This window comes from Calonectris borealis, chromosome 3 (genome assembly GCF_964195595.1).
Source record: "Calonectris borealis chromosome 3, bCalBor7.hap1.2, whole genome shotgun sequence".
NCBI lineage: Eukaryota > Metazoa > Chordata > Aves > Procellariiformes > Procellariidae > Calonectris > Calonectris borealis.
In genome coordinates this window covers 110,889,723-110,956,732 of record NC_134314.1, presented here as the reverse complement: position 1 = coordinate 110,956,732, position 67,010 = coordinate 110,889,723, and the positions used below count along the sequence as shown (strand labels likewise).

The following is a 67,010-nucleotide window of genomic DNA, read 5'->3' as shown; positions in this document are numbered from 1 at the left end:
ATAGCACCAGTTGGTGGAAGACCCAAGGGAACAGTCGCTGCCTACATTTCAACATCCAACACAGTAACACATGCACGTCAGCTACCACCTTGTTCAAAGGCAGAAGATACACTGGTGACCTGTGACATTCAATGCAGTCCAGTAACTTCCCTGTTGTATTTAGCAGACGCGCACAAGCTCTCTAATGGGGTATGTTTCACATTTAGTTTTATGAACACAGTATGTAGAATATCCTCTCGTAGTTAATCCTACTTTTCCTGTTTAAGGGGGGGGGGTCAAAACAAACACATTAGTAATAAGATTTGTCATTCAGTTCCTTATCTTGTATCTCATTATTTCTCTGGCAACAGGAGTTACAGCATTTCCTTTATAAATCAGATATGCTGGATGGACTATACATGTTTACTTGCTAACCAATATACATTACAGAGATTACTGGCTGCCAAAGCAAGCTCTTTTATCGAAAGCTGTGGGAGGTAGATTGCCTGTGTAAGTTTGGTCAGCCTCCATGACAATAAACGGTAATACCAGCAGAAACAGATTCTAGCTGTGCAATAACTTTGCAATGGACAGCTATGCAAATCATGACAATGGTGTAATAGCTCTTCCCCAGCTCCAGTCAGATGCCAAGGCTACCCACCCCCAACTCTACACCAGATATGTTCTAGATTAGAGGCTTCTTTTATTATAAATACTTACCTAGCATTTGAAAGAGCAGTCTATGCATTCCTGAAATTGCTACATTCACAGCATGTTTATTTTTATACAAACAATCCGTATTTTATCATTTTACTCCTGTTGCACATTAAGAGTGGAAAACAGGATAAAGCATACTTTTCACAGCTTTAAGAAAAAAAAAATCATGCTATTGAGATAATAGATGGCTAATACAAACTTTGTTAATTGGAGTTCTAGAATATTTTCACCTATGCTGAGGTAGCTTGCTTTAAGGAAATATTACACTGCTGAATTTGTAAGCACGATAACTTAGCAGATCATGATCATTTCAACATGGAAGAACTAGAAGCCTGTTTCAAAGTTTTATTAATTCAAGACATAAAAAAGTTACACCAACTTCAAATATGTACAAACAGCCGTAAAAACGTCACGTTCACTTATACAGGAGACAGTCTTGTTACAACATGGCTACAAAAATCATTATTTTCAATAAACCTCCCACAAGGGTAAAATAACCATTTAAGCATGGTTGCTCCAAAACACTAGTAACAGCAGTTGTCAACTCATTTCATTATCATAAAAAAAATAAAACCAGGGAGCAATAGCTAAGTTTGACTTGAGTAAGATGGGGCGTTTAAGATTTAACTCTCAACAAATAGTAAAAGTAGTAGCATGGTTACCAGTCTTGGCTGTTAGAGTTTTAACAATCATTAAGTAAGCACAATTGCCTCCCTTTCAGGAGGAATCTTTTAAGAGTTAAGATCCATGCCTCCAATGTTTCTGTTGTCGTCTTCTTTGAATCTTACTGTCTTCAGCTGATGTAATTACGCGTTCAGCCCTCTATGCATTTCATTCATTTCCTTTACCTGGAGGGGAGGAGGTAGAGGGAGGTCAACATTTGTGCTACTTCTCAACATGAGACCCAAGAAGTCAATAGGACTGAACAACCCAGATTTTCATTAGCAAAGGGATCTGATGTTACACTAAGAATCAAACATGCCAAGACCACTGTAACACTTCAGCTTTATTTTTTTTTTTTTAAAAACCCACAGCACTCTTCGGGGTGTGTGCAGGGAGCAGACTTTACTATTTAGCTACAACACCCTCTGGATTCCTGTACAAAAGGCCCTACACTTGGGGTGAAGCACCATGCACTAGTACCATTTGTTACTATTCCATTGGAAAGCAGCTCTTCAATAGAAGCTGCAAACTCCATGCAAATACCTCAACTAACGGTCTTCATGACAGAACAAGACTATCAGTGTTTCCTGTGGATTGTATGGCCCTCGCTATAGATATGTAAAATTAGTACTTGCTGTCAGCACTGCCCCCCACCCGTGGGAAATACAGCAGATCACCGGTTGCCTTTGAAACTAGTGCAGAACGAACACGGTGAACTATATAGAGATGAAAACTAGTTACAGAATTTGAATACTTTCAGTCTCCTTGAACACATCTGAAGCACCCACAGCAAGCTTTTAACCTACAGCAAACTTAGGAGCTTCTGGATTCTGGCCAGCCTCCTCCCCGCACATACACCATAAAGAGAAATTAATTACCTCTGCTTTCACATACTTCCCTTTCCTCCTCCTTGTGAAGACCTGTAAGAGAAGGACAGAATAATTGTGAAGTTTTTCTTTAAGTCTTGACTTACATGTAACTTTATCTGGTTGTGACTTTAAAAGTCCGAACTTGAAGCTTTCCCTTCCCCATCCTTCCAAAGTGAGGTACACGAGAGGCTGTCTGTCAGTCTCGACTACTTTAAACCAGGAGGCAAGACAGGTATTTTCTTCACCTCAGTAAGTTTTTCCTAACACTTTCATTTTCCACGCAACACCCTTCAGTCGTAACCTGAAACAGTGACAGTATGTCTATCCCCTCTTTCCCACCTACGAAGCCTGAAAACAGAAGCCCGTTTGCAGAGGAAGACTGTTTTCAGAGTCCAATTACCCTGGTATGTTGTTATTTCCCAGATTACACTGTTACCCGTTCTGCTTGGCAGCTTTGTTAGAACTTACCAGAACAACAATTCCAGCAACTATTGCTAATATTACTACTACAATGACAGCAATGAGGCCAGGAGTCAGAGACTTCATGGAAAACTCCGGTGCTATTTCATCAACGTAGTAGACCACTGTCTTCTCAAAACTCAGCATTTCATTATCAATGCTGACGTTTAGCCTGTTATTATGAAAGATGGAGTCACCTTTTACCTAAGAACAGATAGGAAAAAAGAGACTTACTGGTTCACATTGTAATAGGCATTCATCTAGGCACTGCAATAATTCATCTCGCTTCAGCCAGTACACAGCAAGACTACTGAATGCAATATACACATCTAGTCTTTGGCAGACTTTACCCATGACACACTTACATCTTTTTCAAAGTAGTAGGCCACATCAGCTATATCCACATCTCCAGGAGATTTCTCTGAGGAATTTTGCTTCAAATCAATAGTAATGTAAGGTTTTTCATACTGCAAAAAATATAGTGTAGTATTAAGAAGTGGCTAGTTCAAATCCAACTATCAAATACACAGCAAAATATTATGATCCAACTTGTGAACTCAAGTTGGAATCCTGAATCAAGTTTATGGTACTTGTTCTCAAGCCAACTGTTACAGCATGATTCAAATTCCACTTTTTTAGTGAAGCAAAGTAAGAATTAATCTACAGACTGAGGAGAGCAATATGTAATTTCTCAGTGTTGCAGTTCAGATACAGGTATTTGCTAGCTGCTCAGTAAGTGTTGCTATTTTGAGAGCTTCTAATAAGAGTCATGCTGTACTGCGTTAGTCAAACAAGAGTTTTCAAAGTTATTCACAACAAAAACTTCCGATACCTTACTAAAAATTATGTGCCTCTTACCAGAACACCGGTTATATAGCGTCCATCCAGCATATAACGATTGGTAATTGTTTCCTTGAAGAACCTGTGAGGGTATTAAAGCCATAGCTGTTAAAACCAGGACTATTTTACACATCTATTTTCAGAAGCAGGGAAGACTAGTATAATTGTTTTTTTTTTTTTCCCTGCAACCTCTCTGTGGTGGGTTGACCCCAGCTGGCAGCTAAACCCTCACCTAGTCTCTCACTCACTTCCCCCTAGCAGGACTGGGAAGAGAGTCAGAAGGGCAAAAGCAAGGAAAAAAAAAATCCATACGTCAAGATAAAGACAGTCTAATAAGTGAAAAGGTTGGGTGGAGGAAATAAAAAAAACCCACGTGATGCAAAAGCAATCTCTCACCACTAGCAGATCGATGCCCAGCCAATCTCTGAGCAATGGCTACTTGGGAAAAAACTTGCCCCCAGATTTTTTGCTGAGCATGACATTACACAATATGGGACACCTCTCTGGTCAATTTGGGTCAGCCATCTCTACTGTGTCCCTTCCCAACCTCTTGCCCACCCCCAATCTACTCACTGGGGCAGCAGGGCAAGAGTCTGAGGAGGTCTCGACACTATGTAAGCGCTGTTCAGCAACAGCTAAGACATTGGTGACTTATTAACACTGTTTCGGTCACCAGTCTAGAACACAGCACCATACCGACTGCTACCAAGAAAATTAACTCCATCCCAACCAAACCCAGTACACTCATTATTAAATTATACTAGAGCTGTGTTAGTTCCTAACAGTGAAGACGCACTTACTGAAAAATAAACACATACATTACTGCAGCGTTAGAGAGAAGGGTTTGAACAGTTTTCAGAGTTCAGAAGAGGAGCTAGAGAGTAGCAGCTTTTGTTCGGGGGGGGGGGGGGGGGGGGAATCTAATAGTTACAAGCACATTTTTTTTGCTGTGTGACCTCTGACAGAGAGACGTAAGATTTTATTTTAGACAAAAAATAGCTAAACTTGTTTTTTTTTCCTGCTGCTTCTATGCAGTCCCTCCACCATCTTTGTCAGCTTACTTTTTGGGCAGTTTCACCTTATTACCTTCCATTTCCTTCAGTATATGGACTTGATAAAAAAAGTAGCGATCAATTTTAAATGGAAGTGAATCTCATTAGCAGCTAATTAATTTCCAATAACAATTAAAGCAAGTCTATGAGGGATCTGTAGGTCACTTCTAAGATGTCTTACAAATGAGATCACAGGTTTGACAATGCTTTTAAACAATTGTTTAGAAATACACTAGATATCTATCATGCAGACATTGCCATGACATCTTACTATCATCACTTACTTCTTTAAAGACTCAGTGTTCAGAGGAGTGTTTCTCTCAGCATGCTTCATTTCAATCATGATCCACCTGAAGTAATAGGCAAGTACAATGAATATTCTTAAAGCACGTGCATATAACAACACATACTAAAAATCTAACCCCAAGGAAAAAAAGCAGTGAGAGAAAAACAAAGAAAGCCCCCTCCAAAACCCTTTAATGTCTCCTTGTTTTTGAAGAAGAAAACAAAAGCAGTAATCAAGTGTTTATTGCTCCATCTTCATTCATCCCCAGCACATCATTCATACAGATAAATACTCTACAGCACAGAACCTAACACAGGAATGTTTTCATGTCACAGCACACCCTGTTGAAAGACTTACGTTGTTCTGACTAATTGATTGCACCTCAAGTCTGCATCATGTTTGTCGGTTCTTCTTACACCAGCTGTATTCACACACCAACAGGTGGTTCCGTTGCACTGCTTTGCCTTGAAAACACCAGTATTTTCACACTCAGGATCATAAAGGCCATCAGTATCTTCAAATGCATCTTTCGGTTTCTCACGACGACCCGATTTTGAGCCTGTCATTTCTGCTTTCATCAACAGGCATTTTGAAGTCACTAAAAATAACCAGAAAGTCACATTACATGGCACATTCAAAACAGAGCTTGTAGCCTGTAAAAACACAAGGTTACATCAGAAGCAACTAGATTTAAAGCCATTACAAGGAAAAGCGGGTGCCTAATACGTAGGTGGTGCAGAAAGTCAACACAACTGCGGTACGTCAGCTTCTGAAGCCAAACGCACAAGAAGTCCAGCCACCTTCAATTTCGTCCAGCCAGAGGATCATTTATAGCTTAGCTGGGCTCGGATCAAGAGTAAGGTCCTGAGACACGGCTCTTTCACCTCTAGATTTGTAGAAGTCATGATATGCGCTTAGAAGGAAGCTAAAAATTAATCTTTGAGAAACCCTTGCCATTAAGAGACCGAATATTAAGGAGGATGGGGGAGCCTGCATCAGTGTAAGCGTATGCACATCCACATAAGTTACACAGGAGGAATCCTAAACGCCTATCTGCCGTTGCCAGCTGATCCGGAAGACCAGGAAGAAACTTTCCTTCCTTGCTGCCATTTTTTGCCAGAAACTCAAAGGTCATTTTCCCATATTCTCTTGAGTTTAGTCGGCACTTTCCTTGCCGCCCCCTACCAGAGAGCACACCCAGGCCAAGCCGCAGCCGACACGCGTGCTTTACTCACAAGTGTCGCAGTTCACAGACACGCCGGAGCCGACCGAGTCGCACCAGCAGACGCCGTCGACCAACCTGCAGTTGGTCACACGCTTGTTCTTCTCGCAGATGCAGGCTGAAAAAGAAGCGCGGCTGTGAGCGCGGACGCCCCCGGGCAGGCAGCCGGGCACCCCGCGGCACCGCCACCCGCTGCTCCGCCGGCGAGGAGGAGAGACAAAGCCGCCCCTCACCGGACGGAGCCGGCCGGGAGTGGGGTACCCGCACCCCACCCCTTCCCACCTCGCCACCCGCGCCTCCCCAGAGAAGGGCGAGAACTTCCTCCGCGACCCTCGGGCTCCCCGCGGGCGGCCGGGGACAAAGGGTCGCGGAGGCCAGGCGCCCCTGCCCCCTCCTCACCTTCCCGCCCGCGGGGCGGCCCCTCCCCGCCCGCCAGCGGCCCCGCGCCCCCGGCGGAGAGGGGGCGCCATTTTGTGGCGCGGAGCGCGGTGCCCACCGGGGAGGCTCCGCGGGCGGCAGAAGACGAACGGGGCCGCAGGAGGGGGTCACAGAGCGGGGGAGCCCGGTTGGGAGGGGGTAGCAGGGCGGACAGAGGGGTGCGGGCACTCACAGCTCTGCTGAGCGCAGGCGGCGGCGCAGAGCAGCAGCAGGAGCGCAGCCCCACGGAGCGGCTTCATAGCTCGGGCCGGCGGCGGGGCGCGGAGAGGCCGAGGAAAAGTCCTCTGAGACGCGGGCGGAGGAGACGGAGCGGTGCGTGCGCGGCGGCGAAGCGATGTGAGCCGCCCAACAGGTTCCGCAGGTGGTGGTGGCTGCGCTGCGCCGCGCCCTCCCGGCTCCGGTTACACCTGGGACGCGCAGGGGCGGCGGCGGCGGCTCCTCCTCCCCGGCCAGCCGGGCGCTGTTAAACCGCCGCCCCCTCCCCCCGCACGTGGGCGAAACTGGATGGGGCAGGGCGGGACCCCGCTCTCGTCCCGGCCCCGACACAGCCTCTTCCGCAGGGCTGGGGAGGGGGAGCGGCGGCCCGGGTCGGGTGGCGGGGAGGAAGGGAGGTGAGGGGCGCCCCGAGGTGCGGTCGGTCCCGGTGAAGGGGCTGTGAAACTGCCCCCCCCGCGCTAGAGGAGCGGCGAGACGGGGCCGTCGCGGGGAGGAGGGGGCGTCGTCGGGGAGCCGGGGGGCGGCCGCCCCCGCCGTCGAGGAGAAACTGTTAGTCATCGGGGGAAGCTCCCGGGCGTGTTTGCTTTGCGGGGCGGGGAGGCCGCCCCGCACGGTGACACACGGCCTGGGGGAGCAAAGCCGGCTTCTCTCCCGGCTCGGGGCTTCCCGCTCCCGCCGGTGGCTTTCAGAGGGCCGGGACCGCGGGAATGCCCCCCCCGCCGGCGGCCCTGGGGTGGCCGGCCCCGAGGTCTCTGCCCTGGCCCTGTGGCCGCCGGGCCCCGCGTCTCCTTTCCCTCAGGAGAGAGGCGGGGGGGTGTTTTCTGTCCCCTCTGCGGGCCAGCGGCCACAGATCACTCCCGCAGTCCACTCTCGGCAAGCTGAGCACCAGTAATAAATATTCACACTTTATAGGTAGTTTTGCTCACATTCAGTAGCCCTTTGAACGAGGAGGACTTAGCGTTTAAAATAAATCCTGATAATCCCTCAGTTAACTAAGAAAGAACACCTATCTGTATAGAATAAACTATTTCTTAAGGATCCTTTGGCTGGTTGGTTTTTTCTTTTCTAAAATACACACGAGGTCACTCTACCTTAGGACTGCTCTGAAGAGAGTCACTTCTGGTGTTGCAATATCCACGCTTCCTTGTTCGGAAAAATGTCTGGTGCTTTGTCTCTGAGCAGCAGAGCTCTGTGGGAACCTACAACATGGTAGGTAGTGCCAGAGCCCTGCAAGGTTGCCGAGGAGGAAACATAGGAAAGCCTGCTGCAGGCTTTAAAATGGCTTTCCAAAGTGTAAAAGCAATGCCAAAATGGAAGATGAAAGATAGGTATAGTACACTGAAAATATTTTCTGAAGCTTTTTTTGAGTTTATTAATTCAGTTTAAAAAAATGCATAGATCTTTCTGAAAGATATATTAGTGTCCTAGAAGAACAAGTTCTTTTAGTAGAGGAGAAAACCAGAATGACATCCCTCTAAGTCCATTCCTGCATTTATGAGAAAACAACAGCGTTTCCAAAGACTTGAAACTTCCTTTTACCAGTGTTCACCTTTGCTGTACTTGTTGCCGCTTTTGTGTATGCAGACCTCAGTTAATGAAACTGTGTGAAACCTTTGCATGTTCTGAAATGTAAGTGCAGGTTAGCTATCTTTGTGGCTTTGTCTCTGTGTGCAGCTGTGTTTATGTTGTATCTTTGGTTTTGTATTTACTATTGTCTGCAGTGCTCTGCTGATACCAGGTCAGTGCTGTCTCAGGTGGGTCCAAGTTAAATGACTCTTTTTTCAGTCTGCTCCTGGTACAGCCCGAATTAGGGTTTTGCAGTATTTATCTTAATTCTTCCTATGGTTTTGTGTGGCTTCTTAATACTCTTCTGATACACTTGTCAAGGACTCAAAATAAGAGCATGATCTTAGCAATGTGAAAACTTGGGAAGACTTTAAGAAAGATGAGAAGACTTCAGAAAGATGAGCAGGATCAATAGGCTCAGAAATGCCTGCCTTATTGTAAAGCTCATTTTCTGTGTAAATGTAGCGGTTTGTTCAAGATGAGAAGAGTTACCGTGTCATTACCAAATCGCCAAGTTGAACTATGTGATCCTTGTTAATAAGAAACAGTACATTTTAGGATGGGATTTTGCCTTTTTTTTTTTAATACGTAAATGTTGAAGAACAGAACAGGCTGGGTACATGCTAATCCTCCTTGTTCTCCTGGCCCTTGTTCTGTGTAGGTAAACCTCTGTGCCTAGTTTTAAAAATCCAAGCCTTAGTCTGCAGTCTTGAAGCCTCACAGCAGCTACTATGGAAAGTAGCACTGTCTCTTCAACAACCTCCAAATACCAGATGGGTCTTTGCTGTCAGTATACAAAAAAGTCTAAGGGTTGAATGGTCTTAGGGTATTTTGTGGACTAAAGAAGCCTATTACAGTGTGGTTTTGGTTTTTACTATGACACTTCATGTTTTCCCTGAACTGTTATCACCTATAGAAAGCCACACCATAACTGCAGTGCAAAGATAGGTGCATCATGTTGCTTTTTGGACTACAGCATTTAATTTGGCTCCGATTTGCAGGAGCTAATAAAGAGCTCATTATCTATAATTTCCCCGGGCTTTCAAATCTGAAGAAATTCTTGTTTAAACACTGCTCTGTATCTTAGTAGAGAGTTGCTCTACACAATGTCATTCACCAGCAAAGCAGCGGAAATGAGAGACCATTCACAATAGCTTTAATCTTACCCTCTTTCCAGGTTATTTTGAGGGAAGCTTCTCTGTAGAATCAAAGCCGGTGGAGCAGGCATCCGGTTAAAAAGATAAAAGGGCCCAAATATCAAAGTAGCGTCATTACACAGCTACCTTGGTGTCTAGGGGCTTGGAAGGCAGTGTCTTTTTTGTACCTTTTGTGGCAATACGTAACACTCTGTGCTGGAATACGTGATCTTATTCAATGGCTATTCTATACTCACTTTCCTCACGGTACAGCTCTAAAGGTAAGGCCTTGCTTATTGCTTATAAACAGAATAATTTTATCAACTGTTGGAGATACCTCCTCTTACAAATAGCTGAATGCTGATTAGGCAGCGCAGTGTAGGCTAGTTGTGGTTTACACCTATTAAAGCATAATTACAACTCAGACAAATTATAATTTAAATGCTACGAGCACATTACTGGCTCTGTCATATAGCAAAAAGAAAAAAAAATGTTTTGATCACCAGGCCCTAGAGAATATGTAAACTTACATTTGGAAAACTCATGTATTTTTCAACTTTTGCTCTGTAATTTGCATCTGCACCAGTTCTGTTTGGAGAATAAAGTTCCGTTCACTAAAGTATTCAAAAGCTGCTGACGCCAGTGGAAGATTTTCTGTTGACTTCAGTGAACTGTGGATCAGATCGGAGGAGATAAATCCAGCTCTTTCTGAAGTCAGTAAGAATTGGTACAATACTGGGATCTGGCCTAGGTCTTTACGAGGTCATTTCCAGGTCTTCCCGAGAAATGGGGTAAGTGGGCTTGTGATACTCGCCAGGCACAGAAAAAGGACAAAATCTGCTTTCAGGGAAAGTTGCAAGGATGTATGAGTCACTCCCGAAGTATCAGGAAACCATGCAAGGTGGGGCTGTGACATGCACTGTGGTCAGCAGATCGGAGAGATGAGTGGAGAGAGCATGATCCGTGCCACTGGAGTATTTGGCAATCTAGCTCTAACTGAGGTTCTTCAGAGGCTGCAAACCTTATCGGTTTTGGGTGTACCCTGCCGAAGATAATCAGTCTCATCCCTAGAAAATAGGCCATGTATTATACCAAATTGCAAAACATAGTCTTACTGGTGTTTTCCCAACAGAATTAATGACACTTAAAAATTCATGATGACTTTTAACTGGTTAAGGCTGACAAAGTTAGAAACAACCAGAAACAGTCTTATGCTCAAAAGTGCCAACAGTTTTTTTGGACGGTAGACATTGCTATATATGTTATCTATATTTTAGACTTGCTCAGGAACTTTTTATTAGTACAGTTTTAGAATGTTTGTGTTCAAATTATCATATAGAGTATCTTGTCCGTGATGTGTTTCTGAAGATTCCATGCTTTCACAAACCAATGTACGCTGCTGCTCAAAGAAGCGTAATAAAACTGGTGCTTCTGCGTATTTTATTTTTCCTGCAGGTTTGAAAAACACTTCATAACAGGTAAGTATTATTATCTTGATTTGAATAATGAGAACATTTGGAGTCATGGAGAGCTTAAATGTTTTGGCCATACGGAGCTGGTCAAATATAGAGCCAATAAGAAAATAAATGAGCAATTGTGTCTTTCTGCTAGACTGAGTGTCTAACTACCTCTGAACACTGTAAAAAAGCTAGTTTACACCTTTTGTTTATTTTTGGCCTATTTCTAGATCATGACTTTTTTTTCCTTGAAGAATAACACAGTTTATAAACATAACTATGTTTGTGTATTTTGCCAAAATTCGTCATGCACACTGGAGATGGAAATTAGTTCAGGGGCAGTGGCAACACTCACAAAGCTGTCCTTACCTTCAGAAACCCACCGCTTGGTTCTCTATCAGGCTGGAGGCCTTTGACTGAAAGTAAGAGTATCTGCTAAGAGGTAAAGGGCTGTTGGTTCAGAGGTTCATAAAACTAGACAGGGTGTAGCCACAGGAGAGAAATGCTCGTGCAATTAATGTAAGTTCTATTTGCATCTTTGAGGGTTATAGAAACCAACCCGTCTGATACGTTGTGGCATCCTCACCTCTCTGCCAGGGCTTAGTCTTAACTTCAGTGGGTGCGGTCAGTAACAGGCTTGTCATCCTCGTCTTTACTTACCTGAAAATACATCTCCATGGCTCTCGTACCTACAGCATTTTTAGAACATCTATTGTCGGCATTCAAAGGTGCTTAAAATGTGCAGCATTAGATGTAAAAAACTTAATAACTTTTCATCCAGACTGCTTCGTAGCGGAGAGGCAAGCATATTAATTTCATACTGTGCCCAATCCCTCAGAACACTCGCTGGTTTAGTATGGTTTGGAAAGGGCTCAGAGGAAAACAGGAGATCGCGAGTTGTAGTAAGGGAAGCTCCATTTACACTAAAATTATTTCTGTTCTGGCATCTAAGATGCTTTTTTTTGCCCTTTTAGCCATTCTCTGTGAAAGAAGATACAGATGGAACTTTGTCAAAACACTTGTTAAAAACTGTTTGAGAGAGTCCTAAACAGTTTTTAACATGTTTTATCGCATGACAGCATCTCTGCGCTGTAGGCAGAACCAAAGCAGATGGTTATACAGACAGATAGTTGTCCCGTCTCTCAGTATGGTGTTATCAGACGGCACATTAAGTACTTTTCTCACAACTTGGAGGTGTCTGCCATTAAATTTGCTTGTGTCGGACTTGTCTATATATACAGGTCACTACACGGCATGCTAGGGTGTGGATTTACAGTACGTCACGTAACCTACAGTAACAACCTATGGAGACAGCTGTACCCAGCAGCGAGCAGAAGACATTTATTCCTCTAGGTAAACAGGGTCACAGCCTGCACACAGGCAGTTTCCATGGAGCAGCTAACATGCTGGAAATCCCCACCCACTCTTGCCTCACTCTAACTTGTGTGCGCAGTCATACTCCAAGCAAAGGTGAATAAATACACACATGAGCTGTGCAGAAAAATCGCGTCTCGCAAACACCATTTAGCGTTAACACAACAGAGAGCAGAGAGAGGGGTTGAGAGACCTAGGTGTTCCAGAGCTCACAGAACGCTTCCCCCCCCCGAAATAAATTGCTTTTGTATTGTGACTACTTTCCTTGTTCACGAGTTTCCCTTATTTTTTCAGTTAGTGATAGCAGTTACCAAAGTTCATCTGTTTCTCTTTGCACTTTAATTTACAGCCCTTGTCCTAGTCATTTTATTGCTTCAGCCTCTGAGTGAGAGAACCTTTACAACTTGTGATTACTGAACTCAGAGAAACAAGAAAGGGTTTTGACCTGCTGTGGAGTAATTATAGCGCCCATTGCTTCTTGGGAGGGGCATTCAATGTTTAACAAACTGTGGCAACTCTAATTTAACTGTGTGGAGCCTGGACCATTGGATGGGAGTGAAAAAAAAAATCTAGACTCTTCCCAGCTCACATTTTAACCTGTTTGTTTTTAGTCTCCAAAGGGCTGTCCTTGAAGTTCTGCCTTCCCACTGTTGAACTTGGTGCTGTTCCTTTGTTAGCAGGATGAGGGGATCAGAGCCAAACTATTTGCATATGAAAATAATTTTCCCTTACTTCAGAAATTATAGCTACCTTACTCTTGATTAATCCTTTCATGGGGTGCGTCTTCTTAATGCCATGCCATCAAAATAAGGCTCTTGACAATAGAGAAATTGTCCTGTCTTAATTACTACTATTGTTTTATGTTATAAGGGCTGCGGTCATGGACAAAGATTCAATTGTGTTTAACAGTGTAAAAACAGAGAATAAATAGATACCCTGTGTTTGAAAAAGTGTGTAATCTGAATTATGTGACCAGTAAACTGAGAGGTAAATCTAAATATCGGAGTTGGAAAACGAGATGAGAAAGATTTGATGCAATTTACACATTTTGCCCAGTTACAGAATCATAAGCCAGCTAGCTAAGAGTTTGAAGGCTCCCACCTATTCTTCATCCACTCAGACAGGTATTATTTAAGAAATGCTGAACCTGCCTTCAGGAAAAGAATTAGGACATTATTTTGAAAGCACCAAAGTTTTTCTACTTTTCATCTCCCTAGATAAAGAGAGAGATATATTTCCTGCATAGTAAGTAGCTTAGATCTTTTGTGGCTTTGTGTACTAATGTGTACATTACGTCAGTGAGACTATGCATGTGTGTTATTCACTAGATGTGAATGGAATATTTTCAGCTAATGTGATTTTATAAAAGTGGTTTTTAAAGTAAAATTCTTGAAGTTTTATTGGTTCAGCTACAGTTTCATCGCAAAGATTTTTGAAGTCCAGGGTTTGCTAGTTGTTTCCGAGAGGAGAAAAACACCAGCTGAAGAGCTCGCGTTTTTCAATGGGAACGTAGGCAATCCAGCCGCTCTGCGCACGAGCAGTACACCGGCAGCGCCCTGGGCACAGCCGACGCGCACCTGCTCCCTGCTCCTGCACCTGTGTCTCGGGAAGCCTGGTGCTCTTGGCAGCTGAAACAAATGGCTCCAGGGCCAGGGTGGTATAGAGGAGTCCTGCCTGTTAGTGCTCTTTGCACAATGCAGTATGAAGAAACAGCATGGGCATAACTGGGTAACAAATATCCATGGTTATTAAATACTCGCCAATGCAAAATGCAATCTCCAGTGGCTTTAGAAAGTTAGAATATGGTGGGTGACATCAGAAGGTTCAAAAAACACTTAAAGGACTACTGCACAGTTCATCTTCTTTCTCTTTAATGTAAAATACGCACTCGGAGTTTTGAGTTACTGATGTTGAGAGATACATCTTTCTTCACTTGCCATTTTGTGACATGATGGTGAAGACCTAACGTAGTCCATCTCATCTATTTATTTTGACAGAGTAATTGGAACTCTTCAGATAAGACCATTTCATTTACAACTAGCACAGAAGCGCAAATCCTTAAAAATAAATCTTAAAGGCTTCCACTGCCTGCTTTGAGTTAGTTAAATTCATACAGGGTATAACAGTCTATTTACAGTAGAAATGAATAGCAAGTTCAAACTTATGTCCCCAGTACTTTAGATTTTCTGCTGCAGAGTACTTGGCTGTTCTGAAGTATGCAGAAGCAGCATGTTTAAACATGCACTGTGTTTGCTGGCAGCCTTCACATTCTTTTACCATTTGCTGTATTAATCTAGTCAGTACACTTCTTGGTAATTCCCAAATAATTTTTTTCTTCTAGTTTCTGAATTTCTCAGTACCTGAGAATAACTACAGCTGTTCTTGGGCTTAAGTATTAGAAACCCCTGCTGTATGCTTAGAAGTTCTTTTCAAGTAAACAAAGCTGAAAACAATTTTCCTGTCCATCCATCCATCAATGACATATACTTAAGCGGCACTGGACCATTTTTAGTTCTGATCATACTGTAACATTTGTCAAAAGCAAGGATTTAGCTGTAAGGCGCCTTTCCAGTATCCTTACTTGCAGGTAAGCCATATTCAGTCTGTAATGCTTAGTCCTAGCCCAGGCACCATGATGCCATAATGATTTGTTTCACACAACTCATCTAAATCCTTACTCTCTCTTCCCACGTAAAAAACAGGTTTCTGGTGATAGATGTGGGTTCAGGTGGTTTATCTGTTCCTTTTTAATTTACTGAAACTTGTGTGACTTGCTACACCCTTTATTCTGAAAGAGTTAACCGCATGTTCAGTTTGCTTTTTAGATGAATGCTTCAGTTTCGTTATGGTCTTTAGGAATCGAGCTCTCAGCCTGCGTGCATTTCATCTAGAACATATTTGTCTGAGAGTCTGGGTTCCCCCCGACAAAGTCAGGAGTTGTTTCTACAGGGAAGACAGACTTTTTTTTTTCACATTCTGCAATAAGTAGGAAAAGTCTATAATTGAAAAATACGTATTTTATTATGAACAATGATCTGTATTTAAAAGAACTAATGGTTCTTCTTCATGACTTTGGAAAAAAATACCAAGTGTTCTTCCTATGGTACTTTATTTTTCTTAAACAAGAACAAAAAGTTCACTGGAAAGGATATCAGAGACCAAAGGCATTTGTTTTCGTACCTCACAAATATTAAAAGATTAAAAAAAAAAAGTATGTATATCCTAAATATAATTTATTAAAATACTAGCCCTGTGTTTTTCTTCAGTGATGCTTATTAATCTATCTGTAAACAATCACTGAAAAATTTTAAGTCCTTTTTTTTGTTTAAAGGAAGCAAACTGCTCTGCAGCTGCCTTTCTGGACCAGCTACTGGGTATCTATGTAACTATATATCTCATATAATTGAGTTCCAGTACATTTATGGAAGTCTCCCCCTCCCCACAAAATTAAGATTTTGTAAGAATCCCAGGTCTTTCCAACCCAGGTCTTATCCATTTTATATATATATACACACACACATATATAAAAATAAAAAAATAAATTCAAACTGTGGTAACATATAAAGATGAAGAGTAGCTGAATTGAGTCAATGTCCACCTATAGGAAGGATTAGGAATTAAGCACAACATGAAATCCAGTGTACTAGACTACACAAATGCCAGTGTCCCAGTTTAAATTCCTCGTGGTGAAACAGTGCCCCCTGATGTCCAGCGAGCTACCTGGGAATCGGAAAACTACATTCTTCCAGATACTCTTGAATGAGTTGTTCAACCTTCTAAAAACTGCAGTTAATAATACGCAAAGTTGAGAACCCATTAAGTCCACTATATCATTCAGAGGATTTAGACTCAGGTGAAGTTCTGTTTCCTTATTGTCACTGTGTTCAGGCATCAGCCTTTCCACGTTGATGTTTTTTCATGATGTTTCCAAGTTGAATCCTTGAGTCATCCCCTTCACAACAATCCTACCTCAGTCTGTAGAGTCCTGCAAGGAAAGAAAGGTAAAGTTGCAGACTTCCTCACAGCTTTTTCTAACAACTTCGGTCTGAGCCAAGGTTATGCAGCTGGTCTGTATCAGAGCATAGCCTTGGAAGGTAGGGGACAGTACAACAGGGGTTAGAGAGTCACAGTACCTGTTGAATAACTTGATTGTAACAGATCTCGGAGAGTGAAAAGAAAGAAAAAAAAAGAACCTTTTAATATTTCATTGCAGAACCACCAGCTCAAAAAAATATTTCAGAAAGGGGAGAGCTACAGGAAAAAAACCATACAAACCCTGGAAAGCTCTGTGTGGATAAAAATCTACATTGTAAGCCGCTTTTTATTGATAAGCCAAGGAATATAAATGTGAAGATGTAAAGAATAAGAATGCATGCACTTCACAACTATCATTGCAGTTTTATGTTTTGCAGTAGGGCAAAAAAAAAGACAGAAGCTTGTTTCCTAGTCTGAATGGTTTAGATGGTTATATGGAAGTTCCTGTAACTTACCCTTTCTTTGTTTTCCACAGTTATCAAATGAATGGTAATTAATTGAAGAGTGCTTTGAGTTCCTTAGATGAAAACTATTATGCAAAAATAAAGAAAAATTTAATGCAGGGTAACTCAACCTGAACACATGTATATGAAGAGAGAACCTCAAACAGACTTTTGCCCAACTGATGTGTTTGGTATTATCTCCGCTCCAACGCCAAGTTTCCTGATTTCAGCCTGTTCCATACAGAGATGTTGTTAGTTCGTAGATTTACCACTTGGTACGTTTTTTCTCTCTTGAGTACATGATCAGAAACTTGGTATGACCTTTCCCTGAATACGCTCACTAACTCAGAGCACCTAAATAAAGAAATCTAGCAAATTATTAATAGAAGATGAGGAAGGAGTAAAAAGGCCTCTCTTCACATTACCATAACAAATGAGACTAGTTATACTTTAATTGGCCTGTACAGGGGGAAACAACGAAATTGGATGTATTTCTTCCCATCTTCCTAGAATAAATCTTTAGCTCTTGTAACAAAAGACAACAATAAGATTTCCCACTGAATCTTACTAGCGAAGGGAGTTTTTAATTCTTATTACTTCAATTAGACTACTGCCTTAGTCTAATTGCGTAATACTACATGCATTAATTGCTTGTGGAAATTAATTAATTGTGGAAAAGTAACAGCAGGGTATATTGCACCTGTATTTTTAGCGATCTTTAAAGTTAGGTATGCCTCCTCCCTCATGTCCTGTGCCTCCCGGGGAGATGTTTATCATCCTGCGGAGAGGTTTTAAGGAGGCTTTTACAATGTCGTTGGGCAGCTGGGAGATGGAAGTCAAGTTTCAGAACAGCTTATGGTAGAGGAAAGCGCAACGGCAGCAACGGCGGCGCCGCAGACGAGGGGCGTTCGGCCGCGGGCAGCCGCTCTGCCCGGCGCGGCCCCGTTTCTCCCCTCACGCCCCGCCGGCAGCGCCAGGGCCGCGGCCGCGCACGGCTCACACCCAACGCTCCCTCGGAAGGCGAGGGTGAGGCGGCACCGTGGAAAGGAGACGCGTCCCGGGGTCCACACACCCACACCGACCGGACGCGCCACTGTGGGGGCTCGCCTCGTCTTGCGCGGGAAAGCGATGCCCTCAGACGCCCCCGCGCGGCCCGGCCGCGTGCCTGACGAGAATCGCGTCATCGCACGGAGCTACGACATTAGCTTAGAGCTTTCTGGACCCAAGAGGTCAGTGTGCCACGCACTGCGCGGCTCAGGACGCGCGATGAAGGACGCGGAAGGCAGCAGGGCTACACCCGGCCCCTCCCGCCTGCCCGGCACCTGGTGACCGCCCGGCCCGCGCTCACCTTCCCGCCCGCCTAGCAACAGCGGTGCCCTTCTCTGATTGGCTGGCGGGCCCGGGGCGGGCTCCGTGGGAGCCGCGCAGACCAGCGCCCCCAGGCGGCAGCAGGAGGGTGGGGAGGTAAGAGTGTCCCGCCGTCCGATTGGCTGAGGCAGCTGCCTCGCGCGCTCCGATTGGCTGCGAGGGCGCCATCTCGAGCTGCGCGGGGGGCGCGGGGGGGCTGCGCCGTGGGGCCGCGGCTCGCTGCAAGGGCCGCTGAGGAGAGCGGGCCGGGCCGGGCCGGGCAGCCGCGGGTGCAGCCCCGTCTGCTGGGAACCAAAAGAGCGTAATCGCATCCAGACGTGACGGGCTTTTGCGTTTTGTTTGTGTTTTTTTGTTTTGGCTTTTTTTTAATGTGGCAGCTAACGAGGAGCTGGAGAGCCAGGTGGGCTGCTGTGAGCTGGCTTCGGGCAGCCCTGTGCTCTGTGGAGGGACCTACTGAAGGAGTAAATGCATTTGCTCCTGTCTAAAAATACCTTTCCTCACGCTCCATTTGGTATCTTCTTGATTTTTACAGTTACAAACACCTCAGGTTAATCTCCTTGGTTATCCCTTCGGGGTATGTCCTACGTGAGGGATAAGTTTTTATTCCCAATGGCTATAACCAAATGTTACAAAATCAAGAGCTCAAGACTTCAATTTTAATGTTACGTGGCTTAATTACGGTTCTGTTGCATTAATTCTATTAATGTTGTTTTAAAAATACACAATCACAAATTGGAGGGGAGGAATGGAGATTTTTTGGTAGATCTAAGTAAGTGTGTAGGGCTATGAAGGTCTGACGGCAACTTCTGGAAAGGATTTTTTCAATTTTTCAAAATTTTAAATGGAAAAAGAAAGATTGAAGGCTCCTTCCGCTGAAAAAGAGCTTTATCAAATTAGAACTAAATTAAAGAAATTACATAGTTGGCTTAGGGCACAAGACGTTGATAATTAGTACTGATACAATTAATTTTTGTATCACCTGACATACAAGCTCTACTGAAACGCTTCATTTGAACAAAAGAAATACAGAGAACGATTGCTGAAGCTGACTATTTTTGTAGTTAATTTCTTCTTCTTTTTTAACAGGAACCTTTACTTACCAAAATGAGACACAATCTGGTGTGTCAGACACCTCCCACTGTCACTGTTCATGTAAAATCGAGTGCATCCAGATCATATCAGCAAAAAAACCTTATTAGACTAAAGCGGCCTACTTTTAAAGACCATGAAGAAAATTGTGAAAAAAAGGTTCCTAGTCATAAATATAGATGTCCAAAGGGACCATGTCTAGTTATTCAGCGTCAGGAAATGACAGCTTTCTTTAAACTATTTGGTAGGTTAATAACAATAGATATCAATGTATTGACTGAACAGTAGAAAACTATGAAGCAAGTATGTTTTCTAAACTCAGTAATTTTGGGAGTGCTTTTTATATGCTCATGGCCATGTCTTTGTCTAAATGTATTTTGTTGTTATATTTTAGTGCATTAATATTTAATGCCTAAGTTAAAAATACAAGAAGTGCTACCAAACTGATGAAAAGTATCTTTTTAAATTACAAATGAAACCAAGGTGGTATGATACTTCCTTTTATGATCATTTCCCTTTCCTTTCTATTTTCTCTTATATTTCAGCAAGTACATGTTAAACAATGTACACCTTGTTTTCACAAGGCTTAAAAAAGGCTGGACTCCCAGTCTTACAAACATGTTATTTATTGTGGGAATGAACATTTAGGGGGAGAAGTGGAATGGGAAGAAAATCTGAGGAGTTGTAGCATCTCTTTCGCATTTGTGTCTGTTTCACACAAAGTTTTGTATTTATTTAATTTAGCGAAGAGATTAAGTAATAGTAGAAGACTACACTTGGTTTTTATTTGAACCTTGAATACAGGAGTGAATCAGAGTTTGCTGTAATACTATTATAGTACATGTTCACAGACAGTGATGCACTGACCACAGCAGGCAAGTATTGCCTTATAAGGGCTGTCAGGTAATCAGGGTGCAGAGACCTCAACAGTCTATGGTTCATCAGAAATAACGGTATGCTATTAAATGGAACCACTTAGCGCAGAAAGAAGTTACATAAATAGAAAAAATACTGGTGATTTTTCACCTTCACTTGCTATTACTGAGAATGAAATACGGTCACTAGATTTTCCACCTTGCCTTTCTGGTAGTTTGTCGTCTTTTGTCGCTTAAGCTTTTTCATACCTCATCTCTTTCTCCCTTCAGTTTCTCTGTTCTCTACTGTTGAGTTTAGCTTCTTTCTTTTTATTTAGTTTAATAAAAGGACCACCTGTTATTTATTTACAAATACTTTCTAACAAAAACAGTTTTGGTGTTTGAAATGCTACAATTTCTTTTGTTGCAGATGATGATCTAATCCAAGACTTCCTTTGGATGGACTGTTGCTGTAAAATTGCAGACAAGGTAAGTGTTTTTCCCTCTTAGTTAATAGAACATTTATTGAGTGAAAAATCTGCTCTTAATCACTTGATACTGTAATGCAAATACAGACCATAATTTTCTTCTAATGTGTTCATATGGAAGCTTCAAGAAACTCAATTTATGCTTTCCTCATTGATAGAAATGACCAAAATATCTTGGTGCAAGATAAATGTGCAAAGCGTTTTAGGAAATGATATGCTGAAATAATGTATTGGTACTTAATAATGAATGTAACATTTTATATTTTAAAACAGTATCTCTTGGCAATGACTTTCGTTTATTTCAAGAGGGCTAACTTCACAATAAAGGAGCATACCAGAATCAATTTCTTTGTCGCTCTGTAAGTACTTTTCAATTATCTGGTTTTATTAGGTTTTATTAGGATAAACTTTGCATTATTTTATTTCTTTGTTTATGCCACTGATAATTATGATATACAATGAGACTTCTTTAATGAGTGTGTAGTTGTTTGGGTTCTATATGAAGTATAGAAACATAATCTACATACTATATATAAATAGTGCAAATTCAACATTCTTCCTCTGATGACCACCTGTGTGGAACAAGCTTGAGCAGCAGTGAGGGGACGTTTGCGTTGGTGTTGTGATACATAGCGTGGCATTCTGCCTACCAAACTGTCAATCTGTGAACTTTTTTAAGCATTACAAGAAATTTATGCAGGACAATACATGGCAACACATACGTGGCTCACACTTCCTGTTATAAGACCCTATTTTATATCTTTGCCAGCCTTTAAGTCATTTGTACTGAAATGTTTCATCACGATACGCACCTCGGGAGTAACTTTTTATTAAAGTTTCTGTCAACATGATTTAAGTCAACTGTAAAAATGTTGCTAGAGAATTTCTGAGAACTTTTTTGAACAGTTCTAAAATTTCTGTACTTTGAAACAGAGGTGCAATCAGTAATCTGTCTTTACCAAGCCTATATAATCTCTCCATATTTGGCTACACCTGCAGAGTGATTCAGCATTTTCTTTCATAGTGTTATGGTGCTCAGGTCATCTTTTTCCGTAATAGCGCTTCTCGGATGCTCTGATTTGCACACTAGTGCAGGGAGAAAGACAGCTGTTTCCTCTGCTGTAAATGGTATTCTGCGTAGCATCCACTGAGCATGGAGGAGGAAGCTGTCTGACTCCACTGAAGGGAGAAAAACCAGACCAGAAGAGCGAGAGGATTAGAAAGGGACAAAGGGTCTGGTGAGACTGGGACTAGAGGGAATATCGGGGTTAGGAAAATTAGGGAGGAGACTAAAAGTCATAATTTTTTCAGGTATGATTAACAGGAGTTTGGTATCAGATGAATCCAGAGAAAGTAAGTATTTTCCTGTTGTCTGAGAAGACGACGCAGAACCAAAAGTAGCACGTAGTGAAGGAAGGGGGAAATATGGACATTAAAAAAGTCATTTAAGGTTTTCATTTATACATGAAGGTAGACCTGTATTTAGTTGTTTGCTGCTAATTTAATGTGAGCAATATAATTTTCCAAGAATAGCTAAAATCCATGAAGTAGAAAATGTAAAGTTTAAAATTTTATAAGATAGTTTTAAGCTTTACTTAGAGAATCAGTCAGAAACTGTTCATTTTAGTGCAAGGATATCTTGCCAGTTTGCAGAAAGTTGTCAGGATATCTTAGTTCTTGCATATCTACTCATTTAGGAGACTTTAGGGTAAAGCATTTTTTACAATAGCTTACATTTTTATTTACCCAAAGGATACACATGGAACTTTCTGATTAAGAAAATACTGTACTCCTGAGAAGGCTGTATTTTGTTAGCAGTTTTTCTCACAATATCAGGAAAAAGAACTACTTCAATATTATGTCTTTTAATGTTAGAAATCATACTAATACAGTGATTTAAGATTGAACAACATTTACAGATACAAACATATATATGTTTGAAGGTATCTGGCAAATACAGTTGAGGAAGATGATGAAGAATCAAAGTATGACATTTTCCCATGGGCTTTGGGAAAAGCCTGGAGAAAACTCTTCCCTGATTTCTTAAAGTTAAGAGATCAACTATGGAGTAGAATTGACTACAGGGCTATTGTAAGCAGACGCTGCTGTGAAGAGGTAGGGAGGGTTTTAATATTGTAGATGCTGAAACTACAACAATTAACACCTGCTAACAATCTAGCTCTATACAAATAATTTCTTCCCTAAAGTGCGTAGGCAAGCCATGGGAAAGAAAAGATGCAGCTACAAGGTAATGGTCCATTTATCCTCCATGAATTTTTTTTCTTCTACGTTTAAAATACATTCTTTGAAACTGCTTTAAAGGTAAACTAGAATATTTTACATTTACACTACTGTTAAAAGTGAAGTTTTTATTGACTAGAATCTTTCTGCTTTATGCAAATATTTTTATTTAAAATTTACCATTGGTTGTTTCACTTCATTCACTTTAGAAATAATTTTGTGTCTTTGCTTTACAAATTATAAGTCTGTACACAAGTAAAACATTAAAATAAAAATCCCAGCACCTCAGGTGAAATTTTAATCCCTTCAAAATCAGTAATATAACTTCAACTGACTTTTTAAGGTAAGGGTTTTTCACTGCATTTAAAAAAAACTCAGAAGGACACACTTTTAACATTCTCTACTATCAATGCAGTGTTACAACCTGCATTTTTCAAACATACTAAGAGGAAAAAAAGACATTCCTTACTTTTCAGGTGGAATGTACCTGTCTGGAAAAACCCTGACATGTTCTAAGAACATAATGTTTACTACAGCTGGTGGAAAAGAAAATCTCGTTTACTCTAGAATCCCATCTCTGAGGATGGGATTAGATGCTTATGGGAAAAGTAGAAGGAACAAGGCAAGTGTAGAATGCTTTTCCCAGCACACCCTCCCAGCTTCCAATGGTCATTAGTTCAGTGACGTTGTGAACCAGAAGATCCATCTAATTTATGTTTAGTAGTTAGTAAAAGACACCACCTTCGGCCCAACATACAAAGCATAAGCTGATATTTGTGATGATTCATGTGAATATACAAGGATGTAAACTGTTGTGTTTCCACATCTGATTCATAACTGGTTCACTTACTCGTGCTTAAGGTAGCAAACTTCCTCGTGAGACAGAAGCAGACAGATAACAGATGATACCCATTTCAACTACATAGTATTAATTCTCTGCCATACATGAATTGGATCCCTTGTTTTCAGCTGTATGTTTTCCTGTCATTTTTACGGTTTCTGATGTAATGGCTGTTCCGATAGGTGATGGCTATTGCTCCAACACATTATGTATGGCAGCGAGAACGTTCTATGCACCACAGCGGAGCTGTGAGAAACTACGATGATGATGAAGTACAGCTGCCCCGAGGACCTAGTGCTACTCCTACAGACTGCTTGCTTTGTGGTAAGAAAGGAAGATTTGTACGACTAGGATTATCATCATCTTCCTCCTCATCTACTGCAACTTTGGAGATGATGGAATTACCTTCATCCCAGAATTCGAAGGACACCTTTCCAACTGAAAAAATGCTCATTGACTCTTCTTTTTATTATGGCCAAGGTATGGTTTAATATTGCAAATAATTTTCAATTAGTTTAGACAACTGAGGTGGTATTTGCCCTTCAGACTACTGTAGGGACTACTGTGTCCTTCCTGGTATGACAAGATGTGATCTCTGTTAGCAGAAATCCCTATTACAACTGGAGTTACCTTGGCAGAACTGTGCTTTTACTGCCATAGTTTCATTTTCACATCCTGTCTCTTGATTTCCTGGAAGTACCAACTGCTTTATATTCTGAGTCTTTTCAAATTACCTTCATCTACTATGGTAGATTTTGGGTTCTGTTCCAGTCTATTTAGGCATTTATTACTATTCTTGCATTATAAATTAAATCGAGAATCCTATTTTAAACACTTAGGATTGGCTAGAAGAAACAGTAAAAATACTGGCGTGTGTCATGTGAGTTAAAAGAGCATGTGTTACGTGAGTTAAAGTGCTCTTGTTGAGAGCACTGTTTTTAGAGAGGGCAGGCTCTCAGTTGCTGTCATCAGTTTGGATGTATGTTAAATCACAATTCACATTTTCCTTTAAGTGTATTTCAATTGTTGACAGAGTTTATACAAGATTTCCTCTTAAGATTAGGGTACAAGTAGAAAACAATACAAGAGTTTATTGTGAAAATTGTTTCATGTAATTGAATCTTTGCACATTAATCTACTCAAAATAACGTCCTGAGCCTTTCTATGAGAAGCCTCCGTTACATACAGCAGTCATGGGGCAAACGCTCGTTGTTTAATTTATTATTAAGAGTGGAACACACTTGAGATGTAAACTTCTGGGGGAACTGTTCTGGCTTCAGTTCTGCAAAGATACTTTCATATGCTTAACCACCGCAGAGTTCTAAGTATACTTATTTAATACAGGGTTACAGTTATTTATAGCTCTATTTTTTATTTGTATATGTTCTCACTAATACCCAAATTTTCACTACTGTATGTTATTGCTTTTGACAGCTTCAGTACAACTATGATTCTCAAGGGATCCCTCAACTTTGATAAATTTGGCATTTGAATCTTCCTTGAGATACAGAACAAGTCAGGTGGCCACAACAGGTCATTTAATAAACATCACCACATGCTTAACACATTAAATTTATGTGGAGACTTATGTGAGACCCTAGAAAACTTAATTTTAAATCTGCATTTACCTGAGAGATATTGTTTTTCATATCTGACAAGGTCAGGAAAAATTGTGTTTATTTTGATCATTTGAGAATGCTTTATATTAAGTTCACAAATAACCAGGCAACTTTCAGCATGGCTGGTGGAAGTGAACCAAAGCTATACATGTTAACAACCAGTTTTTTTCTTAAAATAAGCACAGCTTTAGCAAGAGGCCAAATTCAGTGAATTTCAGTTTCTCTTACAGCTGTGCTTTAAGAACACTGTTCTTAAAGAAACTGATAGCCACCAGTTGGCAGCCAGTGAAGTCAGAAGCTGCTTCACTTGCATTTCAAAGGGCAGACTTTGATCCATTATTTTCATACTGGTTTTTTTTCTCCTTTTTTCTGGTAGACTGTCAGAGCCTGTCCAGCAAAAGGAGACGAGGTAGCACCTTGAACCAAGACAAATCCATGGATTGGTTTACAAGCAATGAAGAATGAAATACACCAGATGAGACAGAAACATACGTTGCATTGTGGAACAACCTGTGTTGTATAGCAACACCATACCTGATGAGTCTGTAAAAACTTTTCCCTTTAAATAGTAGGTGGGATTTCCAACTTCATATGCACTAGAAATCAAAGCAGTCATTACTTAAAAGTTACACAACTTGCAAAATGTAGCAGCTACTTTGTAACATTTTATTTTATTCTGATATAATACTCAAATTAGCAGCTAACATCTGAGCAGCATCAAGAAAGCGGTGGTCGAAACTTTCTCAGCTTGGTAAGGAATGCTAATTGAAAAACAAAACAAGTTACTACTTCAGTATTTCAATATACAATGATTAGTTTATTATTATAAGTTTTATGATTTCATGATATAGTAACATTTCAAATGCTAGTACAAAAAATAGTATTTTTGAAAATAAAATACCACTAAACATTTAAGATAAAAAAACATTTTCCAAGTGTCTCACCTGAATGAGCATCCTGCCAATAAGATGGTCTAGCAACATAAGGCACCGAGCAGTATGTTTCAGTGTTGTCAGAAAGTGATTCTGTGAGAAATAAATTTTTTTAAATTCTTTCCAACAAGTTTAAAACATACACACAGACTAGAGTTGCCAATACGCATGGATTATTTTTCCTTGACATATTTTCATTTTCTTTTTGCTTCTGTTAAAGTGCTCAGTTGTCACCTCTCATTACGTTCAGACCTCTTTGCTCTACTATGGATTTTGCAAATCTATACTAGTATGAGGCATCTTTTTTGGATTTGCCAGAACAGCAGGATTACAAAACAGAGCACACTGGTAACTGTGGAATCCTTAAGCCCATCAGGGTCCTCTAAAGCACAACAGGACAAGTATAGAGGACTGAATTTTATTAAAAAATAAAAATTTGAAAACAGTAGTAGAAGGGCAGTCATTCTTTATTTGCAGACTGCAATTTATTTTCTATTTAGTCTAGATTTTTAATGAGATATTTAAATAACCATTGACATATCCTTTTTCAAACCTGACAAGGTCTAGGCTGTCCAGAAGCTTGTCTATTCTTCACAACAATCTCAGCTGACCTAAGAAAAAAATACTACCTCTTCCTACAAACTTTGCCTTCATTTTATCCTTGGATTATCAAATTGCAGTAACAGGATATCTCATCAGCAACAATGTTCTTACCATTGTATTCACTTTCTTTAAAAACTACTTGATCCTGAATGTGGATTTCTTCGTGTTCCTTTTGAGGTGGTTCTTCAATATTTTCTTGAGTTTCCACCGTTTGGCTTGATTTGCAATTCTTGATTTTAGCAGGGAGTACCAACCAATTTCTATGAGTTACCTCAACGATCTTTTCACACAAAAAAGGGAGCTTGCAGGTCCGTATTCTCTCTAAAAGGTCAACAACCTGTGTGATGCTTTTGAAGAAATGCAAAGAATAAAGTAGTATTTCGAAAACTCAAATCATACACCGTTAGTCTCAATTCTACTGCCTTTGTCACATTCTTTACCTGAGGTTACACAAGTCCTTCAATTTTAGGGTAAAGGACCTAGCAACCTGACTACTGAATTGGAAAAGAATACAGTTATTTTGAGGATGTCATTAAGTGCAAACTTCCACTGACCATAATGACAGTTTCAAAAGTAAAGGCCAAAGGATTCAGCCAAGTGTAATTTATACTGAGTGCAACTCACCAAAAAAAATTACATGGGGAAAAAAAAAAAATTTTGTTAAACATTTCATTAACGCTGGATGAATATTTTGAAAGATGTTTGGTTTTGTAACAATGTTAGGTGATGCCTGAATAAATGCGCAAGCGCCAGAAGGTAAATACTCACTTTGCTAAATACACAGCACACACACCACCCTGTTTCAGACTTGGGTGTACAACAGGCAGAGCCAACTGAGGGTTAAGCATATCCAGAACTACCTGCAGGAGAAAGATATATATGTTTTCCCAGTAAATATTAACATTATCTGTAATTTTTTTTTCCATAACAACACTTGAGAAAACAAATGAATGCATACAACAGCTGTATATAATCACAAACCAGTTTTATTACTGCCTCTCAAAACCTTAGAGAAACATGACATCGACACATTTACAAAACAAAGTCCTTGCACTTCCAAATGAATTTCTATTAAAACAGCAAGTAGCATTTCACCAATGCAGTAGTCCTGTGTTAACGTTAAACCTCATACTAATTAAATTCCGTAATGTTGACATTAATAAAAACTTCTGAAGATTACATTTACTAACACCTTTGGATATCTAGTTTTCAAATGTAAAAAAAATAAATGTTCAAGTGCATCTTTATCATGAAAAGATTACACTACAGTCTCAATGTCTACCTTGCTGTTTGTTTCAAGATTTATAAAACTTCTGTCTTTAGCAATTTATCCATCTTCTGCTAGAAAACTATTCAAACTGTATAACAATGGGATATGCAATCTCTGATCCTTCCTGTGGACTGTTACATTTAAAGTTTTAAAATTTGTATTTTTATGCTATATATTTTATTTCTTTGCTCAAACCGTTTAACACTGTTGTCGTTTGTTTGAAGCGTTAATGTAAGTAGTTTGTCTGCTTTACACGGAAGAGTGGTTAACATCTAGCTGTTTTCCCCCGCACGTCTCCCTTTACAAAATCTGGATATAAAAAGCAGGACAAGAGAGCAAGCAAGAGCGTTCCTTAGTCTAACTTAGGCCTTAGTTACATTGTGCGTTCTGTACAGCTGATAGCAAAGTGTTGACATATTTATATTTTCAATAAGCTTATGTATTTTTTTTAAATTTAATGTTCGAAATATATGCCTTAGTTAGATACAAAAATATCTGTTTCTCCAAAATACAAGACAGTAAGTTTGTCTTTGCCTACAAGACAGCAGTGATTAATTGTAGTATTTCTGTACTACAGCCATATCCCTCTTTCATTTGGGAAACTGTAACTGAAACCTTGAAAATACTTGTAATCCGACAAAAAAAATCACGTTTCTTTCACTGATGAGGTTCTGATTGTTTTTTCTCATGTTAAACTAGATATGGGAATCCCGCTGTGAGTGTGAGCACTAGTGGTTTTAATTTATGCAGAAAAGATAAATGTCAAATGGGGGCATTTTTTTGACTTACTGCATCAAGTGTTACAGATTTCATATCCGCAGCAGCTGTTGAAATGTCTTTAAGAATGAAATCCACGTTATCTGGCCACTCTTCCATATGTCCTATTTCCCATGCAGCACGCCAGTGCCTGTAATTCTTCTTAGCTAAATTATGATGATCATCTCTGATTTCATAACTTAAAACACGTCCGTTGGGCCCAACTGAAAACAAACAAAAGATACTGCACTTACTACTTTTCCTCCCCCTGTAATAAAGAATTTAGGAAAAAGTAGCATAGTAAATGACAGAAGTACACCTTTAAATCTCAACTTCACTTCAGGAAATAATCATACGAAACAATCAATTACAGTTTATTTTTTCTTTACATTTAAAACAAATATATGCAGATAAAGTGCTGGGTTAGTTCTTTCACAGACTGAAATCCATCAACCCACAGATGCAATAAAGCATAGTTACAGTAGTACAAATTGTTCCCAAGATGTCCTCCCGAAGTAACTCCTGCAGCAAAGGACAACGAGCATCTGTGGCCCTATCCGTCTGTGATTCTCCTGCTACAGCTACCAGAGGTACCAGCCAAAAAAGTTGCAACATGGGTCACTACTCACAGATGCTATAAAGCTGACAGACTGCTATAAAGTGACTGCTTCTGTTGTTAATAAGATTTGAAACTGCTGGTTTTAATTTTTTTTGACAATCCTCATTTTTACAAAAGTTTGCTGTTTTCCATGCATAGTTTTTATTTCACCTGTCCCTTCTCAGGGCTGGGGAAGGGCTAAGAAAACCCCCACACCTGCTCACTGATCTCAGCCCCATAGACAAGCTTTCAATCAACTCTTTGATTTACACAAGCTTGTGTTATTTTCCTGTTACTGTCTGTAACTGCAATACATTATTTTATTACTTTTTTTAAGTATAAATTTACTATCTGAAATTTAGCGTATGAGTCCAATACACAATATTCTTCATAAAGGAAGTGTTACCAGGATATCCAGTCACAGACAGCAGCATGTGCATTGCTGTATTATTCTATCCTTGTATTACTCTAATTTATCAAGCCTATCACACCATTAGCTTCTCCTTCTCCTTGCTACTTTTTAATGGGCAAAGGTGGCTTTCAGCAATCGGCAGCTCAGCAGGTGAGGTTCTGTGACTTTTTAAGCCATTTTAGGTTGGAGTCACCAGGCTCCTTTCCTCACCTATGTGATCCCTCTGTGAATCCATTCAGAGAACGGAACAAAAGAGGGATGGGTCTCTCCCCTGATCTAGCTCACCCTGGATCAGACAGAGGCCAGAGCCAACATGTGAAGAGGGAGCGCTTCAGCAGTATTGCCTTTGATCACCTTAAGCAGTTGCAGAATCGCAGCACCAACTCCTTATTACTCAGGATTATCAGTTTGGAAATATTGGAAGAATAAAATTGTTCACACTGGGGTCAGTCTTATTCCTTCCTCTGCTCATTCCAAAAATTTCCTACATTTAGAAACTGACTTCTGGAAAAATAAGGACAAGTAGTTAAAATAGCTAGGCAAAACTCTTCATTATTGTGAAGCTGCAGTATGTCAAGTTTGCATACATCATATTTTCCAGTTCTCAAAGATCTCGAAGTCATGGCAAACGCCATATTCTTGTCACAGTCTTAACTTTGTCCTGTGCATGTCAGTAGTTTCTGGGAAAGACTAAAGGAACGGAAAATAACACATAAACTGCGAGTAAGACGAAGAGAGGAGATTAATGAAATCTGTTAAATCAATGAGCATTTTGGAAGTTAAATACTTCCATGGACTAGATTTAATGTGCCCACTAGATTTAAATTCCAGCATTTACCTGTGTAGCAGCTATCTTTCTTGTTGGGTATCACTGTATTTAATGGTGGCAAAATTAGCCACTATTAGGAAAGAGGAAATCAAATCTATTTATTTCTGGGTCAGCACCAAATTGTGTTAAACTGTGACTAACACTGTCTGTATTTGGTGCTGATTTAAGTTCAATAAATTTGAAAACAGCAATACAATCTCATACCTTTTTCCCTCTCCTCAAGGTAGAACTGAACTGGCGCACAAGGACTGCTTTCTTCCCATGGACAGGGTTAGCAATCTGGTGATGCCAACGATTTTGCCAACTCGGCACAGTTACAGCTAAATTAAAGTGATCAGAAGGAACCAATTGGACAAGATTGAAAAAGGAGAGGAATAACTGGTAGGTCCAGGTGTGTTTGTATGAAAAGGCCACAGTGGACTGAATATCCAAGGCAGAAAATAATTTGCTGTATTTATCAAAAGCTGACTTTTGCCTTAGCCAACATCAGGTATTCAATCTCTTTCTTTGGATTTAGGGTCTGCCTGTAGGGGCAGATGGGAAAAAGCTAATGACTCTTACTTCTCCTCTCTCCAAATGCATCTCTAGAAACAGAAGTGCTGACTTTCGTCTTCTGTTCCTTCAGCTTCTACCTCCCACATCAGCAATGGTTGCTTTGAGGATAATCCCAACTATTCTCAAAACCCCATTGTAGAACTACAAAAAATCCTAGTTTACTGCAGAAAGATGATCAGAAGGAACTAAGGAATAGCAGTAGGAGGCAGAAGGAGGGAGAGGGAGGAGAGGTGCAACTGCTGACCTCAAAACCTGGGCCCAATATATATCAAGACCACCTGCAGCTGAGTGATCTTGGGGCTGTGCTTAATGGCTGATCATTAAAATAAGTGTTTTCACCTGAATTAGTATGCCAGGTGGACATTACTGCAGCTAGGACAAAGGACTAAGAAGAACAAACTGCTCTTTTCATCTCAGTAGGGGACCCTCCAGATTGCCTTTGCTGCTGCTTACACGCCCTCACCAATTTTAAGCTCCTGATGATCTCAGCACTCTAGTTTGTACCATTCACTGAGAATAACCGTTCCTAATTCCTCATGTGATCCTCAGCAGTATGACCGGGCATCCTAGAACGGGGTTGGATCGATGACACTGGTAACATACTTGCTGAATACTAAACTTCCTCAAAAAAACTCACGCTTCTAAAAAGCCTTGTATTGTTATCCTGGAGCACGTGCCAAGGGACAAGAGATATACAGCATTGCTACATGGCAGAGTAAGAGAAAATTAATTCGCTGCCCTCGAGTTCTAAGGTTATTTAATGGACTTGAACAAAAAGAGCAGCTGATTTGTTCAGTTTGTTTCCCTCACAAGAATTTAAGAGGAAGCATCACTTCCCATAGATACTTGGCTGGCTGTAAGCACGAGTACTGAAACATTTTCTATCTTGAACTTTTGAATGATACAGCGTACAGCCACAAAGGCAGCCCAAACCATAAACATTTCACAAAGACAGCATAGTCTATAACAATGCTTTGTAACACACACTGGAAAATAGTAAAAAAGAAATGTTAGTGCTGAGGTTTCACAGCAGCTCAGGATATGGGGTGCTTCTCAGGTTCAGTGACCACTGCTGGCACCCCCAGGTATTCAGTTACTCTGATGGTGGCTTGCCCACAAACCCTGTCTTTGAACATAAGCCTTCAGGATATGCAACTTGGGCTTTTCTGCTGTGTCAGTTCAACCTCAGAACGATGAGGTTCCCATCTTTACCCTCAAAAGTCCTTTAATATTGCAGTATTCTGCAGTAGCAGAAATATATTTAAATAAAACCAAACACAATTTGAAAACCAATTCAAATGGTGCTTTATTTTTCAGGTATGTGCAAAAGTAATTACAGCAAACAACTGTAGGGGTTTTGTTTTGGTTTGGGTTTTTTCTTTCCTTAAGGAAGTTGTTCTATCAGGAGCCCATAAATCAAATTACTCTGAAATGTGGTCCACTAACAGGATACCTACAGATGAGATGAAGTTTAAGGGTGAGATTTCACCTTCACTCACATTGCTGAGTGCAAAGGCTCTCTACCTTTTAAAGCACTGAGACCTAGATCAAACCAGGCTAGCTATAACATGAAAAAATAACAGTGTGTGTCCACATAAGCATTTTCACTGGTACCCAGGAATCTGATTTTTCACGTGGTCCACCAAGATGAGGAAAAGGAACTGAGAAAGGCAAGAGATCGGAAAAAGAGTCTAGTACAGTTAAGCCAAAGCCAACAATAATGATGGGTGAAACTCAGATTTCTGCAGGGCCTTTGGTAACCCTTTGTACTATGGCCCTCGACATACAGTCAAAACAGTTTGCAGTCCCTGCACTGGCTCTGGCACAGATGTAATTTTCCTTTAAGTCCACAAACTATATATGAACATGTGAACTGCAGCACAACTTTTAAGAACAGACCATAAGTATCTGGTCAAAAGAAAGGCAACATGTGATAAGGGAATTGTGCTGCTTTATGTTTTCTAAAACCAGGTTCTCACCTGCTCTTGACAGAAACAAGCTCATAGCGCCAGACCCGCTGCCAGTTTCCAAAACGGTGTCTCCCGGGTGGATATCCATCATCATTAACATACCACTTATATCCTGCAGGTGAGCAAAACACAGCACATTACTAATATTGGAAACTAAGGGTGAGATTCATCAATAACATAGACAGTGGGACCAAGTGCACCCTCAGCAAGTTTGCAGACAATGCCAAGCTGAGTGGTGCGGTTGACACACCTGAGGGACAGGATGCCATCCAGTGGGACCTGGACAAGCTCAAGAAGTGGGCCCGTGTGAACCTCATGAGGTTCCACAAGGCCAAGTGCAGGGTCCTGCACCTGGGTCAGGGCAACCCCCGGTATCAGTACAGGCTGGGGGATGAAGGAATTGAGAGCAGCCCTGCAGAGAAGGACTTGAGGGCACTGGGGGACGAAAAGCTAGACATGAGCTGGCAATGTGCGCTCGCAGCCCAGGCGGCCAACCGTATCCTAGGCTGCATCAAAAGAAGCGTGGCCAGCAGGTCGAGGGAGGTGATTCTGCCCCTCTACTCTGCTCTGGTGAGACCCCACCGGGAGTACTGTGTCCAGCTCTGGAATCCTCAGCACAAGAAAGACATGGAGCTGTTGGAGTGGGTCCAGAGGAGGGCCATGAAAATGATCAGGGGGATGGAATGCCTCTCCTATGAAGAAAGGCTGAGAGTTGGGGTTATTCAGCCTGGAGAAGAGAAGGCTCCAGGGACACCTTATTGCAGCCTTTCAGTACTTAAAGTGGGCTTATAAGAAAAATGGCGGCAAATTTTTTAGCAGGACCTGTTGTGACAGGACCAGGGGAATGGTTTTAAACTAAAAGAGGGTAGACTTAGACTAGTTATAAGGAAATAATTTTTTATGGTGAGGGTGGTGAAACCCTGGAACAGGTTGCCCAGAGAGGTGGTAGATGCCCAATCCCTGGAACATTCGAGGTCAGGTTGAATGGGGCTCTGAGCAACCTGGTCTAGTTGAAGATGTTCCTGCCCACGGACGGGGGGTTGGACTAGATGACCTTTAAAGGTCCCTTCCAACCCAAACTATTCTATGATTCAGCCAGTGACCTCCCAGCCACCAGCCAGCCCAGTGAGCAGCCAGTACCTTGGGGTAGGCGATGGTGGGCCCCCGCGGCATCAGCAGCACGTACTCCTCCAACGAGGGCCGCCTCAGCAGCAGCTGCGCCCCGGCCGACGTGCGCAGCATCTGCCCGGGCAGCTGCCCGATGATGTCGCGGTGGGGCAGAAGGCCGCCGGGGCTAGCCAACACCGAACCCGCCGCCAGCCGGCACAACAGCTTCAGTGTCGTGTTGTGCTTCCTCCGCACCTCCGCCAGAGCCAACTCCCCAGCGCGGAAAGGGCCGGGACGTGCTCCCGCCGCCTCAGGAGGCGCCTGAGGGGCGGCCGCCGCATCCTCCTCCTCCTCAGGGGGAGCCTGAGCGGCGGCCGCGCACCGCCCCACCGCCGCCGCTTCCTCCGGCGGCAGCAGCCGCCTCACCCGCTCCAGCGGCGACAGCGACGTCTCCCACGCCCGCCTCCGAGGCCTCCCGCCGGGGGCCGCACCATCGCCGGAGGAGAGGGCGGAGGAGACGGCCCGCCGCAGCCCGCGCCAGGCCCTCATGAGAGGCGAAGCGAGAACAGACGTTTAACGGTCGCTCCCGTGCGCCTGCGCCGCGCTCCCCGATGACGCCGTCCTGGCCGTCATCGGGGCGCGCGGCGCAGGCGCACGGGGCGAGCACGCGGCGGGTGCATGCGCCGGCGCGGAGGGCCGGGCAAGGAGCGCCATGGCGGCGGCAGCGTGTGGCGGGGAGGCGGCGGCAGCGGCGCGGGCCCTTTGCGCTTTCTCCCCCCGCGACCGTCGTTTCTTCGCCATCTCCAGTTCAGATGGGCGTCTGCGGGTGTGGGAGACGGCGAACAGCCGCTTGCAGCACGAATACGTGCCCTCCGCTCACCTCAGCGCTGCCTGTACTTGTCTGGCCTGGGCCCCGCCGGGGGGACGCCCGCCCCCCAGCAAGGTACGGGCAGTGTGTGAGGGGAGGGTCGCCGGGGAAAAAGGAGGGGGTGGGATGGGGACGACGGCAGCGTCCACGCGTGGCCGCGGCCCGCTCGGCTTCACTCCGCCCTCCCGGCGCCATGTGGCGGGGGTCGGCGTGGCCGGGCAGGCCGGCGAGCGGAGGCGCCGCGTCCCGGTGCGGGGAACGGGATAAGGGCCCCGTGGGGGAGGACCGGAGCACCGCAGGGTTCAGCCACGGCCCCCCCGCGGGGTGCTTGGGGCATGTCCACACCTGACGTCCCCCGGCGTGGGGGTGCGGGGAGGAATCCGCTCCCCTCAGAGGAGCATCACAGGACTGCTCTTCACAAGGCAAATTTCACGTGTTGGTGGGGGAAGCAGCACTGGACTTTTTTTTTTTTTTTTTTTAACAAAACAGAAGCACTGACTGTAAAATTATTTGTCTTTCGTATAACCTGCATGGAAGAAGCCTTCCTTGAAGGAGCAAGGTATGTTACTTCATGGCACATCTCACCTTAATCGAAAAGGTGATGCTACAGAGCAGGTCGGTTGCTGTGTGTCCACTTAGCTTACGTGCAGTTCACATTCCAGTAAAGGCAGTATCTCTCCACACTTCCTTACCCTTGGAAGTATTTCCATGCAAGCTGCTATGCTGCCAGTGATGTGTCTTCCCGAGCTCAGGAATCCTGCAAGAAGGTATTCAGTAACTTTATTCAGAGCACTCATCAGAGGGCTCAGATGTTCTCCACCTTGAATTTGTTTTATTTAACTTTATCTCAGGTGAGCACTCGACCTGAAAATATCTGGAGTGTATACAGTAAGGTACCTTTTCATCCTCTTTATGTTGCAGTAATCCTCTGTTTTTTAGCTAGAACATACCATTGCCTGAGGAAAAAATGTATCCCCTTGGATAAAGTATGTGAAATCCTCTCCCTTTATTATAAGAAGTAGGGAGGGCTTTTTGAAATGCGTTTTGGTATATCAACAATTTAGTTTATTTGAAATACTGTAAGAGATATTTCAAAATGCTTAACACACAGATTACCAATCCAAAGGAGGGCATTATTGTCTCATTTTTCTCAGTTGAGCAGCTTTGTCCTCGAACTTTGAAAACTCCCAGAACATTTGAAGAATGCGACAGAAAGGATTAGTTTTAGATTGGCCTTAACCTGTTCGTTTGTCACGTAACTTGAAGAAAAAAGGATACATGCATTAATTGCGGGGCTGTGTAGGTTCTTCTTCACTCTTAGATGAACTGAAACTGGCGTGTTATAATGGGGTTAATCTATCCTGTGTGCAATAAAACTTAAGCTAACATAGTGCACTGCTGTGGTGCCCTAAGTCAAGCACAGGAGGTTTCTGAGTGGCTTTTAAAAACTAACCCTTTTCTAGACACCCACCCCTAAAACCCCCAGATGCTCCAATTTAACCTGGTTTAGGATTGTACAGAAAATGGGCTTAATCAGACAGCATTTGGCTACCTCTCAGTGCTTTCTAATTATTCCAGTAGTTTGAATGCTGCCCACTGCTTGAAAGTTGGTACGTTTTCAAGTGGAGCTGGAAAACATACTGTTTCTTGGAATAATTCTGCCATAAACTTTTATAATTCATTGGTTTGTCCTTGGATGGAACCGAAGAACTAAAGCTGTGATGGTTCTACCAGTACATTTTATTGAATGTGGTTTTTCTGACATTATTTAGTCTTTTTTTCTTTTTTTATTCCTGGAGAGTTGACATCTCTGTAGGTAGTACTGGTATCTGGTGTTCAGGAGTAAAACTGTGCCAGTAGATATCCATAAATGGTGTTTGGCCAAGTTACACCTAAACTAAGTATGTTTTGGACTGCTGCCATGTTAATGAAGGCCATGTGTTACAGGGGAATATTAGAAATTAAGTTTTGAACTGCAGGCCCTGGAATTGCTGATGCAGTGGTGGGTTTTTGGTTGTTCCCTGCACATGTGCTTTTGTAGTGTCAGTGCTTCCTGCTTAAGGTGTTCACCATCTCCTGCTCCGTGAAGTGGTGCCTTGTGCAAGAGTATGTGGACCACCGACTTTCAAAATACCTTCTTCCACTTCCTAATAAGCTGCAACTGCTCTGTCATCTTCAACTCTCAAGACTCTTTAGGCTTTTAAGTGCTTTGCTTCACATGTAAGCAGCAGAGATCGGATTTGTTTTTTTAAAAAAAAAGTCTCAGTAGCTGACCTACTCAAGTAACATTATGGAATAATATGTGCACAATCCCTTTACAAATAACTTCTTTTAACCAACTCTACTAATTAAAACACTGTGCTTTTTCAGGCAAAGTTGAAGGATTTCTAAATAAGCTTGAGTTCCCATAAATCTGCAAAAAAGTCAAAAGGAAACATACTTGGTATAGTTCAGCTCCCTTATCCTACCTTATCCATGAAAACAGGGTGCTCTTATATTTAAGACCCTGATCCACAAGTGAACCCCACATGGACCTCTACTGCAGTTGGCAATCTGTCTATGTACTAATCTAATGCAGGGTAGAGAAGTTTGATTGTGTTTTGTTTTTTTTTTTAATTTTTAACTTTTTTTTTAGTTCTCGGAGTGTTTTTTCAAATAATCTCCAACATTAATAGGTGTCTGAATTTTCCACTGGCATTTCTTTCATGCAAAAATTTCTGACAAAATGCCCCACTAATAATGCTGATAAAGGGTGGTCAGTAAAGAAATACATGTGAAAAAATAATTGGAAAAACCTTTACTGCCTCTAGCTTTCTTCTTGACACTGGAAATAACTGTGGACTTTAGTGGGAATTTTGTTGTACCTTTGGGTTGTTCCAAGGGAAATTGGCTATAACAAACTGAAATGAAGGGTGAACAAATTTTAGTTAAAAGATTTATGCAAGGGAAGAAAATAAAATCTGTTCTTAATTGTGGTTTTGCTTTGCAGTGGGGGTACGTGGGGTAAGTACCAGCAAACACATAAACTGTACTTGCATCTCCACTGGCTCTGTGGCCCTTGTCTTTGCATGTCAGACAGCAGTTTCAAGGTGGCTTAGTTGGCATTGCTGCCAAAAATTTAACTAGTTGACTCTTTTCTCATATTGTCTTAAAACCTGGTTGTGCTTTGCGACTGTCATGGTTTCTTAGCACCTATGTTTTCGTAATATTTTATAAACACTTTTCTTTCCCAGGGAAGGTGAAGCCTAAACAAATGCTTGCAAAAACACCAATGTAATCTCTTTTCTCAAGAGACTGCTTTTGATGCAAAAGTATCTATATAGCATTTTGGTATTTATTGGCCTAAAACAAATACACTTTTCCTTGCAGAAGGTGTTGTCTGTGTTAAATACAGAGGAAAAAAAAGTCCTGCTTCAAAGAACCAAAGTATTTATCCTGCACTGTTAAACTTTTAAATCTTAGTTGTGGTGAAAACTCCCAAATCCTGATTGTCGTTATATCTCTGGGCCTGAGTAAAAATTATTTGCGTTCGCTGTGTGATGTCTGTTGTATGACAGATCAGCTACACCATATGGAGCTTGCACAGAGCTGATTCCTCACATTTTATCAGTCTCCTTTGGCTTCTTCTGGCTGTTCATCAGTGCAAATATATCTGTTGCGTAGAGGAAGCATTAGCTTGTATAATTTGTTTTTTTTTTTTAATTGGAGAGAATGCTTTGCTGTGATGTAACAAATGTAAGGAGACTTAGCAAAGTCCAATTTAAAAACTAATCAGTAGCATTAGGGATGACTTTTTTCTTCTGAAGTCCTTGAACAGTTTTTTCTTTTGTGTGTATGTGATAAGTTATGTGGGATTAACCCAGTGAGAATAAATGTAGTGGCTTCTTCTGCCTTATTTTAGTTTCACATGCTCAAGAGCCAGTTTTATTCCTTCTCACCTTCCCAGTGATGTGCTGTATTCACCTGTGTTTGGTTAAGAGAGGCAAAGTGAAATCCCTCCTTGAAGTGGTTGGTAGCACTTGCAAAGCAAGAGGGTGAATACTTAAGAATTGCCTCTGGTACTGACACCAGGATTTGGGGAGAGCTTCGAGTCCTGGTTACTTCCCTCTGCCGAGTCGGGTAGCACTTTCTTTTTAAGAGGCATTATGAATACTTGATATTTGCAAGACTCTTCTGAATAGCTTTTGAGAAAAAATAAACTGATCGTTCTTGATCAGGCGTTTCCATTTTGCGGATGAAGTATTCTGATCGTGTTAATCTTTACCTCTGCCTCTGGGATACGAACTCTATGAAAAACTTAAATGTGGTTTTTTGCCTCGTGAATGTGGTCACTAGGCTAACAAAATGGCCTCCACCAAATGTTTCCAAGTGACTCATAGCAACTTTGTTACCTTGTTCATGGAGATACAAGATGAGTCTCTAGGTTGCTGTGCACTTCAGTGTCTTCGTTTTGTGTCTTAGCAGAGTTTGTGCTGGCTGACTGGGTCTCAAACTTACAGAAGTGTTTTTTCCCCTCTGCTTTACCACTGAGAGTAACTGGTCAGACTAATTAATTTCATGCTTTCTCTTTTTTGATTTTCCAGGATGGCCCCCAGAGGAAAAAACGGAAGTCTGAAGTTGCAGAAGTGGACAAGCAGTTAGATATCCTGGCTATTGGTACAGCGGTTGGTAGCATTTTGTTGTACAGCACAGTAAAAGGAGAATTACAGAGCAAGCTAGTAAGTAATACGCTCTTTATCACATGCTACCAAATACTGATGGTTTCAGTCAGAGTATGCTGTTCTTTCTGCTGCTCAAAAATGGAATAAACTGACCTAATTATTCAGAGCTTTTTTTGTCTTAATAGCTGTGTATATGAATAGAGGTGCAGTAATTCAGGTGCTTGGGAATCTTCAAGTGGTGCTTTTTCTGTTGTTGGCCGTATGTCCACTTTGAGAAATCTTGGTTTCAAAGTTAATGAAATATCTTAACATTGTGCATGGGTTTGTTATTTTGCATTAAAAATAGCAGTAATGATGAAATGCCTAACTGGAGAGTTAAGTCCTCCATGGGAGTGTTGTACTGTCAGTTCCTGCACAGTATTGTGGGAGAAGAGGGCAGGATTGAAGTACTCGTCGACTCTTGGGAAGGTGTCGTGTTGATGGGCTTTTCTGTACAGATGTAGATTTACCTCCCTTGTGGAAGCTTTTGAGCCCTCTCAGCACATGATCTTTCTCGAATGAGAAGATTCGCTGATTTTCAGAGTTTGCCCTTCTCATTGATAACTTCCCTGTTACTCCAAAGTGCCTTGGTTTTAGTCTTGGGTTACATAACAAGCAAAATAAGTCTGTATGAATGACTCTCTGCAATACTTGGAGATCCTTGGGCATACTTTTACTTCTAAACTCTTAGTTGTGTGTAGGTGATCAATGTACATGAATTAAGAGAAAGCAATGACTTCTTAAAATCATGATCCATGCAAGTGACACTAGCTAACAAATATCAACTCTGTTTTATGGAAAAGCTGTATTTATACCAGCAAACTACGAAGAAAATAAGAGTTTCAGGTTAGAATTTTCAGTTTCAGTTGGTCTGAAAACACTGACTGCTCTTCTATAGGAGCAGGATAGCAGTTGTTATTTGGTGAGTACTTTTTTTTTATAGGTAGGTTGAATTAAAAGATTTTTCCTGCTAGAATAAGAGCCGTCACTTTTAGCTGTCCTTAGTGAACAGAATGTCTTGCTGTGATGTATTTTGTCTTGCTCAAAACTGATTTGCAGTGACACTTTTGGGAGTAGTCTGAGCTGGCTGGTGCCAATTCAAATAGTGAAATTTTATAAACTTCAGGAAATATTTTCATAAATGATTAAAGTGTATATTTGAGCTGCAGAGATTTTGGTTGTTAAGAGAGGTGAATGATAACCCTTTGTAAGGTCTTCTGATCTGATGATAGCTCACTGGAATGCTGAGTACAAAGGGAAGGATACTCATCTCTGAATGTACTTAAGCAAGCAGGCACTTAGATGACTATCAGCAAGACATCTGTGCTAGCCTTTCCTTTGAGCAAATTTCATACTGTTAGACAGCCTTCTTTGGCTGTGTGTATAAAAATAGTGGGCAGGACAATTTTTTTGCCAACTCTGAAGTGCTAGAACAAGAATTAATTCAAATACTTATGTGTGCATAAGTAAATATGAAATATCTTTAGCTTATATAACTGTATATGTATACTGGTCTTTAAAACCACACCCTCTCTTCAAGTTGCCAATGATTTGAATTTAGTTCTCGAAAGAGCAGCTTGTTCACATTATTGGTGTGGGGAAGACTCAGTAGTCAAGACTTCTTCATTTATTAATGAGTTGACCCTCTTTTACCTTTTGTAGGATGGTGGTCATGACAACAGAGTAAACTGTGTGAGATGGCATCAGGACAACTGCTGCTTGTATAGCTGTTCAGAGGACAAACACATTGTGGAATGGAACGCACAGACCTGCAAAGTAAAGTGGTAAGTGATGCCGGTTTTAAGTCAAATTTGTTCGCACTTGCTTTTGTGTATTTCCTCCTTCACAGGCTTTAGCGAGGGCTTGTTGGAAATGCTGCACTCTGCTATCCAGGCTTCATGCCCACTGTACAAAATTGACTGTTGGCTATTATTTTGCTGAGATTGGAAGTGGTTTTATTAAGGGATAAAAGAGTAATTCTCGTAGTTGGGTTTCTTCCTCTGTGTATTGGAAAGACTAGATAAAATGAGTGACTGCGCTGAGAGGGATTTGGGTCCCTCTATGCTAACTTTTAGTGGGACGTGGGCTTCCAGTCACTTTTGTGAAGCTGAAAAATCTAAATTCTAGAAAATATCCTTGGAAATATGGGGGACCAGATACTAGAACACCTCACCCCAGTTAAATTGGTTACATGCACCCAGCTTTGTTCAAAGGGCCTTGCTGTGATGATACCCACTTGGTTTCGCTCACTACTGATGTGCAGTGGGGACAGTTCCACTTGGCTGTCTGAGCAGGCTGCTACTTTTTAAACTACCATTGGGCAAAATACAGCTTAGTGCAGACAACAAGATGTCTGGTGTAGGCATTTAGTTTCTTTTGTAATAAAATAAAACTGTTTTTAAACCTAAAAGGAGAAACCAAGATTTCTATTAACGATCCCAGCCTAGTGAGTCATGGTACCTTGACCCTTCTCTTATGCTGTTGTTTCTTTTTTGTAATGTTTCCCACTGTTGTGTTATTCTTACTGCAACTCTACCAGTTTTGTTAAAGATGGTGTAGGCACTGCAGGCAGCCCATCATCAGTAGCCTCTTTGATTTCCCTAGAGAGGAGATGCATCCTTAGATTGTATTAAGTTGAGACCCTGACCTAAAGTAGCAGAAGATGGCTGTAAAATCTCCCTTTAGCCTTTTCTTCTTACATTACATGTAAGAAGAACACACACCTAGTTCCCTCACCTTTTCCTCTTACATTACATGCTCTAGTCCCTAAGCCTTTTTTGTAGCCCTCCACTGGATTTACTCCTCTATGTCAGTGACTTTCTTGTACTGTCCCAAACTGGACATAGTGCTCAGGTGCAGTTTCAAAAGTATTGCACAGAGGAGAGGAATCACTTTCCTTGACGACCTGGCCACACTCTAGCTAATGCAAATCAGTATGCAGTTGACCTCATTGCCACAAAGACTCACTGCTAACTCTTGTTCAACTTGACTATGAGGACTGCAAGCTCCTTTTCTGCAAAGCTGCTTTCTAGCCATTTGTCCCCAGCTTGTTCTGGGATTTTTCCATCCCACGTGCAGGACTTTACATTTTCCTTTGAGCTTTGAGATTCTGACAGCCTGTTTCTCAAGCCTGCAGAGACGCCTCTGAGTAGCAGCCCTGCCCTCCAGCATATCAACTGCTTTCCCTAATTTGGTATTGAATGTGAACTTGTTATGTGTGCATTCTGTCCTGTTTTGAGGTCACTAATGAAGACCTGGGCAATTACTGAGAATGTTGAACAGTATAGAGATGTCCTTAGGGAGTAATACCAGTAACCGGCCACCAGCTGGACTTCATACCAGTGATCACAACTGTTCAGTGATGCAAGAGCCAGCTCTTATCCCTCCTTAGAGTCCATCCATTCAGTCTCTATATTTCCAATTTGTCTGCAAGGATACTATGTGAGACATTGTCAAAAGCATTGCTAAAGTCAAATTAAATGGCATACACAGCTGTCCTCTCATCCACCAAGACAGTGTCTCATTAAGGAGGCAATCAGGTTGGTTAGACACTATTTGCCATTTGTAAATCTATGCTGGCTGTTCCCAGGCACTTTTTTGACCTTTGTGTGCCTGGAAATGGCTCCCGGGTGGATTTGTTGTATAATCTTCCCTGTTGTTTCCTGGATTCTCCTTCTTGTGGATACATTTTGTCTCTTTTCTGATGACTTGAAAAGAAAAAAAATTTCTCCTGAGCTACGTGACCACTCAAATGATAAAGTGATCTTGTAATAACACTGGCCTCAGCACTTCCCGTTCAGTCTTAAGGAGTTGCATGTGTTGGATTTGCTGTTGTGATCCTAATTTGATTTCCCTTTGCTTTGCTCCCTCTGGCTCTGGCACTAGGTTTGGGAACATGGGAGGCCTGAGAGACTTTGCTCTTTGGTGCTTTGGCCTATTCTATGTACTGAATGGGTCCCTACACCATTCAGCAGCAGGCCCTACTTTCCTCAGTCATCATCTTACTGCTGCTGATGTGCTGCATGTAGATGTTCTTTTGTTGGCCTTCATATTCCCTGCTGGTTTGAACACCAGCTGAGCTTTGGCTAATTCTGTCCCTGCATGCCTGGACAATATTTTTATATTCCTCTGTGTAACCTGTCCCCACTTTCACCTTCTCTAGACTTCTTTTTTGTGTTTTTGAGTTGAGTCAGGGGTTACCCGCTTGGCCAAGTCAGCCTTCTGCAATACCTGGTGATTTTCTGCTCATTGGAATGGACCATTCTTTTGCTTTGAGGAGGTTATCCTGGAAGAGCAACCAGCTTTCCTGGGCCCCTTTGACCTTCAGGGCAGCCTCCAGTGGGATTCTATTAATCAGTTCTCTGAATAAGTTGCAGTCTGCTCTTTAGAAGTCCAGGGTTGTCATTCTGCCGTTTATCTTGCTTGCTTTTCCTAGGGTCTTTAAATCCATTGTCTTGTGGTTGCTATAGCTGGAGGTTGTCATCAACCATCACATCCCTTACCAGTTCTTCCTTTTTTTTTTTTCGAGTATCTGATCCAGTAAAGCACCTTTCATAGTCTGATTGTAAATCACTTGCATCAAGAAAAGGTCCTCAGCACTTGCCAGCAATCTCTGGGTCTACTTGTGCCCTCTGATGCTGCCCTTCCAGCAGTTGCTGGGATGGTTAAAGGTCCTTAGAAGAACCAGGGCATGGGATTAGGAAGATTTATCGACTTATTTTTGAATTGGACAATCTGTAGTAGATGCCCACCACATTACCCTTGTTGGTCTCTTCTCATACTTACCTGTAAGTTCTCTACTGGCCCTTTGCCTGTTTCAGAGGAAAGCTCCATGCATTCATGCTACCCTTTTGTGTGGAGAAACGTGTCTCCTTTTTGCCTTCCTGGCATGTCCTTGCTGAAGTGCCTTCCTAAAGGTCCATTTATTGCAGCACTCCTGTCTTGCAAGCTATCCCACTGTTTCTCTGTGATCCCACCGAGATCAAAGCTCTGAAGCTGCCCATGGACATGTCGTTCGCCCTGTTTGTACCCTATAGCGCGTGTGTTCATGTACAGGTACTTGAGATGGGTCCCAGTCATGCTGTGCTCTCGGGAAATGTGAGAATTTTTCCTGTCATGCGTCATCTTGGGTGTTTCCTTCTGCCCCTGTCCCATACCACCACTTTTTTGGGGGCTGTGGTTGTAAAAGGTAATTAGAGGCATTGTATTCTTTAATTTTGAAGATGGCAACAAAAAACCATTCCTGGAGTGTATACATTAAAAGTACACCAGCAATATAATATCATGCCTTTTACCTAAATTTTTTCTCTGGTGATATTATGAGTCATACCTAAGGTAAATGACATTGGAAAGAGTAGAAGAAAACAATTCCCTAAAATTTTACCTAAATTGATGAGACTAGAAGGAACAAATTATGCAAAGTAGTTGCTCATGCCCAACGTACATGTGAGGATGCCTGCATTCTTTAACACTTGCCAGGACCTGGAAATGAATCCTTACGTATCCCACAGAGAATTCAGGATGGTTGCTCCTGGGGTAGAGAAGTGTTCAATTTCTTTTGATTTGTAGGCTTCTAGACATTTTCCTATAGAAGTATGGACTGCTAGATAGGGAATTGAAACCACGTGGCTTTAGGCTTGACTTTCTTAATTAATGTAGAAGTAGTCCATAGAACCACTTCAGGAGGTCGGTCTGTGCAGCACACATTGAAACCTCTGGCAGAGGGACAAGCTGTTGGGGAAGAGAGAGTTTCTGAAGAGGCAAGACAAGGTGTTGGAGAGTGCTAGTCTAACACATTCTGGATGACTACTTGTTTCTCTGGTTGTAGCTTTTTCATGTCTTAAATACTCTGAATACTCAGAGGCATTCTGTACATCTCCTTATGCAACTTCTTGTTTCATGATATCCTGTTTAAAACTCTTCCCTGTAAAATGATATAGTTTCCCTGTAAAATTGTATAAGGAGTATCCAAAGTAAAAACTAATGGATTTTTGCTGTTTTATACTCTGCAGTCCAGTTTAGACTAGTCCTTTTTGTACATTTAAAAATACCTTCTTGGGTTTACATTATTAAATGGTTTGAAATTCTTAGTCCTGCCCTTCTCTTTGGAAGAGAATACAAAATCTTGTCATACTCTCCGTAAGGTGCAATGTTGTTTGTCAGATTTGTAGGCAGTAAAACTTTCAGCTTCTATGAAGTCTAATCAAAAGTGATACAGTAAATGAGCTCTGTTTTGGAAGACAGGAGAGGCACTGCTTGGGCAAGTGAAAGTTATTTGGAAGTATTTCCAGAGCAGCTGTTTACAATCAGAATGCGATGGGTTGCAGAGTACTTCCTATCTGTAAAGGGTTTGTGTTAATGCTTTCCTTGCAATCTTTTCCTGCGAGAAACGTGTAGTACTCAGACTCCTTCAAAGCAGATGCAAGCTTTTCATGACAGCATCTTTCTTTTTTATTTTTTTTAAATAGTGCTTTGAACCATAGATCTTTAAGGCAAAGTTTATTATTGTCAGTGTCATTGACAGACTTGGGAGGAGGGCCAGGAACTGAATGGGCTTGAAACTCTGAATTTTACTGTTGAGAAGGCCTTTCTGAATGGGTTGGTGTAAGTTTTTTGGATTATGGTGCAAAGAGAAGTCTTGGTATGGGTCCTCTTACCCTATTTTGAGTAGTAGAGAACTTTGAGAGAGGAGTTCAGAACAGAATAGGTAAATATTAAAAAAATGTCAACAGTTGTTCAGTATTAAATAGCTTTACATTTTTGAGTTGCTGTATTTTTGTGTAAACTAATTTGAAGGAAAGGAGCAGAAGCAGAATAGCTTTGACCTCATCTTTGACTACTTAAATTTGGTTGGGTTTTTTTTTTTAATAATTTTTGCCTTAAATTTTCCAGCATGGTTAATGTGGATTTTGAGATTATGCTAGTGAATATTGTTTCTTCAATTTCTTCCTCTTTTTCCCTTTGTACAAAAACCCTCCATCCAAATTTTAGCAAGTGGAAAGGTGACAATAGCAGTGTCACCTCTCTATGCATCAGTCCAGATGGGAAAATGCTGCTGTCAGCCGGTAGAACTATAAAACTGTGGGACCTGGAGACCAAAGAAGTCTACAGAGTAAGTAACTTTGTTAAACTAGATACAAAAAAAATACTTCTTGATTGGTGATATTATGTATCTAGTGTTTGCTGATAAGACATCTGAAAATTTCATTGGGTGTGAGGACACAATTGACAGTTTTGGGATTGCTGGAAGCTGTTGCTGTGATGATACCCTCAACTGTGGTTTCAACTTGCTGAGAGTTGAATGAGGACATTAAATTCCTTGGCTGTGTCTGAGCATGCTACCAGCACCCTTTCTCAAGCCTGTAGCAGAAAGATGGATGCTGTTCTTTTTCACTGGGTCCCTTTCTGATACCCTTCTAGTAGGAGAACTCGGTTCACCACAGTATTAGTTACTGCTGGCATGGGTTTGTGCATGACCTCTCTGACTTTTATATGAGTCCCTCATTAAAACCTTCAGGTTTCTTTGCTAAACTTTATGTAACTGGTGACATTACCAGTTTTGCTATTGAAACAGTTGGAAGGCATAGGAGCAAACCCCTCATTGTTCCCTGAGCGGGGCTCAAACATGAGCAAATTACCATGTTTTAGCTCTTCCATAAATGCAGTCATGTGCTCTTGCCTACTAGCAGATAGTCTCTGAATCTCCTGGTACTTGCTGTCAGGTAAGTGTGTACACAAGTGCTGTTACTGTGGTCTTGCTGGCACATGGCAACTACCATGTGTATCTGCATCCTATGATGACCAAAACCACTATTTACGAAAGTAGATTGAAGACTGATTTTTTTTTTTTTTTTTTTGGGGGGGGGGGGGGCGGCGAGTTGAACAGCCTTAGTGTGTCAGCAGACCTGTGCATTCGTCTTAGAGTTGAGAATGAAATTATGAATCTAGTTTCATTGTAAAAGTTGAAATGTAAATTGGGGGGGGGGGGAAGGGGGGGAAAGTGCTTTCTGACAGTAACAGCAGTACAGGTGGATGCGATTTCTTTTGCATGGACTTAGTTCCAGTGAATTTGCCTTTGATTCCCCATTTAACTTTTAAAATTCTGATAAATATCTGGAGGGTCAGAAGAAGTTTCCTTGAAATACAGAAATGCAAGGAAGCTGATAACTAGTAAAAAAATCACTGAAATATCCATGTTGACTTAGTAACACTTGAATCTTTCCTAACATCCTTTGTTAATTAATGTTTTAATTTTTGCCATATGACTGCTTATGGCAATCATTGTAAGATTCTTTTTTTTCTTTTAGCATTTCACAGGCCATGCTACATCAGTGTCATCATTAATGTTTACCACAGTGAAACCTATGAATGAAAATAAGCCCTTTGATGGAATTACAGGGCTTTATTTCTTGTCTGGAGCTATACATGACCGATTACTGAGTGTATGGTATGTGAGCTTTTCATAATTTGTAACTTTGTTTATGATCAGTATTGAGGATAGACTCAACAAGTATGTTCTGAACTCTGTGATTAAACAGAAGGTTAAGCAGAAGGGGCACTCTGGAGAAATGCAGTGATGATCTCTTAAGTGGTGGTTTCAACTCACTGATTGTTGAATGAAGACGTGAATTTCCTTGGCTGTGTCTGAGCATGCTTCCAGTTGCCGTTTGAATCACTAATGTATGCCAAGAACATACTGTGTAATAGGCTTCCTAGTTCTTTGTACTTACTGTAAGGTTTACTTTAAGTTTTCTTGCTAGGTTGGGAGTTGGGAGTTACTTTGCACTTGGAATTAGAACACTTTCTAAACTGAAAGCTGAAATCGGAGCATGAGTATTTTTGGGTGGGGTAGATACTACCACAGTTGCTGATGATTTGTAGGCTTTATAATGCTTTTCAGGTGCAGAGGGTGCTGTCTGTGCTATGGTAAATAGCGTGTACTGTTTGTATCTTCCAGGCAGATCAGATCAGATAGGAAAGAAAAGAATGCCGTGATGTCTTTCACAGTAACAGATGAACCAACTTTTATTGACCTGACGGTATCAGAAGTCAAAGAAGAGGTAGGACCAATAGTTTGTAACCAAATATGTTCAACAATTTTCAATTGTCACATCAGTTTCCTTTTAAAGGTGTAAAGAAAGAAGCTTGGTTTGTATTTGGCTTCTGTTATGCAGAGATGAGATCTGAATGCCAGTTCACGGGTGTAAGGATATTTATTACAGGTGCATTTATAAAGCTGGTAGTTTGAAATACTCATTTTCAAAGCTGCTAAGTGCAAATTCAGTGTTTTCTTCAGCAGTTTTCCTTGTGATGGCGGAAATGTCAGTTGTTTCCTATTTAGAACAATTTAGTAATCAAAATGGTTGTTAGAACTTGGTAGCAAAAAAACCAAAAAAAATTCTTTCTAAAAATGCAGTTTGGGTATGGTCCCGTTTTTTTTGATCTCAGGTGGCTTTGTCAGTGTAACTGCATTTTGAATTAACTAGCCTTTAATAAGTTAAAGTAGCAGTGTGCATTCCCCAAGTCTCTCAATTTCAGCAAGTACAAGTCTTTCAAAGTAGTTGTCTTATGAAAAAAGTCTGCATGTGAAACATGTTCACAAACTGTTTCAGTAATTATTTAAAACATTTTTCTCCTGCCTTTAGATTGCTTTCTAAAAACAGTATTTCATGCTAAATTTTCTAATGTTTCCAGCTGTGCCCTCTTACTGTATGTATTGGAGATAAGAGTATTGTGTAATGTACACCTGTCATTTAATTGCTCAGAGCACTCCTCTTGGTTTCATTCCTCTAAGCGTATTTTCAGTGTCAGCGTCTTTGTAGACCTATGCCTCTGGATGTGTTGGGTACCATATTTTTGGAACATTGCTGCTTATGATCACATATGTCTGCTACTGTCCAAACTGTTCAAATTTGGATATCTCAGTAGTGATACAATAAAGTACAGTTACGAGTTATCTTTTTGTTTCCTAATAGTTGTACTAAATGTTCCTGAGATGTTAGTGACTTTGATCTTTACGGATTTAGTTATATCTTTAATGTGTTTAGTTACTGAAAAAAGTCAAATTGTAACCATGCAACTGTGTCTTGATGTCCTGTACTTATGGGAGGTTTGTCCTTTGAGCTAATGAAAATCTTTTACTGTGCCTTCTTTCAGCCCGTGAAGTTAGCAGTTGTGTGTAGAGATGGGCAGTTGCATTTATTTGAACATATCTTAAATGGGTAAGTTAGTATTCATCTTGAGGGTGTCTTTGGGAAAGGTTTGGGATTACTGTAAGGCAAAATTCAGTCTTGTCATGCTGCTGCCTTTAAGCTCTTGTATCTGTTCACAAACCAGGTTCTTTGTCTTGGGTTACTGGACACGTTTTTGGAGAACTTAACTTGCTGGGGGCTGTGCTGCACTTTGCTATTAAGTGTTGCATTAGCCAAGATTTTGTGTGTCTGTACCTCATCTTAGCCATCTGTAAAAGGTGTAAACTGTCCGAGTTTGCTGACGACTTGCTAATGAAAGGTGCTTAGATGTGCAAGATACTGAAGTGTTTAAGCTAAACCTCTTGGAATTTTTTCATTCTTTTTTTTCAGTTACTGCAAAAAACCCTTAACATCAAACTGTACTATCCAGATAGCAACGCCTGGAAATGATGGGGACTCCACACCAAAACCAGTCCCTATTCTAGCAGCCGCGTTTTGCACAGACAAACAGTCTCTGGTGCTTGTGTATGGAAACACCTTACAGCCCATCATAGAGAAAGTGGTATGTAAAACTTACTGGAGAGGTTTTGGATTTTGTAATAAATGTGGACTGCAATACTGCTTTCAGTTGGAGGGATTTTTTTTTCTTTTCTTTTCTTTTCTTTTCTTTTTTTTTTTTTTTTACTTTTTTGAAATTGTTTAACAAGACAAAGCTTACTCCTTCCCCCTTTTCTGGGAGCTGACTGTTGCCCCTGAGCTGTTTTGAAAGGTGATTTGTATTCTTCCATTCTTTCAATTAAAATACAGCTGGACATTATTGCTGGCTGTTTCTTGCCACTTCAGCTGTTAATGAGTTAGGCCACTGAAACTGTTTTTAATACTGTTTCAGTTTAACTGTGTGAGCTTCTTTGGAGAGCATGGAGACCTGGTAAAAAAAGGGAGACGTGCAAAGCAGCTGCTGTTCTAGAGTGAAAAAAAGTTCATTCTACTTTATACCTCTGGAATTTGTTCTCATCTTTCGGTAGCATAATGAATCAGAGAGGTGAATCTCAAATATATTAACTGGCTTTGTTCCTGTCCTTCTAGTCTTTGAACACCACTGAATCCCATGTATGTTTGATAAGGGACATCCAGAAAGTGTTGTCACTTAAAACAGATGTTGCTTTAACAAAGGTGAGCTTTGCGTGAAACGTGATTTTGTTGCGCCTCTTGTTTTACTTTGGAAATGGTAGAATTCACGTGTCTCTTTTAAGATGAGGTTGAATTTCTGTATGGACCTGCTCAGAGCTGCAGTGGTAGCTACAGATGTCCATAGCACTCAGGCAGGTGTGGGTAAAGTGTGCTTCATGGCTGCTGTGTGTCCTAGTGTGCTCGCACACACAGTTACCCTCTTGTAGCTCATAGCAGGTCCTGTTCTCAGCAGGTCTGCTTGATAGACAGGACTGGCTGATGGTTTCTTTTCTGCTTGACATCAGTCCTTCCCTAGAGTCTGTCATTTTGTACAGCCTCTTTGACCCTGACCCTGTTTGGGATGGAGTTGGGATGGCTTTGTTTTAGAGTCTAAATAAAGGGTAATGGAGCCTTAAAGGGCATGTCCTTTTGGCTCTTTCTTGAGGTGGCCTTCAAGTGTTCTTACTCACAGGGATACGGCATCTGGGAATGTGAGCTTGACACTTAGATGGCAACAGTGTCCACTGAGGCCACTTGCCACCGTTTTCTCTCATGCAGGATCTCCTGGGGGTTTAGAGACAGGCCGTGAAGTTCTTAATCAGTGTGCATGTTCAAGGTCTTGAAGATTTGAAATGCTTGCAGTATCAGTGAAGTGAGCAGGCAGCGCTGTTTTTCTAACCCTCAAGTTACCTACTGGATCTGGTGCTGCATCACCTCGGCAGGGTTTTGTGCTGATTCCTCAGTCCTGGAGCTGGTGGGTGGCAGAGCTGAAATGCAGTGAGAGGTGTAGGAACTCCCTGGCATGCAGTGATGATACCCATCTTGGTTTCGCTTTTTGCTGAATTCCAGTGAAGACGCATTTCTCTTGGCTGTCTGAGCGTGCCTGTGGGGAGAAGGTCAGTGATTAGCATGGTGAGCAAAGGGGGTAGTATTTTAACACCATTGTTGTTCTGCAGTAAAATTCTTGACCCACAAAATCAATTTTTTTGACTTTTACACACAGCATATGGAAGTTGCTTTGCTCATTGTAGTAGATTATATTTGTATCACCTCAGTGGGCACCCAGCAGGGCTCCCACAACTACAGAAGTTGGGCAGGTACTGTGCAAACAAAGGCCTGTGCAGAAGCGCTGTGGTCAAAGAAGTGTTCTGGAAGTAGCATTCTTGATATTCTGGAAGTGGCATACCCCCTTACATCCTCTGTGGGTCAGGGGAGCACTTGGTTATTAAATACTGCCTTTAAAATTCAATCTCTTTTGTGTTCATTGAAGATGGATACCATAGCTTCATTGGCATAACCTAAGGTTGCTCTGTTTGTCATCGTGATCATAACCTAATTCATACTACTGAGTTCTGCATCTGAGCAATCCCTGGAAGAAAAACGGGATTGAAATGAATAGTAACTACCTTTTACTGTTGCATTGTGCTGCTGTTTGTGATCAGCTCTTACCTTCCAGTGGAAGCTGAATTAATCTGCATGCGATTTAGGGGCCTGAATATTAGCACATGTGGTATCTATTTCTAGCAAACATCCAAATATTTGTTGTTGGATACAAACACTTAGTTTGAAGAGTTACAGAACAAGCTTGTAAGAAAAATGATTCACAGGTGATTCCAAAGAGACTGTTGCTTTAGTTAATGATGAAAACTAGCTGACTATTACTTGAGGTTATTAATTCTCTTAAAAATGTAGGATTTTCCTAATATATATGTCAAGAAAATGGGTTGTGGCAGGCTGGTTTTACCGTGTGAGAGTCTCGGAATAAAATCAGTATTTTAAATTGGAAGAAAGTTCAAGGTATTAGCAATTCATGCAAATGTGGTTATCTCTGTCTACTAGGTAAAAACGCCTGTTGTGAACTCGGACACCAAAGTTCTAGTGCCTGGCATTCCAGGACATAGTACAGCTGTCAAAACTCCATCCTCGGGAAAGGAGAAAAAGAAAAACAAGAGGAAACCGGGAGAGACAGAGGTAAAGTGCTTCCTCTTTTAAACAGAGCAACAGTGGAGAAGCTAGAATCATAAATTGTCGTTACAACTTCTTTAGGTGAACTTGAACTTGCTTTGTTTGGCGTGGAAGCAAGGTTAATGATACCATCTTTCGGTATGAAAGAGACTTCCCTCTGCTCAAAACCTTTCCCTCATTCAAGCCCTGTGTGCTTTGCCCGTAGTTTTGCCATATTCCTGCAGAACTTTGTCACACGGTTGTGTATGTCTCTCTGTGCTAAGGTATATTACTGCTTTTCAGTCAAAACTTCATCTTCTCTTCTTTTCTCAGGCTGTTCACTGTCAGTACGTTAAAAAAAATAGGTAAAATTTCTGTTACTTTCCAGCAGAATCAGAGGGAGTGCTGTAGGTTAGGTACTTTGCTTTCAGCTGATGTTTCTGAGAAACTGCACTGAAACAGCACTGCCCTTGTTTACCGTCTGCAGGAAAGCATTGAAGAGCGCCTAGAGGCATTGGATATTGATGTGAGCAAAGTAAAAACTCCAGGTGGCCTTCCACAAACAGATAGCTTCGCGGTACTTTTGGTTCAGGGCTTGGAAAGCAACGATGCAGAAATCTTAAATGTAAGTGTTACAAGATCATTGTATGCTGTTTAGTCTATTCACTGAGACTTGTGGGGAGCCTTCCTGAAAGCCAGGGAGGCTGAACAGTCAAAAACCCGTTGTTTCTCCCAGCTGCCTTTTGCTGATTTGCTGCTCAAGGCAGTGGTATTATAAATGATAGTAGCGGTATTACTTCTTTGTTGTTATCTACCTTGCTTTCTGAGTCAGTCCATGAACTTTAAGGTGCTTCTGTTTATGATAAATTTGTTATGTCACAGTTCAGATGTTTTACAAGCAATGTTACTAATGCAGCCATCTCCCCTTTAGCTTGAGCTGGAGCATAATCTATGCTTAGTCTCCTGAGTGTACGGTTTCCAAGTAGATAGTTTGAAAAATGCATTGATGACAACAGTTTCACTTGCAAAGCTTACTGTTGCACTTGGACTAGGAGGAAATAATAGTTCTGGGGCAGGGAAATGAAATCTTAAGAATTTGATGCTGAATAGAAATTACTTGTCACAGATACTGGTGAAAGGCATTTATTTACAGAAGTAAAGCACGGGAAATAGTAAGGGAAATTTTAATGTGCCTGTGGTGCTTCATTTCTAACATGGGCTAGAGGCAATGCTAGATTGTTTTAGATGGGTTACTCAAGTGTCTTATTTTGTTAATTGTAGCTGACTTGAAAAATGGAACTCCTTTTCATAGTAAATCTTCTTTTACTTGTTATCCTCATCTTGGCATACAAAGGCAGTGGAGTGAAAAAAGAAATTTAAAGCCAGGAATTTTTGATTGTGCTCATTGCTTATACACATGTTAAAACTGAATGATTCTCTGATCATATTTTTCCATTTTAACAGAGAGTGCTTAACACAAGAAAGGAAAATGTAATAAAGAACACAGTAGCCAGAATGCCTATACATGCTGTCATTCCATTGCTGCATGAGGTAGGAGAGACTGCGTTTCTTGTCATACAAGCCACCTCTGGTTTGTGTTCTATTTGGGGAAAATCCGGGATATGTCTTTTTACCAATGAAATCGGTTTGGTAGTTTTACAGGACAGAAATTGTTCTTAATTTATCTCTGATACGCTCTTATCTTCTCTGGCTGAAGCTTAACCAAAGGACAAAGTGCCACTGTCAAAGCTAGGACGAGCATTAGATCATGTAATATTATCTTAAATGATTATGTGGGAAAAAGAAAAGGGAGGTTGAACTAAAGCTTGTTTAATCCATGGCAAACAATTACCATTACATCTTATTTTAAAGTATTAAAATGGATGATAATTTGAAACATGAAAATAGCAGTGCTATCCAGAGCAAGTTGTATGACCATAAATATGCCAGATACTCACGTGAAAGAAAGCAAAATAGAATACATAGTTACAGCAGTGAGTTTAGATAGCACTTGGAAATCGAGTGCTTTCGAAGGTAGCTCAGAAGCCCAGTTGCTATGTGACATCACTTAGTAATAATTTTAAAAGGGATTTGGCTTCTGAACTGCTTATTCAGTGATATTAAATAAAATCTGTATTTGAACAGAAATATTTTAATGATTAGCCGTATCTAGACATTACTTTGTTTAAACCGAACATCCATTAGTTGCTCTTGTTATGTGAATGACATTCTATAACATAAGTTAATGGTTAGATTTCTCTTGTATTTTAATGTGCTGGTGGCAAGTAAGATTTAATTTTTACTTATGGTACTAATCTTAACTGAATTATGCAGATGGCCTGGTTTTGAGTATTTAGACTTCCTTTAAGCATGTGTTGTGACTCCTCCTTAGACTTATGTTAATGAGGTGCACCGTTTCTTCTCTAGGACCTTTGTCAGAGAATCTAAGTGCAAGTGTTTGACTATATAATCTCAGTGGATGGACAGATCTTCATGTAACTGTCTTCTCCAGAGCTTGAGATTTGTTCTGTGAAATAGCCTTTACTTGATATTACCTTCACTTGTTTCCCCAACTTGCCCACCTTGTAACAGCTGCTCTACCAAGCAGATACAGAGAGACATATAAACAAAGGGATTTCCCGCTACTTATTCCTGCCAACTTTTAAGTTTCACTGGATATATTGCCTGTGAAGAGTTCCAGTTTTATTGTAATAATGAAACTCAGCTTCTGCAAGTTATCAGCCTGCGTATAGGATGGTAGAGCCAGCAATGTAATATTCTGGAGCCTGGCAATGGTTAATCCTAGCGAAGTTCAAATGCCTGGGGATCTTTCTGCCCCGATACTGGGGCTGTCACATGGATGTGATGATGGGTTTTTAAACTCATTATGTGTTTGTTACTTATTGCTGACTATTTTTGTCCTTTTAGCTTACGAAGAGATTGCAGGGCAACCCATACAGGTAAGACACAACTCAACTACAGTTTAATTCACCTGAAACTTTTCTGCTGTGTGTATTATGGTCCCTCCCTCCACCTATGTGATTGATTTTCATAGTAACTGTAACTAAACTGCAGCATCTTGAGGTAAAAATTCTCACCTGATTGTGGGTGCAAAGAGGAACTTTTATTAAGGCAGAGCTTTGTCAGGATGGCTGAAGTGAAATTAAAAAGGGAAAAGGATACCTGAAATAAGCATATAACCCTGAAAATATATCTGAAGTCCCAGAGTATCAACACTGCGGACCTGATCAATATGTAAAATAAAATAGCTATTAGATGTATAGCTTGTTCAGTTTAATTATCAAATATATTTAGACATCTTCTAGTGTTGTGTTTAACTAATAACAAAACTCCCCACCCCCACCATCTTCTTATATTGCTATAAGGATAGCTTTTGCTGAGCCTAGCTGTCCTTTCATAGTGGTGTTTGTTTGTTTTTTAAATAAAAATTCCCTTATTGTAGGTGGAGAAAAAACTAGCATGCTTTGATCTTTTATTCATTGAAACCTTCCATAAAAGATGTCAGAAGCCCACACCCCTGAACATGTCTAGTTTAATCCCTCACTTAAATGTCTGTTCTTTTCCAAACAAATAACTTACATAGGTATCTCATCTGGATGGATAGCCAAACTGTTATATTTCTATCTGCATTTATCTTTTTATATAATGAAAGAGGAGCACTTTCTATAAAACTGTTTAGCATCTAGAATGTGAAATGGGTGTTTCTTAGCCAGTATCTCTTTGATACCATTTATTTTTCTTTTCCAGTGCCTCACTAATGGTTCGATGGCTGAAATCCGTTTTTACTCTACATGCATCCTACCTTTCCACAGTAAGTATTTTGCATTAATGCTAATGGACATAACTAAAAGTAGATTTAAATGCTTAAATGTATGTATGTTCTTCCTTCAGGAATCTGTCTCCTGCTCTCCGCATATGGCAGTGCCCAAATCAATGTACAGAGGGCTATACTTCTGCCACTTTTGCCGAATTGCTGCACATCGGTTATAAATTGTTTGTCTTAGTCATTCATGACATAATTATAGTCATCCCAAAGTCAAACCAAGATAAGTTATGTCATACCTGTGAGATTTAGGGAACAAAATTACCGTCAAAGAGTAATCTAGCCTATGTCGCTAAATCTTATAGAACTGAATTTGCCTTGCTGTTATAATGCTTATCTTGAGACCATCTTGGGCATGGCTAGATTTACAGCGTAAAGGTATGCCAAAGTTGGCAGGGTAGTAAGTAATGTCGTAGCTTCTGGATTGAAGTCCAGCCTTGCCTTACAAGTGATGGATAAAGCACTCTTGCTCAGTTAAGGACAAGGCATTCTGGCACTGTTAGTCCTTTCTCCCACTTATTATAGGATTGCTGTGCGTCAGAACTTGCACACGCTGCTGAGGCTGCATTCGTACACTGGTGTATATTTAGTTCCCATTTACACAGCTTTCCAAATAGTGCTTCGACACCTGCTTACGGCAGTGACTGTGGAAAGGAAAATTAGTATAAGAATTGCCATGTTTTGAAAGTAGATGATGTTTCTAAACATGGCTAAATGTTAATTGATTAGGCTGCAGGTGGCTTCTGTGAACCCTCAGCTCTCCCTTCTGTCTAGAATAATGTGAGCAAGGATTGCTTGCCCCAAACATACAAAGGTAGTTTAAAAACTTAAAAATAATAAGACATTTGGGATGTGTTCGTCAACAGCTTCATTTTTCTTCATCCCTCCTTTCTCCCAAGTTGCCAGACCTTATTCCTCAGCTGGGAATGCTATACCAGTTAATGGAGAGCAGGGTAAAAACTTTACAAAAGCTTTCCCGTCTGCATGGAAGACTCTTCATTCTTGTCACCCAGGTGAGTTCCAACTAAATAACATGGGATATATAGAAGTAGTATTGTTTGCAGACTTAACCTCCTGTTGTGATTACATCTGATGGGACCTGTAATTGGGAACTTAATACTGCTGCTGTACAGCTACACTGATAACGCTCAAAGCAGTACACTTAATTGACTCTCTAGTCAGTCTATGTTCACTGGAAGTGTTACACTTTTTTTCCTGCCAAAAGTGTCTACTAACCCATAGAGTTCTAAAGGGGAATAAATAGGAGGTACTGGGCCACTTCAGAGCAGATGCCTCTAAAATTTTACTTTGTCCTTCGTACTTGTTTGGCTGTTAAACTACTACTATAAATGAATTAATCTGTGTTAAACTTGTAGACTTCATTTACATTGTTACAAGTTTTGTTGACTTTTAAGGTTGGAGTATATGATTGCATCTAAGGCTAATCTGCAAATTCCATTCAGGTTGCAGCATCGGAAACAGTTCAGGATGTAACTGAGGTTAATCAGACTGCAAAGCTGGTATATGAGGATGGTAAGTGTGGTATGCTAGGTGTAGCTCAGCTCCTGAATTCATGTGACAGGCGATACTTGATGGCTGTTTATCATGTTCCTTATGCTTATCATGTGCTTATCTATAAGTGTACAATCTGCAAGTAGAGAGTTTTTTGTGGGAAGTCCATGGCAGGAAAGCCAGTGGTTAATGATGCGGGCCTCTTGTAGTTGGTTGTTCTTCCTTCCTTCCCCTCCTTTTATTTCCTTTCATTCCCTCCCATCCCTGCTTCACAAATTAAGAAATCAGTTAATTGGAAGTTCAGTATGCTGCTTAACTTAACTGACAACCTCGAATTTCTAGTGTTAGCTGCCTTTCTGCTAACGTAGATACAGTCAAGGCACTTTTACGTTTGAGTCAGCAGGACAGCAAGGTACACTTCTGTACACTTCTAGTTTGGCCTTTTTTTTCTACTGGAACTTCATACTGTGTAATCGTAATGGAAGTGACTTGTTCCTAATTCATATTGATAAACCTAATCTTCAGGTAGAATTAGTTTTGGAATTGAAATAGCGCAGTTTGGAGACTTAGCAGCATGTGGGGTTGGGCTTTCTTTGCACAATGATGTTTTTAAGGCTGTTCTCCAGACTGAGGGATTGTTTTCTCTTTGCAGAATCCTCAGAGGAGGAAGGCTCAGATGATGAGATGATTGCAGATAAAGACTCTGATGTAAGTGGAGTTGGATCAGATCTTCTCCCATTTGCTTGTAACAGAAATTGTGTGACTGTCAAAGGTTCAAACATTGCTGTTTATTTTTCCCCCAGGAAAACTGGGATGAAGACGAAGAAAAAGAGGAGCAATCTGATGAACAAGATATGACTGTTGAAAAGGAAATCAATGGTGATTCTGATTTGGAACCAGAAAATGAAAGTGAAGAAGAATAACAGCACGAAAGAATAATTTTAACAGTTTAAAGAAGTGGGCCACCAAACTCGTAATTCTGGATCATCTTGCTGAAAGATGCCATATCTGCATATAGGGAGTGCAGACTTACGCACGGCCTGTGTGCAGAGGCACATGTGGGGCACTGTGCATTTCTGAATCCAGAATGTTTAACCATGCCAGCCTTCTCTCGCCCTATTTCCCTGCGCTTACTTATAGAAACATTTCTTCCACCTCATGGTCAGATTATGCCTGTCATGTGGACATGCATTTGTATCTCAAGTGAAATAAATCTGCCACCGCTGTTTGTGTGGTAAACTTGGTTCAGCTTTACATTGAATTTGTTTCAAATATTCAAGGATCAAAGACAACTGGTCTATACCTTCTTTCCATGCTTCAGTTAGCAATAGCAAGTGGGCATCCTGTTGCATTTTTTAAAAAAAAAAACAAAACAAAACAAGAAAAAAGGAAGAAAAAAAAAGATATTTTTGTAATATTTAAAATCTCTACTGAATTTCTTTTCTCCTCCGCCCCCGCCATCCTCCATTGGTTTAGCCATGCCTTGGCAATATCTAAATGCCAACCTGACTTAAAAATGGCTTTTTCTTTTTTTAACAAATTTGAACTCAAGACTTTTCTATGTATAAATCAATGACTTTTCTTGTGCTTCAAAAGGACATTAGAACTATCACCGGCTCCTAATTTTGTTTTAATGGAGGCTGTATATAAGTTTAATGCTAACCCAGAGGATAGACTGTGTTGAATTGGGTGGGGAGAGGGGAGTAACACAGGGAAACGAGAAGGTGAATGCTTGTGAATACGTAGCGCACAGCTATACCTTTATTACGGATTTTTAATCTCTCAGTGGCAGAACAAGGACAGCTATTTGCTCAGCTAATGGAAGCTGAAGTGGTGCAAACACATTTTTAAGAGCAAAACAAGGTAAAGGTTTGAGCCATTCACCACTATAATGTACAATAATATATTTGTCTATAAATGGAGCTGTTGCAACTAAATACCACCCTCTTTGTAAAGTGAATAAATATACATCTCCTTTACCAAATACCTGTCCTGTGGTGTTTGTTGAGAGAGAGGCTCGTGGTTAAGGGTGAAATGCGGTTTGTAGAAAGCAGATTTCTAGTGGAGGAGGAAGCCAACCTAAAAGGTTACAGTGTTCTGCAAAGCATCTATTGTTACCGATTTCTTAGCTTCCTACGTTTCAGTCCTGTCCGTTGGTTTGTCCAGTGCTTGGGGATTGCACTGGGGTCGCAGCATTGTCTGGAGGCTTAGGGGATTGTGTCGTTGGCAAAGCTGGAAGAGGCGTTCTGTCTTTGGAGAGCTGGAGCTAGAAGGACAGCAGTTGGAGGCTTTGTCTTTGGAGGGTTTTTAACAAATTTGTTACTTAGTGTCTTAATAATTTGTAAAGCTGGGCTTTTATTTCATTTCTGAGATGCTGTGAAAATAAATGCCTAACTAGTATTGTGTCCCACTTATAGGTGTTTATTTAACGTTTGTCCAGGCACCACTGCACAGCGTAAGGGATTTTTGTTTGCTGTTTTGCATGTGGTGGCGGCCTTATTTCCAGGTCATAGAGGTAAATAAACTTTGAATGTGATAAGGAGCAATACCATAGATGGCCAGGGGGTGTCACACCAGCTCCACAAAAATTCCTTGGATTACCGGGCAGCAAGAGCAACCTGTGACTTTCGCCTTTGAGGATGGCATAATCGCATTGTTGCTACATGCATCCTGCTGTAAAACAGTGTGGCTCCCATTCTCGCCTCTTGTTATGGTCCTATTTCCAAAGGGACTTAGTACTACACCAGGACTTGGTGCAAGAGGTGCTTGTTGCCTCTCTTGCTAAATATTTTGGTGTTTTATCTGATTCTCGGAAGTTTGGTAGGGGAATAAGCTGCCTGTGTGGGATGTGCACCTGTGTCTGTTAAAGGTTCTGCTGTGTAAGGACTTGGAGTATGGATGTTCTGCTTTTGGTCTGCCTGCATGCTATGGGAAGTGATTTAATTGTTTTTTTAAAAAAAACCCAAACTTTTTTTGGTTCATCCTTTAAATTACTTTTGCTAATGGCTTCTTTGTCCCAAAATAACTATCTCAATGGCATTGGTTAAGAAGAAGCAAACAAAAGCAAAACCTCCTGTTGGAGACAGGGTAGAGGAGGAGGAGGACGTGCAAAGGGAAAAAAGAAGGAAAGATTTAGGATGCACAACTAGTTCTTAGAAAATTAAGTCTCCTAGAAACTCATCTGTGGCCTTTGGGGTGTTGGTTCTGGGCTCCCTGGAAGGAGGGGGCTGGAGAGAGATGATTGTGGCAGACACTGTTTCCTTGCAGGTGTGTCCAAAGTCACAGCTGTGGGACCTTGATGAACCATCCAGGAGACTCTCCGTTTCCCTGGTTTGTAGGAAAGCCAGATATTTTGTGAGTTAATTTATGGTGGGCGGCTTAAAACCTCAGTTTTGCTTTAGCGAGCAGTATGATTGACCCTGAAGGAAAAATTATTCCTACACCTCCAGTCTGCTAAAAGTGAGTGACTGCTACTTTGGCTGGTTGCCAGGTGGCCATCCCTTCTAGTTTGGGATTGGGTTTGGGATCAGTCTTGCCATCTACCTCCCAGCATGCAGGTCCCTAAGCTCTCTAACTGGGTGTGCAGAGGACCTGGAGTCACCAGGAGGGCTGCTGGAGCTGTGGTTTGGAGATGATCTTGTAAAGCAGGTAGTGTGTGATATTAAGTTATGGTGTCTGGAGGCCTCAGCTCTTGTGTTGTGACAGCTGTGGTGTTTTTCAGTTCATTTAAACATCTATAAGGGCTTGTTTTGAACTGGAGAGAGAGATCCACTTCCTGTTGGGGTTGCAGAAATAATGTGTGGGAAGCCACTGCACTTGAAAAGAGGAAATAACTTGCCAAAATGTGTTTGGTTGTTGCCAGCATGATTGTTTTTGACTCAACTGCTGCCTAAAACATAGTCTCTTTTTTGGATCTTTTCTTGAAAACTACCTTATACCCAGCCCTTGCAAAATCAAGGTGATAATAAAGAAAATCCCGCTTGGAACAGAGCCTGGGCCTCTGCATGAGGAAAATTTTGTCCAAATGCCGTCATCTCTGCTTCTGTTTTGGCACCAAGATACAAAATTGCTCAGCAAGGAGGTATGAGAGATAAATAAGATTTGTGTGAGTGAATCTCACGTTATCTAGGAGAGGAAGTGAAGTCATGGTCAGACCTGGAGCCTATCCAAAGCTCTTCTAATCACAGAGATGGGGTTAACTAGGTTATTTCAAATACCTTGGCTCAGTAATGAGCACTCTAAGTTATTTAGGAATATCTTAAGGAATTAATGGTGCATTTTGTCCTTGAGAAGAAAATACTTCCCTTAAGCTCCATGGGGGCTTGGAGGGGAGGGGGTTGTCCCTAGGTTCCTCCCGCGATGGTTACTGCACACACAAGCTTAGGACCCCCTTGATCTCTGCATCTGTGGGTTGGAGGACTGTTTGCTTTCATCAACATTAGAGAGCACTTGTCTGTTGGTTATTTTAGTGACTTCCCAAAGTCCCTGCAATAAAACAGTCAACAATATTTCGGTGCCTGATGGCGTGTTTCAGAAGGAGCGGGCTTGTGCATTTGTCATGCTCTCTCGCACATAGTAAACTCATTCTTTATATTCAGCTGTTGGCCGACGGGGGGCAATAAATGATTTATAACCACGGCAACAGTTGCTGTGGGAAACTGGCATCAACAAGAATCTTTTTCATGTCCACATCAATGAAAGTATTAAAAATCTTCCCGCTCTGAATTGGGTGAAACCATTTGTGACACTTCCCAAAAAGGTGGTGTAGAGGTAAGTCAGATTGTGAAATGATATCACACTGACTGTCTGGTACAGGAACCGATGACCGTTTCAGCTGCCTCAAGCTGGAAGTTCCCGTAATCAGATCAAAGAAATGTTTTCTGCCCCCAGCTGAACCTGGATTTTCTGGGAAGGAGGGTTGACAGCGAAGGTTGGTAGAATCTGCTTTTGCCGGAGTTGCGCTGTGTTGGTTCAGAGATTTCTGTAATGCAAAAAATTTCATGGTGTGAACTCGGGGAACGTAGGGACACGGGTATTTGTAGTCACCGTTTCAGCTGACTGGCTTCCAGCGCTTGTAGGTTGGAAGGAGCTTGGGTCCTCTCCAAACCTGCGGTTCTCTGAAGCTTTATCATGCGTTCAGGCTCCTCAAAACAAGATGCATAGCTGACATAGGGTTTGTAGATACAATTAAAGACTTGGAAAAGGAAACTAATAGGGTGAAGGGAAGGCTGTTCTGGAAAAATGTGAACTCTGGTGGGTGCTTCAGACTAAATGACTTTACCTTTAAATAAAAGGAGTTTGTGACAATTCCTTTTCTACAGTCTCCTCATTTCCAGTGAAATATTTTCATGTTTAGAGGAAGGGTTTTTCCCTCTATCTGTAAGTAAATTTCTCTGTAACTAATGCCACAGAAGACTCCTTTTGTAAGGCACTGAAATCTGCGCTTGCTGCTGCTTCGTGAAGGGGTGTGATAACAATTTCCGAGCTTGGCGCTTCCAGGGGTTGTCACTCCTCCCCCCCACCCCCAGGTTCCATAAATTCTAACTTAGTTTGCCAATCTTTGCTTATTCTAGATGATTTTTTCTAAGGTGTATTAGTGCTAGAAACTGCAAGCAGAAGAACTGCAACAGTCTGCTTGGCACCCAGCGTGCTCGTGAGCGTGCAGGAGGCTTTGGCTGCACATCCCTGGATCTTCCAAAGGCACCTGCTGGAGTGATGATAAGCCAGCCTGATGCAAGATGTGCTAAGCCTGTAAAAGATGGGAAAAATAAGCGTTTGCATTTCTATATGATTAAAGCCTGAGTGGAACAGCACTAGGTGGCATCCAGGTCCTTCTTGGTGCTACCAAAATGTTGGGAGTAGGAAACCACGCTGCACGCGCTGGTCAGAACTGCATGGGTCACTGCTCTTCATGGATGATCTCCTTTTAGTCTGACTGTCTTTTAGGAGAAGTGTGTATTGTTATGGATGTAAGGTTGCTTTTAGTTTAGAAGTGGTGTCTTGAATACTTTGCTTTTCTGGAAGCTTGAAGTTTGAAATAAGATTTCAATTCAACTTGGAAATGGTACATTTGCAGAAGAAAAAATGAATTTTGAGCAGACTAATAGTTTGATGCACAAAAAAGGGAGAGGGTGAAGTGAATGATAAGGGAGGGAAAAAATTGAAGAGACATTTTGAAGTTTTTTGGCTGTTTTCATTGGGGAGAGGCTGAAGCATTTTATTTTAGTATTCTAATAGAACTGCTGACTTTTTCTTTGGAATTGATTGTTATTAAACTGACTTTAATATTTTCATTTAATCTCCTTTAGGTACTTACAAAACAATCCCCAATTATGTCAGTTTTGGGGTTTTTTTTTGGGGGGGGTGGTGGTTTTGGCTTTAAATTCAACGCCATTGAATTAATCCATCTTAAATTCAGATTTCAACCTGAAAACGTTTCCCACTCTCCTGGCGAGGAGAGCTGCTGAGGGCAGTCGGCAGCAGTGCAAGTGAAATCCTGCTCCAGAGCTGCTCACCAGATGCGATGCTCTCAGTTCTTCATTGTTCAGAACTGCTCTGGGAAGCAGTGGTGTTCCTGGGACTAGTCATAGTCCAGCATTTAAAAATGGATGTGTTGATAACGGTGCTCTAATCCAAAGTATTTTGGAAAGGGAACCAAATGTCAGATTGCTTCTGTTGCTGGGCCAGGCAGTGAAACACCTAAAATACCCTCAGAAGGGGGAATATAGCTTTTGGGGATTGGAAGAGACAAAATAACCATTGAGGCAGGTTTTTCCTCTTGTCTTTCAGTCCGCAGCTCCAAGCTGTTGATTGCTTTGCAAAATGGTGGGGAAAATGCAGCTAACACAAACCCGCGGTAGTATTCCACCTGTCTCTGTGCTGCCTGGGATCTGTCCCCAGGCCTTTGTGGTCCATCACGCAGACAGGCCTCAGCATGTGCTCCTTGGAACACGATTTTTGGCTCTTTGTCTCGTGCCGCATCAGTCTCTCTTGTCTTTTGGGAAGGCTGTTGCAATGTTCTTAAAATGTTGGAATGACAGAAAAAAAGAACAAACTTGATGATCACTTTTTATGTAAAGCAGTAATAGCACTTTTGGAAATATGCAGAACTTAAGTGCACTCAGGGACCATAAAGGATGCCAATCCAGTCCTTGTGAGAAGATATCTGTAGAAAAGGGAGTTAAATAAGCATGGCCTATGTGTCCAAATTAATTTGCACAGTGTGTTTGTCTGGTGCATGAAGCTTTGCTAGTGTGTGCAGAATCTCAGCTTTCATCAATTTTTAAGTGTACTTTTAGTTCCCGTGGCTTCAAAAAGCACCTCCCAAGAGAACCAACCCTAATTTATTGGTGAACAGGCTGAATATGCAGGTGGTCTGAAACAGCAAGTCCCTGTTCTTCGCTGGCCGGCATGCCAGTCCTAGAACCTTGTGATGCTGCTTTGCTGGCCACACTTAGCCCTTTCCCTGCTGGTAGGGGCTAGTGTGGAAAGGGGAGGGGATCAGAGCAAAATGCTGAGCTTAGGGCAGGGATAACCATATTTCTGGGCAGTTATGTTCCTCAGGGGGTGACTGCAAAAAAACTACTCTAAATCAATGCCTCTATTAGTTCTTCTGTAAAGGCCATATTTCCCCCTTGATCTCTCCATAAAGTTGTTGAAGGCAGTGATGGTTGCAGCATGGCATTTGCCACAGTTGAAACTTCTGCTCTAGACGGAAGTATGTGGTTAAATATATTGCAGAGGCTGCCTTTTTGAGAGGGTCTGATACTGAGATGTCACTGACGTGCTGGGAGAAGAAACTGGTGGAGAGAGTAGCCGAGGTCCCGGAGGCCCAGGAGAGTCATAGGTGCCATCTGCTGAGGCTGTTCAGAGCTAGAGAACTGCTGGAGGGAGTTCAGCATACAACACTGAGGGCAGGTACAGGAGCTGATGTCACTGTGTCACTCAGGAGAGAAAATGACTGATTAGACAAGGCCTCTAACTTTGAGGCCTAAGATTTATTTCCTCCCGAGGATTTAAGATTAGAGCCTTAATTGCATCTGCTAAGAAATGCCCTAAACGTCAAAAATAGGGCTTGCTGAGTGGGGCTCCAAGTGTCATCGCATTATGGCTGTTGAAGGATTAGATTAGAGTAAATTCTCCTGTACAAATCTTCCTTCCATTAACCTCCCAGTCAGCTCGATGCTTTCAGTTGCTGGATTAGCATCTCCTAAGACTGCCTGCTCTTGTTGTTCTCGGCATCCCTCCATTTGTCAGTCCTTCCTTTGGTTAACACCTCTCATTTGCCAGGGCCAAATAAACAGTGCCGTTTAATGCTGTTTGGTATGATAGTGCTGTAATATTTGAAGAGAGGGGAGGCTTGGGGGGTCTCATCTGCTCCAGCTATCTTAACTGCAGCATTCTGCATTTCTGTACTCTAAAAGGGTTTAAAGTATGATTTCACGGGGAACAATTCCGGCTCAGTATGTGAAGAGAGGAAAGGCTGATGGAGCAGAAGG

General features: G+C 41.5%; 4 protein-coding genes and 4 non-coding genes across 12 annotated transcripts; 6 read left to right on the top strand and 2 right to left on the bottom strand.

Annotated features, from left to right (window-relative positions):
- Positions 1-1,027: 1,027 nt before the first annotated feature.
- EPCAM (epithelial cell adhesion molecule) lies at positions 1,028-6,943 on the bottom strand. The gene is made up of 9 exons (XM_075147314.1): positions 6,698-6,943; positions 6,101-6,205; positions 5,223-5,463; positions 4,864-4,929; positions 3,546-3,609; positions 3,053-3,154; positions 2,697-2,891; positions 2,238-2,279; positions 1,028-1,544 (listed from the first exon to the last, which is right to left on the bottom strand). Exons 1-9 carry the CDS (start codon positions 6,762-6,764, stop codon positions 1,503-1,505), a joined length of 924 nt encoding a protein of 307 aa, XP_075003415.1. The 5' UTR covers positions 6,765-6,943; the 3' UTR covers positions 1,028-1,502.
- An 8,333-nt stretch (positions 6,944-15,276) lies between these two features.
- On the bottom strand, positions 15,277-34,932 carry TRMT61B (tRNA methyltransferase 61B). 3 transcript variants are annotated; one of them, XM_075147312.1, is made up of 7 exons: positions 34,318-34,918; positions 33,187-33,289; positions 28,847-29,037; positions 27,556-27,647; positions 26,899-27,134; positions 26,197-26,277; positions 15,277-16,259 (listed from the first exon to the last, which is right to left on the bottom strand). In XM_075147312.1, the coding sequence occupies exons 1-7, from the start codon at positions 34,831-34,833 to the stop codon at positions 16,240-16,242; spliced, it is 1,239 nt and encodes a 412-aa protein (XP_075003413.1). In that variant the 5' UTR covers positions 34,834-34,918; the 3' UTR covers positions 15,277-16,239. The 3 variants fall into 3 exon arrangements, with proteins under 3 accessions (XP_075003413.1, XP_075003411.1, XP_075003412.1); XM_075147310.1 differs by lacking the exon at positions 15,277-16,259 and adding an exon at positions 20,903-21,730 and having other exon boundaries at positions 34,318-34,932; XM_075147311.1 differs by lacking the exon at positions 15,277-16,259 and adding an exon at positions 24,699-26,013.
- SPDYA (speedy/RINGO cell cycle regulator family member A) lies at positions 19,225-26,291 on the top strand. Its single transcript, XM_075147313.1, has 6 exons — positions 19,225-19,453; positions 20,494-20,552; positions 20,825-20,910; positions 22,495-22,666; positions 23,816-24,113; positions 25,629-26,291. Exons 1-6 carry the CDS (start codon positions 19,225-19,227, stop codon positions 25,715-25,717), a joined length of 933 nt encoding a protein of 310 aa, XP_075003414.1. The 3' UTR covers positions 25,718-26,291.
- A 5-nt stretch (positions 34,933-34,937) lies between the features above and the next one.
- WDR43 (WD repeat domain 43) lies at positions 34,938-59,760 on the top strand. Of its 3 annotated transcripts, XM_075147307.1 has the most exons (18): positions 34,938-35,227; positions 39,736-39,870; positions 41,515-41,636; positions 46,843-46,963; positions 48,159-48,298; positions 48,809-48,911; positions 50,008-50,072; positions 50,433-50,604; positions 51,129-51,215; positions 53,052-53,183; positions 53,644-53,781; positions 54,621-54,707; positions 56,085-56,116; positions 56,925-56,988; positions 57,900-58,013; positions 58,464-58,533; positions 59,165-59,220; positions 59,316-59,760. In XM_075147307.1, the coding sequence occupies exons 1-18, from the start codon at positions 34,997-34,999 to the stop codon at positions 59,433-59,435; spliced, it is 1,989 nt and encodes a 662-aa protein (XP_075003408.1). In that variant the 5' UTR covers positions 34,938-34,996; the 3' UTR covers positions 59,436-59,760. The 3 variants fall into 3 exon arrangements, with proteins under 3 accessions (XP_075003408.1, XP_075003409.1, XP_075003410.1); XM_075147308.1 differs by lacking the exon at positions 54,621-54,707; XM_075147309.1 differs by lacking the exons at positions 57,900-58,013; positions 58,464-58,533; positions 59,165-59,220; positions 59,316-59,760 and adding an exon at positions 57,069-57,880.
- LOC142081511 (small nucleolar RNA SNORD53/SNORD92) lies at positions 42,070-42,146 on the top strand. Its single transcript, XR_012673373.1, has one exon. It is a non-coding gene; the product is annotated as a small nucleolar RNA SNORD53/SNORD92 (small nucleolar RNA).
- On the top strand, positions 47,105-47,188 carry LOC142081512 (small nucleolar RNA SNORD53/SNORD92). Its single transcript, XR_012673374.1, has one exon. It is a non-coding gene; the product is annotated as a small nucleolar RNA SNORD53/SNORD92 (small nucleolar RNA).
- LOC142081513 (small nucleolar RNA SNORD53/SNORD92) lies at positions 48,420-48,503 on the top strand. Its single transcript, XR_012673375.1, has one exon. It is a non-coding gene; the product is annotated as a small nucleolar RNA SNORD53/SNORD92 (small nucleolar RNA).
- Positions 52,015-52,093, top strand: LOC142081510 (small nucleolar RNA SNORD53/SNORD92). Its single transcript, XR_012673372.1, has one exon. It is a non-coding gene; the product is annotated as a small nucleolar RNA SNORD53/SNORD92 (small nucleolar RNA).
- Positions 59,761-67,010: the final 7,250 nt, after the last annotated feature.

Excerpts from the sequence above, each read along its gene's own strand:
- SPDYA (XM_075147313.1), top strand. The coding sequence starts at position 19,225 with ATGAGACACAATCTGGTGTGTCAGACACCTCCCACTGTCACTGTTCAT. Across the intron at positions 20,911-22,494 it reads ATCAATTTCTTTGTCGCTCT|GTATCTGGCAAATACAGTTG; the intron begins GTAAGTACTTTT and ends ATATGTTTGAAG. Across the intron at positions 22,667-23,815 it reads GCAGACGCTGCTGTGAAGAG|GTGATGGCTATTGCTCCAAC; the intron begins GTAGGGAGGGTT and ends CTGTTCCGATAG.
- WDR43 (XM_075147307.1), top strand. The coding sequence starts at position 34,997 with ATGGCGGCGGCAGCGTGTGGCGGGGAGGCGGCGGCAGCGGCGCGGGCC. Across the intron at positions 46,964-48,158 it reads AGACCAAAGAAGTCTACAGA|CATTTCACAGGCCATGCTAC; the intron begins GTAAGTAACTTT and ends TTTTTCTTTTAG. Across the intron at positions 56,989-57,899 it reads ATGCATCCTACCTTTCCACA|TTGCCAGACCTTATTCCTCA; the intron begins GTAAGTATTTTG and ends CTTTCTCCCAAG.
- EPCAM (XM_075147314.1), bottom strand. The coding sequence starts at position 6,764 with ATGAAGCCGCTCCGTGGGGCTGCGCTCCTGCTGCTGCTCTGCGCCGCC. Across the intron at positions 6,206-6,697 it reads CGCCTGCGCTCAGCAGAGCT|CCTGCATCTGCGAGAAGAAC; the intron begins GTGAGTGCCCGC and ends CTTCTTTTTCAG. Across the intron at positions 2,280-2,696 it reads TTGCTGGAATTGTTGTTCTG|GTCTTCACAAGGAGGAGGAA; the intron begins GTAAGTTCTAAC and ends CTTCTCTTACAG.
- TRMT61B (XM_075147310.1), bottom strand. The coding sequence starts at position 34,833 with ATGAGGGCCTGGCGCGGGCTGCGGCGGGCCGTCTCCTCCGCCCTCTCC. Across the intron at positions 33,290-34,317 it reads CCACCATCGCCTACCCCAAG|GATATAAGTGGTATGTTAAT; the intron begins GTACTGGCTGCT and ends GCTCACCTGCAG. Across the intron at positions 21,731-26,196 it reads TTGGCAGGATGCTCATTCAG|TGGAGTCAGACAGCTTCCTC; the intron begins GTGAGACACTTG and ends TTCTCCCTTCAG.